This window comes from Jaculus jaculus, chromosome 6 (assembly GCF_020740685.1).
Source record: "Jaculus jaculus isolate mJacJac1 chromosome 6, mJacJac1.mat.Y.cur, whole genome shotgun sequence".
NCBI lineage: Eukaryota > Metazoa > Chordata > Mammalia > Rodentia > Dipodidae > Jaculus > Jaculus jaculus.
In genome coordinates, this window is record NC_059107.1 from 60111189 (window position 1) to 60180709 (window position 69521).

The 69521-nt window shown below is 43.7% G+C and overlaps 5 protein-coding genes and 1 pseudogene across 7 annotated transcripts; 4 read left to right on the forward strand and 2 right to left on the reverse strand.

Moving 5' to 3' along the window:
• The first annotated feature begins 417 nt into the window (after positions 1-417).
• On the forward strand, positions 418-8016 carry Ccdc142 (coiled-coil domain containing 142). Of its 2 annotated transcripts, none has more exons than XM_045151557.1 (9): positions 418-1445; positions 1774-1860; positions 1933-2082; positions 2199-2329; positions 2403-2492; positions 6380-6494; positions 6798-6975; positions 7088-7287; positions 7410-8016. In XM_045151557.1, the coding sequence occupies exons 1-9, from the start codon at positions 467-469 to the stop codon at positions 7664-7666; spliced, it is 2187 nt and encodes a 728-aa protein (XP_045007492.1). In that variant the 5' UTR covers positions 418-466; the 3' UTR covers positions 7667-8016. The 2 variants fall into 2 exon arrangements, with proteins under 2 accessions (XP_045007492.1, XP_045007493.1); XM_045151558.1 differs by having other exon boundaries at positions 6380-6464.
• A 197-nt stretch (positions 8017-8213) lies between these two features.
• On the forward strand, positions 8214-9257 carry Mrpl53 (mitochondrial ribosomal protein L53). Its single transcript, XM_004668220.2, has 3 exons — positions 8214-8627; positions 8711-8823; positions 8906-9257. Exons 1-3 carry the CDS (start codon positions 8536-8538, stop codon positions 9037-9039), a joined length of 339 nt encoding a protein of 112 aa, XP_004668277.1. The 5' UTR covers positions 8214-8535; the 3' UTR covers positions 9040-9257.
• Positions 9258-16638: 7381 nt separating this feature from the next.
• Positions 16639-20152, forward strand: Mogs (mannosyl-oligosaccharide glucosidase). Its single transcript, XM_004668261.2, has 4 exons — positions 16639-16996; positions 17178-17404; positions 17834-18030; positions 18241-20152. The coding sequence occupies exons 1-4, from the start codon at positions 16654-16656 to the stop codon at positions 19970-19972; spliced, it is 2499 nt and encodes an 832-aa protein (XP_004668318.2). The 5' UTR covers positions 16639-16653; the 3' UTR covers positions 19973-20152.
• Positions 20153-20315: 163 nt separating this feature from the next.
• Wbp1 (WW domain binding protein 1) lies at positions 20316-22825 on the reverse strand. Of its 2 annotated transcripts, XM_045153317.1 has the most exons (5): positions 22620-22825; positions 22202-22303; positions 21421-21523; positions 21120-21296; positions 20316-20979 (listed from the first exon to the last, which is right to left on the reverse strand). In XM_045153317.1, exons 1-5 carry the CDS (start codon positions 22686-22688, stop codon positions 20519-20521), a joined length of 912 nt encoding a protein of 303 aa, XP_045009252.1. In that variant the 5' UTR covers positions 22689-22825; the 3' UTR covers positions 20316-20518. The 2 variants fall into 2 exon arrangements, with proteins under 2 accessions (XP_045009252.1, XP_004668319.1); XM_004668262.2 differs by lacking the exon at positions 22202-22303.
• Positions 22826-22995: 170 nt separating this feature from the next.
• Positions 22996-27659, reverse strand: Ino80b (INO80 complex subunit B). The gene is made up of 5 exons (XM_004668263.3): positions 27503-27659; positions 27103-27295; positions 26780-26898; positions 26445-26614; positions 22996-23902 (listed from the first exon to the last, which is right to left on the reverse strand). Exons 1-5 carry the CDS (start codon positions 27609-27611, stop codon positions 23375-23377), a joined length of 1119 nt encoding a protein of 372 aa, XP_004668320.2. The 5' UTR covers positions 27612-27659; the 3' UTR covers positions 22996-23374.
• A 10908-nt stretch (positions 27660-38567) lies between these two features.
• On the forward strand, positions 38568-39410 carry LOC101601276 (annotated as a pseudogene).
• The last annotated feature ends 30111 nt before the right edge of the window (positions 39411-69521 follow it).

A 69521-nucleotide genomic window follows, 5' to 3' on the forward strand; every position in this document is an offset into this window, starting at 1 on the left:
CAGCGACCCCTAGCGAGAAGACAGGCCACCGGGTAGCGAGAAGACAGGCCACCAGGAACAGTTTATATACAATAAATGTGGGAACTGGATGGGCTAGAGCCCACCATTTTGTGTTGGAACGGTAAAACCCTACTAAAAACGTCCAGACCACTGTAGACTTAAAGGGTCTCTCCTAGTCTTCCTATGGTCTTGTCACACTGCTCACCTAGCTTGACTCACCCTATAGTCTTAGGAATCAGTGCCACCTCCCAACAACGATGACACGAAGGTGCTAACAGACTCAACGGTGGAACTGGGGCGGCCATCTTTGTTAGGGGCAGAGGCCGTTGATTACCGAGCGCGAGAGAGTCCAGAAAGGTTCCCGCCCCTCAGGAGAGAGTCGAGTAGGGATGGGGCGGAGCCTGGGAGACCGCTGGCGTTAAGCGGTGTGTGGACGACGTTAGGTTCGTTTCCGACTCTCCGCCCCATGGCCCAGGCGTCTCGTTCTGGTGGCCTTCTGCCTCCACTCGCTAACGTGCCCTCGCCGTGGGCGCAGCCCGGGGGCGCCCGGGAGGAGGGGTGCGTGGGAAGGCGGGTGTGCGCAGCCCGGGGCAGGCACGCTTGGTGGCCGGCGCCCGCAGACGCGGGTGAGGACGCCGAGGTCGGCACTGCAGACTGGAGGCGGGAGGCCTCGTCTGGCGGCCCGATTCCTCCAGCGCTGCAGCGTCTCCGGACGGCGTTGCTGCGGCTGCACCGGGAACGGGAGCAGCTCCGGCAGGCCCGGGACTGCGCCCGCCACCTGCAGGCGGTTCTGCGCCTGCTGGGACCCGGCACGTCTGCATGCGACCCTCACTCCTTGCCCCAGCTCTGTAGGGACCTGCAGCTTCACCCCTTCCGCGGGACCGTACCACAAATTGGCCTTCGGGACACCCCTAAGATGCTACTCCTAGCTCGCTTGGTCGGACTAGCTGCCCAGCGCCTGGAAGCTGCCATCGAGGTACAGCTTCGCGCTGTGGGCCGGGCACCTGCCAGCCTGGCCTTGATGTCCCAACTGGCCGATCTGCTGCAGGCACTTCCTGTCTACCACGGGCTACAGGGAAAAGCCATGAACCACATCCCCAGGGCAGCGCGCCCTTTTCCACAGGCCCGCGTGCTCCGTCTCCTGGCCGCGGAACGGGGTGGCCAGGTGGCAGATAGACTGGATGTGGCGCTCAGGGGATCGGGCTTGCAGGACCAACTCCGCAAGCAGTGCGTGGAGGAGCGGATTCTGCTACCCGGGTTGCTGGGACTCCTAGGGGGCGTGGCCGGTACAGACAGTGCCCTGGGACTTGGAGAGGCTGGATCCCTGTGGAGCCAGTATTGGACCTTGCTGTGGGCAGCCTGTACCCAGAGCCTAGACTTAATTCTGGGACCCTGGAGGGACCCCAGGGCAGTTGCACAACAGCTGAGTCAGGTTCTAGGTCAGGGTAAGTGATGATGGGTTTGGCTGACCATTGGGGGGGGGGGGGGGGGTCTCTCTTCCTTTTATCCTAGTCAGCTCACTTACCTGTGGGCTCGACCACAGAAGCAGGACCGTTAAAATGAACAAGCCCTGAGCTTTTGAGCCCCTTACTTTCTACTCCAGTCACGTGACTGTTTTTATTACTTGGAGGCTGTATTTCCCTATGTAGACCTGGCATGCACCACTACTTCCCAGTATTCCGTCCCAGTCTTGACTAACAAGGCCATCACCAATGGGCAGGTACTGTGAAGAAGGAGGGTTGGTTTTCAGGTTCCAGTCGTTTCTCCCATTAGCATCCCTGCCTCAGGAGTGTGAGAAGGAGCTGACTTCTTTATATCACAGTCTACTTCATCAGTCTCTTATCTGCAGCTGGGACCAAGGTGAGAAAGGGACATTGGGGGTGATACAAAGTTGCTCCTGTCCCTGTCAGACTATAGTGTGGACATTTCCAGGTTTCTGCCAGGCCTTGGGATCAGCCCTTGGAGATCAGACCAGCCTTGCCACACCCTCTCATACTACAGAACTGTTGCAGCAGCTCTTTCCTCCTCTCTTGGACACCCTCCAAGAACTTAGGTCGAGACATAGCCTATGTCACACTCCAGGTGAGAGAATGGGGAGGACAAGGCAAAATAGTTGAAAATAACGTTTTTTCCCCCTTCTCTCTTGAAGTCAGTCTCTTCCCAAAAGTGCCTCTGATACCCTATTCCTCCCCTCCCAGGTCCTGAAGCTGTCGCCCTGGGGCTGTGTACCCTGCAGACCACCTTACTCTGGTTCTGGGGTAGAGCTCAGCAGCACCTGGCAGCATGGGACCCAGGATCTTTCCTGCTCCTGATCCAGAAGGACTTACCTGTGAGTAGCCCTGGGAACTGGGAGGGGAACAACCGGAGCTGAATTGAGTCCTCACTCCTGTTTCCACCCAAAGCCTCTATTGCATGAGGTGGAAGCTCTTTGCACCCTGGCCTCAGAGGGAAGCTTAACTCTGGAGATGCAGAAGCTGACTGCACAGATGCAGGTAAGAAAGTGCTCCTTTGAGACCCTCCTCTGTGCCAACTTGGGCAGGGGCATGGGGGTGGGATGGGCAGAGTGGAAGATCTCAGTAACTTAGAGTCTCCATTAGATTTTTCTTTTCTTGCTTTAATTTTTTTGTTCTGTCTTCAACGTTTTACTATGGAAAAAAATCAAATAGAGAGGACCTTTATGTTCTCACTATTGTGGATCAAACAGTTATCAACTCATGGTCATCTTTGTTTTGTTTATATATCCCCTCCCCACCTCTAATAATGTCACATTCCATTCTGTGATGTTAATAGTCACAACTATCTAGACTCATTTCATTCAAGTTTGCAAAGGGGTGGCATTCCAGTCCTGTCATGACTCCTTCATTTGTTAGCCCGATTATTCCTATAAAGAGAAATCTGCGCAGGAGGGATGGCTCAGCAGTTAAAGACATTTGCTTTCAAAGACTAATAGCCTAGGTTCAATTCCCCTGTACCCACATAAAGCCAGATGTACTCAGTGACGCTTGCTTCTGGAGTTCATTTCAGTGGCAGGAAGCCCTGGAGTGCCCATACTCAGTCTCTTTGTCTGCTCCACCCCCTCTCTAATAAATAAGTAAATAAATACATATATAAAATATTTTAAAAAGAGAGAAACCTGTCCTGATTTATGATTTGGTTACCTGAGATATATTTTGTACAGAAAAGTCAGGAGAAATGATTACATTTTTCCCTGCTAGAGTTCAATTGAATGTTTTTCCTCTCGGTAACAATTTAATTTGCCAGGCATGGTGGCACATACCTTTAGTCTCAGCACTCAGGAGACCAAGGTAGGAGGATTGATTTGAGGCCAGTCTGAGACTATATTTCAGGTCATATCAGAATTTCAGGTCACCCTGGGTTAGAGGAAGACCCTTACTCACTTTTTGTTTGTTTGTTTGTTTGTTTTTTCAAGGTAGGGTCTCCCTCTAGCCCAGACTGGCCTGGAATTTACTATGGAGTCTCAGGGTATCCTCAAACTCACTGCAATCCTCCTACCCCTGCCACCCAAGTGCTGAGATTAAAAGCATACGCCACTATGCCTGGCCTAAAATATTTTTATTTATTTGCAAGTAGAACAAGAATGAGAGAGGGAATGGGCACACCAGGACCTTTTGCCACTGCAAACAAACTCAATACATTTGCCACTTATTGCATCTGGCTTTAAGCAGGTACTGGGGAATTGAACCTGGGGCATCAGGCTTTGCTAGCAAGTGCCTTTAACTGCTGAGCCATCTCTTCACCCCTGATTTGTATTTTTATTAAAATATTACATGCCCGTAGTTTGAACAGTGAAACACAGCTGAGGCTGTAAAGCAGTTGCCTATTGTGTTCCAGGCCTTGGATTTAATCTCCAATATCGAAAAATAAAAAGTAAAATAGAATGGTATATTTGCTGGGGGAGGGGGGTGTTGAGGCAGGGTCTCATTCTAGCCCAGGCTGGCCTCAAACTCATGGTGATTCTCCTTTGGCTGCCTCTTGAGTGCTGGAATTAAAGATGTGCACCACATAGGGTTGGAGAGATGGCTTAGCGGTTTAGCCCTTGCCTGTGAAGCCTAACAACCCCGGTTCGAGGCTCGGTTCCCCAGGACCCACGTTAGCCAGATGCACAAGGGGGCGTATGCATCGGGAATTCATTTGCAGTGGCTGGAAGCCCTGGCACGCCCATTCTCTCTCTCTCTCTGTCTGTTGTTCTCAAATAGATAAATAAAAATAAACCAAAAAAAATTTTTTTAAAAAAGGTGTGCACCACCATGCTCTGCTACAATGGTATTTTATAAAGCTTCTAATGAGAAAAATAGTTCTACCACCATTCCTTTTGAGAGAATCATCCATACTTGGTACTCATTCCCCCTCCTTTATCACTGTCTCTGACTCTCTTTGATGTAACTGATGATCAAACCTAGGGCTTCTGTGTGCACACTATCTCTTCCTACTTTGGAATATCTGAGTTGCTGGTTTTGTTTTAGTTTTTCTTTCAGCCCAGTTTTCTTCTTCTGTGGCTGTAGGGTTCATGTTGACCCTCTGTTTCTTTATTTCTACTTACCCACACTGTCTTAGTGCTGTGACCTCCCAGTTTAGGTCTGCCTCACAGAGTTCTAGTCCAACAACTGTTGGACATTTTCCCCTCAATTACTGTTATTTCCATAAACTTAAAACGTTCCCCAGAATAGGATCATAAGTAGAGCTGACAGTTGACAGTAATGGCTATATGGGAGCTCTGAGGAAGACCATGGTAGGTGTGTGCTTTATAGAGGGTTCCATACAGAGCCTGTGGCTCACCTGGTTGTTGGGCAGCTCTTGAGGAGCAGCCAGAGTTACTGAGGAGTAACAAAAGGATGGCCTGACCAGAGCCTGAGGCTGTGTGTGGGGGTTGGTGGAGTAAGCAAGTTAGCATCAAAATGTGGAGGGTAGAGTCAGGGATGGTGGTACAAACATGTAATCCCAGTACTCAGGTTGAGGCAGGAGGATCCTGAGTTTGAGGCCAGCCTGGGTTACATAGTAAGACCCTGTCAAGGAAGTGAGGGAATCAGGTATGTTGGAGAAGAGTTCAGATCTAAACATGTCAGATATGTCAGGCACCAGATGGGTTGTTCTCCTCCCTAGGCTTCCTGAACCTTTCCTCTGTCTAAGTTCCATATCCATCTTTTTCCTTCCTCCCACCTTCCCTTCCTTTCTTCCTTCTTCCCTCCCTCTTTGTTTTCTCCTCCTCCCCTTTTGTTTTTTATGAGATAGTCCAAGCTGACCTAATGGAACTCACAATCATGATCCTCTTATCTCATTCTCTACAGCTCTGGGATTACAGGTATGTGCTACCATGCCTTTACAGAGCTGCTGCCATATGCCTAATCTTTAAGTTCTTCTCTGAGAAAAGCACCAGAGCAGAAACCCTCTTTATTGCTGTCTCTTCCCCTCCCAGCACAACCTATGAAACAAACCCCCCCCTTTTCTTGTTTTGGGTTATTTGCTTTGCAGAAATGCTAGTAGGTGGTCAAGAATATTTTAAATAGCACATGCCTTTAACCCCAGCACTCAAGAGGCTGAGGAAGTAGAATCACTGTGAGTCTGAGGTCAACCTGGAGCTATAGAGTGAGTTCCAAGGCAATCTGGGCAGAGTGAGACCCTACCTTTATTTAAAAAAAAAAAAAATAAGCTGGGCATGGTGCACATGCCTTTAATCCCAGCACTTGGGAGGCAGAGGTAGGAGGATTGCTATGAATTTGAGGCCAGCCAGAAACTACATAGTGAATTCCAGGTCAGCCTGGATTACAGCGAGACCCTACCTTGAAAAACCAAAATAACAACAACAACAATAAAGAATAATCGACATAAGAGCATTCCAAACGTTCCTGGATGTCAGAATGGTAAAATAGCTATTGTTTCTGGTCTGTTACAGTTCCTGCCTTCCTTTTTGAATGATAACTAGAATTTTTTTAAATTTGTGTGTATATGTGTGTAGTGATACATTAGAGTCTCTTGCCATGCAAACAAATGCCAGGTGTATGTGCCACTTTGTGTTCAAGTTTACATGGGTGCTGGAGAATTGAACACAGGCTTACAGTCTTTGATAGCAAATGTCTAATCACCGAGCCATCTCCCCAGCCCCAGAATATTGTCTTAATCCCCGCCCCCCCCCCCCATTCCCTCAGCCCTTGCCTGTTCCCTGGGCAGGCAGACCCATCTGTCTGGTATGTGCTTTTGTCAGGTTATGAACCAAAGTTGGGTTTTGTTTGGTTGGTTTGGGATAGTTGTGCATATCATTTAGGTTTTATGGACATCACATTGAACACCTCAAATTAGAGAAACATTATAATTTCACAAGTCCAACAGATAAGCCCTTTTTACTTTCTCCCTATCCACACAGTTTCTGCCTGAAGAGTCACTAAGTCTCTTTTATCAAGAATGTCACAAACAAGCCACACGGGGATTCAAGCTCCACATGCCACAGGGTCGGTACTGGAGGCTTCGTCTCTGTCCTGGTAATCAATTTTTCTTTCCTTTCTTTGTGGTTCTGGGGGTGGAATCCAGGACCTCACACATGCTAGGTAAGCTGTGCCACTGAACTGTACCCCCAGCCCACTGTCTGGTAACTTCTTATCCCAGCTTCTTCTCCTAGGGTTCCCAGCGGGTGAGTGACCCAACTTCTCTAAATCCTGACTCTGCACCACTGTCTCCATCTTGGCCTCATATTTTGTGTCCTTCCCATCCTTATGATCACTGCTGTATAGGGGTCCGTTGGACCGCCAAAGCCTCATGAGCTGTCCTTTCTTTTCTCACTGCAGAACTCCCCAGTGCTCCTAGTGAGTATGCTGCCATGGTGGTCCGCCCTCTACTGGAGCCTGTGTTGCAAGGATTGCAGGGATTGCCACTCCAAGCCCAGGCCCCTGCCCTCGGTCAGGCACTGACAGCCATCCTGGGTGCCTGGCTTGACCACATCCTCACCCATGGGATTCGGTTCAGGTGGGTAGAAAAGTTTGCAGGGAGATGTATGCAATTGGGACACGAAATCAGTGGAGCATAGCACTTTGTGAGGCTGTAGGGTCTGGTGGTCACATTGTACTTGGACATTCAGCCTGCAGGGGGCGCTGCAGCTCAAACAAGACTTTGGAGTGGTCAAAGAAATGCTTGAGGAGGAACAATGGGGCCTGTCCCCAGAGCTTCGCCAGTCTCTGCTTATGCTCAGCATCTTCCAGCAGCTCGATGGGGCCTTGCTGTGTCTGCTTCAGCAGCCTCTGCCCAAGGTTCCAGTCCACAGAAGGCCTTCCTGTTGCTGTGAGTCACTCTCCTCCCCAGGCCCATTCTCCTCACCTTTCCCTTACAGTTTCAAGTTATCACCACTGATCTGGCTTTAGCATCTTCCTACCAGCCACCTGCCTTCACGCATGCCTTACCAGGTGTTTGTAATGAGGTCCAGGCGACAGACTTGAGCAGCAGCAGCCTCAACAGCCTGGAAAGCTTGGCACACCCTCTACGGCCTGGAGCACTCCCAGCCCAGACAACTCACCTGCTGAGCACTCCGGGAGGAGGGGGACCTAGTCCTGAGGCTTACTTGGTGGGAAATCAGCAAGCCTGGCTTGCCCTGAGGCTGCACCAGCACCCTCGTTGGCACCTGCCTTTTCTTTCCTGCCTTGGGGCAAGTCCTGAATCTTAAATTGCCTAGGATCTGAGTTGGAAAAACCTGAAGACATGAGTAGTTTCATTTTAAAGAGATCTAGAATTGGGAGTTTGCAGGAACACAATACATACACTACAGAGCCTCGAGTTACAAGCAAATACTCCAAGCTCACTCCAGCACCTGCAACCCAGCATCAAGGGCAAACTTACATTTCTGGGAGGCTCAGGTCTAGTTCCCCTTCAGTGAAGACCTCAGGGCAAACATGGGAGAAGGATCTCAGGGGACAGGGAAAGGGGTTGGGGGAGGGTGGGGAGACCAATGGAAAACAGAAGTTAAACGCTGCTTCCTGGTAAATCTCAAGAGCTAGCCAGGCCAAAAAGTTAATGGAAGCCAAGCGTGGTGGCTCTCACGCCTTTAAACCACTAGGGAGACAGAGGTAGGAGGATTGATAAGAGTTTGAGGGCACAGTGAATTCCAGGTTAGCCTGGGCTAGAGCAAGACACTGCCGGGGGTGGGAGGTTGTTAATTCCTGAGACGAATCACAGATGGAATATGTATTCTATACATGAATCTGTCCCAAGGCTTGTACTCCCTCACCCATTCTCACCTATTCTCAGTAACTTACAAATACTGGGCTATAGTATCTTGACATTTTAGCTTTGGTTACTCCGTTTCCAAGGGGGTTTGCGTCATTGGGTGGACGGTCCTAATGGAGCTGACCTAGGCAGGTAGGAGACGGCCGCGTGTCCTTGCTTTGGGCCCCTCGGTGCACTGTGCCGGCTACTAGCGGCGGGCTGCCCAGAGTTCCCTTTCGACCCGCGAGTGCCCCCCGCGGAGTGTCATACCGGAAGCAGTTCTCCCGGGAGCATCCACTTAAGCTACTCCTTCCGGTGGCAGAGGTTAGCATGGCCGTGGCCACGGCTCGTCTAGGGCTGCGGCCCGTGAAGCTGATTCGGGTTCAGTTCTGTCCCTTTGAGAAGAACGTGGAGTCCACGAGGTACGGGGCCTGGGGGAGGTGGGGGCGCGCCGTGCCCGTCCCTCGGCCCGCCGCGCTCACGTCCTCCCCGACCCCCGCCGCAGGACCTTCCTCCAGGCGGTGAGCAGCGAGAAGGTGCGCTCCACCAACCTCAACTGCGAGGTGATCGCCGACGTGAGGCATGACGGCTCCGAGCCCTGCGTGGACGTGCTCTTCGGTGGGGCTGGCGGGGAGGGGGCGGCGGGCGGCCCGGCCTCCCCGGTCCCCGTGCCTGACTTGATCGCTGGGATCTTCCGCAGGAGACGGGCATCGCCTGCTGATGCGCGGCGCTCACCTCACGGCGCGGGAGATGCTCTCGGCCTTCGCCGCCCACGTCCAGGCCAGGGGCGCCGCGGCCAGCGGGGACAAGCCGGCCGCCGCAGCTGGGCCCTGATCGTGCGCGAAAACCTAGATGTCAGCTTGCAACCAGGCCTGCTGTCTAGTCCCTCGGCGCTACCTGGAGGGGTCGGGCTGGGAGAGCTCCGCCCAGACGAGGCTTTCGGACACGCCAAGATGGGATTGGCAAGGGATCTGAAGGAACTTGATTGTTTCCCCCTTATTGAATTTGGCTTCATCACTCAAGTATATTCTAATTATAGTTTACCAAACTAATCCTATTTTCTCAGATCTTTTTTTCAAATTTATTTGAGAGAAGGAGCGCGCCTAATTCATCTGGTATACGTAGGTACTGGGGAATCGAACCTGGGTCTTTTGGCATTGCAGGCAAACACCTTAACCACTGAGCCATCTTTCCAGCCAGTTTTTTCTTTCGATTTAACTAGGGGTTTTTTTGTGTTTTTTTGTTTGTTTGTTTGTTTGTTTTGAGGTAGGGTCTCACTCTGGCCCAGACTGACCTGGAATTCACTATGTAGTCTCAGAGTGGCCTTGAATTCACGGTGATCCTTTTACCTCTGCCTCCTGAGTGCTGGGATTAAAGGTGTGCATCACCACGCCCAGGTACTTAATCTTAACCATAGTCACAGTATCCTCATTCTTTAAAAAGATCCTTCCTGGGTGCTGGAGAGATGGCTTACCAGTTAAGGCATATGCCTGCAAAGCCAAAGGACCCCAGTTTGATTCTCCAGGAACCACATAAGCCAGATGCACCAGGAGCACAGGCATCTGGAGTTCATCTGCAGTGGCTAGAGGCCCTAGATTATCCATTCTTTCCCTCCCCCCCAACCTCTAATAAATTTAAAATTTAAAAAAAAATTAAGAAGCGATCCTTTCTGGGGCATCCCTTTCTCTGTCATTACTTCCACTCCACTTTGGAATTTCTGTCTGGTTCTAGGCCCAACTTCTATGCTACAATCAACCTTAGCCCCTGTCAGCTTCCTCTACATACCAACTTTTTTTTGTCTTTTAAACAATTATATATACCATAAACACAAGTGTGTATTTGCAAGTATTGATAGATAAGCATGTGAGAGCAGGCTGGTTCAGTGACAGACTCAAAGAAAAATGTCCTTTGGAATTAAAACTTTTATTAAGGGCTGGAGAGATGGCTTAATGGTTAAGGCGCTTGTCAGCAAAGCCAAAGGTCCGTGGTTTGATTTCTCGGTACCCACTTAAAGCTGGACGCACAAGGTGGCACATGTGTCTGGAGTTTGTTTGTAGTGGCTAGAGGCCCTGGTGTGCCTATTCTATCTGTCCTTTTCTTCTCTCTCATAAAAAAAAAAAAAACCAAAAAACTTTATTAGAAGTGTTGTAACTCCATGTCAAGACCCCATGGTAGGATCCTGAAGGGGAGGTTGGGTGAGAAGAAGGCTCTAGAAATACTAAGAACAAAAGAAGCTTCTTGAGGTAGGGTCTTGCTCTATCCCGGGCTGACGTGGAATTCACTATGTAGTCTCAGGCTGGCTTTATTTGAGAGAGAGAGGCAGATAGAATGGGCATGCCAGGGCCTCCAGCCACTGTGAATGAACTCCAGATGCATGTACCATCATGTGCATGTGGCTTTACATGGGTACTAGGAAAATGAACCTGGGTCCTGTGGCCTTGCCAGCAACCATCTTAACCACTATGCTATTTCTCCAGCCATTTATTTATTCATTTAAGAAAGAGGAGATAGAGAAAATGGGCACACCAGGGCCTCCAGCCACTGCAAATGAACTCCAGATGCATGTGTCACCTTGTGCATCTGGCTTTATGTGAGTATGTGAGTACTTGGGAATTTGAACCTAGGTCCTTTGGCCTTGCTGGCAAATGCCTTAACCACTAAGCCATCTCTCCAGCTCTGCTTCTTGCTTTTTATAAAGATTTTTGGGTATAGAGAAAGTTCTGCTCCAGGTTTCTGAGGGGGTTGGGCTGTTCAACAGGAAGGTACACAGATCCCTTCAATATTGGCTGGGTACCTAACAAGAAGCAGTTACAGGAGGAAGGTTTTATTTTAACTTACTGTTCCAGGAGGTACCAGCCATTACCTGGAAGGGGACTAGGAGCAGGATGTGGCCACATTGTATCAATACTCAGGAAGCAAGGGTGGGGGTAAGGGGGGAGGGTTGTGGCACATGCTTTTAATCCCAGCACACAGGAGTCAGAAGGAGGATGATCACTGTGAGTTCGAGGCCACCCTGAGAATACATAGTGAATTCCAGGTCAGCCTGGACCAGAGTAAGACCTTACTTCGAAAAATCAAACTAAAACAAAGAAGTAGCATGATGACTGTTGATGCTCATCTAGCACCCTCCAGTTCAGTTCTGTATCCCAGCCAGTGTGATGGTGCTATCACTGTGTGTCTTCCCACTTAAACTGACCTTACCTAGAAACTCCCTCACAGAGAAGCCTAGAGATTTGTGTCCTAAGTGATTTGATCAAGTTGACAATATAGACTAGCCATCACAGGCTACTATGCATTTTGTCAAATACATTTCCTGTGCTTTACCCTCCACCCCACAGCATTACTACCTGCCTAAAAGGGTACTTATTTGTTTTTAGTGTGTGTAGTATGTGCACATGAGTGTGCAGATGTGGACACATGTGAAAATAGAGGAGGACATCTCTCTGAACTTGGAGCTTGTTGGTAGAGTAGCTGACAAGACAGCACCAATGATCCTCCTATCTCCAACCCTCGTGCTTACATTGGTGCCAGGGATTGAATTCAGGTCCTCATGCTTATTCAGCAAGTGCTGCATAATGCAGCAAGCATTGAGCCATCTCCACAGCCCCTAAAGGGTATTTAAAGAACTGTCTCGCCATCCGTCTTTTAAAAGTTTTTATTGGGCTGGAGAGATGGCTTAGTGGTTAAGCACTTGCCTATGAAATCTAAGGACCCTGTTCGAGGCTTGATTCCCCAGGACCCACGTTAGCCAGATGCATAAGGGGGCGTGCGAGTTGGTTTACAGTGGCTGGAGGCCCTGGCGCGCCCATTTTTCCCTCTCTCTCTCTTCCTCTTTGTCACTCTCAAATAAATAAGTGAAAATAAACAAACAAAATTTTTATTTATTATTTTAGAGAGACAGAGGGAGAGAGAATTGGGTGGGTCAGGTTATCAACTACTACAAACGCCAAATGCTTGTGCCACCTAGTGGACATTTGTGACCTTGCGTTTGCCTCACCTTTGTGCGCCTAGCTTAGGTGGGATCTGGAGAGTAGAATATGGGTCCTTAGGCTTTGCAGGCAAGCACTTTAACTGCTAAGCCATCTTTCCAGCCCTCCACCCATCCTTTAAAAGAGAAACCTCCCTGGTCAAGCTGAGGAGCAGATGCTACTTTTGTATAGTCTATCCTCAGACATAACCAACCTTTCCTTGAGCTCTTTTGCTTCCTAGGTTGTGGGAGAGGAAATGCATTCTGTAGGTACAGGCACATGTAAGTAAGGTCCTGCAGTTCACCCAAGTAATTAGGTGAGAAGTAGCTCAGTGCCAAAGCACTTTGCTTGCATGTAAGTCCGTGGATTCCATCCTGTTGTTCCCCAGAAATTTAGGTGTTCTGAATGCTAGGCTCCCAGCTGACGGAGATTTGGGAATTAACACCTCCAGGAGGCAGTGTATTGTTGGGGGTGGGCTTATGGGTCTTATAGACAACTTCCCTTTGCTAGTGTTTGGCACACTCTCTTTTTATTGTTTACCTTATGTTGGCTAGGGGGTAATCTCCACCTCTGCTTATGCCATGGTTTTTCCCTACCATCATGGAGCTTCCCTTGAGTCTAAGGCAAAATAATCCCTCCCCCCCAAAGCTGCTCTTGGTCAGGTGATTTCCAGCAATGCAAACCTGACTCCAACAGTAATGTTGGTACTGAGGAGTGGTGTCATTTGCTGCTAGACACCTGTGTGGCTTTGGCCTTTTGGAACTGATTTTCAAGAGGAATGTGGATGAATTTGAAACTTAAGCCTAAGAGACACCTTTCAGTGCTATAAATACAGCTTGATGGATTATTCTGGTCAGAGTTGCAAGACCTGAATCCAATAAGAACTATGGACTGTGAGGTTTGGCATATGAGGGTGAAAGGAGCTTTGTCTGGACTGGGCTAGAAGCAGTTTGTGTGAGAAGCTTGCTGTTATGCCCATGTCTTGAGAACTTGTGCAGGGTTGCAGTGTGTAGAAACAGACTGGTATGTGCAGAGGGATATGGCACAGAAAGAATTTGTGCTAAAACTGCTGCCCATTCAGCTGCAATTGAGAGATTACAACCATTGAGATTAGACCAGCTGACCTGCACTGGGCAACAGGAAGAATGCAGAGTCTTTTGAAGGGACCTGAGTGCTCAAGGAGTGTCCTGTTATTCAAAGTCTCTTTTATTCCCCCATGGATTAACAAATTGGCACCTTACCTGGTATTGTGGAGTATAAGAAATGAAGGAGAAAGAAGGTCATAGAGTTTTCAACATGGTCTTGTGTTTTGGAAACAGCCATGGGCAATGTGAAGCAAGTATGCTGGATGACTGCATGGAGACCCAATGGACCCATGAAGATGAACTGTGGGTTGCAGTGGAGACCCAGTGGACATGCTATGACCATGAGATGGCTGTGAAGGAGAGCTGCCAGCCCTGATTCAGTTTTCCAGGACTATGAGTAGCCTAACTGGAGGGTAGGAATTGGACATCCAGAGACTTGTTGCTGGTTAGAATTATAAGACTTGGAAATTTGTCACTGACTATAGAGTTGTTGGACTTGGAGCTACAGAGTTTGATGTTTGCCCTGTTTAAATCTTGTATTGGTTGAAATTATTTTTGCTATGCCCAGTGCCATTTTTTGTAGTATTAATATTTATTCTGTGCCATTATGGGTTTGGGGAATTTTTTTTTCTTTTTTAAATTTTTATTAACATTTTCCATGATTATAAAAAAATATCCCATGGTAATTCCCTCCCTCCCCACACCCACACTTTCCCCTTTGAAATTCCATTCTCCATCATATTACCTCCCCATTACAGTCATTGTACTTACATATAAACAATATCAACCTATTAAGTATCCTCCTCCCTTCCTTTCTCTTCCCTTTATGTCTCCTTTTTAACTTACTGGCCTCTGCTACCAAGTATTTTCCTTCTCACGCAGAAGCCCAATCATATGTAGCTAGGATCCACATATGAGAGAGAACATGTGGCGCTTGGCTTTCTGGGCCTGGGTTACCTCACTTAGTATAATCCTTTCCAGATCCATCCATTTTTCTGCAAATTTCATAACTTCATTTTTCTTTACTGCTGAGTACAACTCCATTGTATAAATGTGCCACATCTTCATTATCCACTCATCAGTTGAGGGACATCTAGGATGGTTCCATTTCCCAGCTATTGTAAATTGAGCAGCAATAAACATGGTTGAGCACGTACTTCTAAGGAAATGAGATGAGTCCTTTGGATATATGCCTAGGAGTGCTATAGCTGGGTCATATGGTAGATCAATCTTTAGCTGTTTTAGGAACCTCCACACTGTTTTCCACAATGGCTGGACCAGATTGCATTCCCACCAGCAGTGTAGAAGGGTTCCTGTTTTTCCACATCCCCTCCAACATTTATGATCATTTGTTTTCATGATGGTGGCCAATCTGACAGGAGTGAGATGGAATCTCAATGTAGTTTTACTCTGCATTTCCCTGATGACTATTGATGTAGAACATTTTTTTAGATGCTTATATGCCCATTCGTATTTCTTCCTTTGAGAATGCTCTATTTAGCTCCATAGCCCTTTTTTTTAAATTATTTATTTATTTATTTGAGAGCGACAGACACAGAGAGAAAGGCAGATAGAGGGAGAGAGAGAATAGGCACGCCAGGGCTTCCAGCCTCTGCAAACGAACTCCAGATGCGTGTGCCCCCTTGTGCATCTGGCTAACGTGGGACCTGGGGAACCGAGCCTCGAACCAGGGTCCTTAGGCTTCACAGGCAAGCGCTTAACCGCTAAGCCATCTCTCCAGCCCCATAGCCCATTTTTTTAATTGGCTTGTTTGATTCCTTATTATTTAACTTTTTGAGTTCTTTGTATATCCTAGATATTAATCCTTTATCAGATATATAGCTGGCGAAGATTTTTTCCCATTCTGTAGATGGCCTCTTTGCTTTTTTGACTGTGTCCTTTGCAGTGCAAAATCTTTGTAATTTCAGGAGGTCCCAGTGATTAATATGTGGTTTTATTGCCTTGGGGGAATTTTTTGTATTATGGCTCAGTTAAAAGACCTTGAATTATGGGGATGTTAGAACATTATTGGAATTGATAAAAATTATGGGGACTTTTAAAATTGGACGAATGCATTGCATTTTACATCATGCATGGTTATCAGTTTATGGGGGCTAGGGGCAGAATGTGGTGTTTTGATGCAGGTGTTGCCCATAAACTTACATGGTCTTAGTGCCAGGTGCCCAGCTGATGAAGATTTGGGAATTAACACCTCCAGGAGGCAGAGTATTGTTGGGAGCAGGCTTATGGGTGTTATAGCCAGCTCCCCCTTGCTAGTGTTTGGCACACTCTCCTGTTGCTATTGTCCACCTTATGTTGGCCACTTTATGATGTCCATCCTCTGCTCATGCCATCGTTTCCCCCTGCCGCTATGGAGCTTCTCCTTGAGTCTGTAAGGCAAAATAAATCTTTTTTTCCCCCCAAAAGCTGCTCTTGGCCAGGTGATTTCTGCCAGCATTGTGAACTTGACTGCAACACATCCTTTGCACTGCAAATGAATGAATAAATAAATAGAACAGGGACTGAGGAGGTAGCTTAGTTGGTAGTTTGCCTAGCATGCAAAACCCTGGGTTTGATTCCCATCACCACCACAGAAACCGGTTGTGTGGGTGGCACAAATCTTGAATTTCTGCACTCTGCTGGGAAAGGAGGAGAGTCAGTCAAAGGTCACCCTCTGTTAGAGTGTGAGGCCGGTTTGGGATATATGAGACCATTGGCCATAGTTTCCTGCTACTGGATTGAAGTTGGGCAGTTATATGTAAAGGTGGCGTATTAGCCAAGCGTGGTAGCATATGCCTGTAAACCCAGCACTAAGGTAGGATTGTGAGTTTAAGGTCAGACTGGGCTGAATCCTGTTTCACATAACCCCTGCCAATACTGGCGGCTGCATGATCGTTCAAGAAAAAAGGGGGTCTCAGAATGAGATTGGGGGACTGGAGAGATGGCTTAGCGGTTAAGGCGTTTGTCTGCAAAGCCTAAGGACCCAGGGTTGATTCTCCAGGTCCCAGGTAAGCCAGATGCACAAGGTGGAGCATATGTCTTAAGTTTTGTTTGCAGTGGCTGGAGGCCCATTCTTGCTTTCGCTCTCAAATAAGTAATCAAAATGGGATTGGTTTTCTCAGCCCTTGAACTACGTGAAGGTCCCACATAACTGCACATTCACAGACCACCTCACACAGCCAGAGGTGAAAAATCAGACCTAGATCCACAGCTTCCGGGTTCCGGGACTTGACCTGACGTGGCGGGGCCAGGCGGGACTTCCGGCCGGAGGCGGGCGCCGAGCGGGCGCGGGATTGCGGGTGCTGTGGACGCGACGGTGGCCGGTTGGCGCGACCCGAGTCGCACCGTAGGGGCTCCGCGGCCTGGTCTCCGCCCGCCCCGGCCTGGGTGCCGGGATGGCCCGGGGCGAGCGGCGGCGGCGCCCTGCGCCCGCAGAGGGACAGCGGACTGTGGAGAGGGTTTCTCGGGGCGGCCCCGGGCGCCAGGGCGGTGGGGCCCGTGGCACTGCGGGGGGAGCGGCGCTGGCTGTCGTGGTGCTGGCCCTGGCCCTGGCGCTGTCGGGGCGCTGGGTGCTAGCGTGGTACCGTGCGCGGCGCGCGGTGACGCTGCACTCGGCGCCCCCGGCGCTGCCCCCTGACTCCTCGGGCCCCGCCGCGGCCCCAGACCTCTTCTGGGGCACCTACCGGCCCCACGTCTACTTCGGCATGAAGACGCGCAGCCCGAAGCCCCTCCTCACTGGTAACCGGGCCCTGGAGTGGAGGGGCAGGCAGGTGCACTCTCTTAGTCCGTGTGCCCCAGCTTCCCGCCAGCGGGGTGGGGAGGAGTGGATCAGGAGAGTTATCGAAAGACGACCCTGAAGCCCTCCGAGATCCAGAGGGACTGCGATCTCCTTAACTCACGTGGCTATTCTACTCCCCAGGACTGATGTGGGCGCAGCAGGGCGCCACCCCAGGGACCCCTAGGCTCAGGCATACGTGTGAACAGGGAGACGGCGTGGGTCCCTATGGCTGGGAGTTCCACGACGGCCTCTCCTTCGGGCGGCAACACATCCAAGATGGGGCCTTATGGCTCACCACTGAGTTCGTCAAGAGGCCTGGGGGTCAGCATGGAGGGGACTGGAGCTGGAGAGTGACAGTAGAGCCTCAGGTCAGGGCCTCAGGGTACCCTTTCCTCAGCCCGGATCCTTCCATCCTTCCCTTGAAGCTCGCAAAGGCAGTGTTAAGTGGGCTACCTCCTTGGAGTCCTGCCTTGAACATTAGTCTATGATTGTCTCTGCCTCACACCTCTAAGTCTTGATCTGTTTGTAAAGCAGAGATAATAGTAATACCCAAGTCACAAGATAGATGGTAAGGATCAAATGCGGTGCTCTTAGTTTAGGATTTCGCTCAAAAAGCACTTCCCAGAGAATCCTGAGTAAAGTACTTTAGCTTTTCCTACTGGGTGTATCTACTTGCCGGCAGTGACTTTCAACGCTGCCGGCTGTGTTCACCATGTTTCTGCCCTCTCTGATCCCCTTACCCAGTAAGGCTAATCAAAAGAGCACTAACCTAATGCTTTGTTGTTCTCTTTGGTCAGGCTTCAGGTACCTCTTTCCTCCCTTTGGTCTCCCTATTCTTCTATGTGGTGACAGATGGCCAGGAAGTCCTACGACCAGAGGTTGAAACTAAGGGACAGTTGAAGTTTATCAGTGGGCATACTAATGAACTCGGTGACTTCCGTCTCACACTTTTGCCACCAACTAGTCCAGGGGGCGCTGCCCCCAAGTATGGCAGGTAACCAGAAGAATGTGGGGTGGTGGCAGGGGTGGTATGGACCCCTACTTCAGCCCAGTTTCTATTCCCCCACCTTACCTTCTTATCAGTCTTCATGTTCCTTGAATCGCCAAGTCCTATCTCCTGGCTCCTGGGCACCTCGTTTTTCCCTTTAAAATCCCCACTCCCACTTCCTGAATAATAATTCCTCTTTGTCGTCTTCTCTTCAAGCTACAATGTCTTCTGGTCCTCTAATCCAGGACTGCCCCTGCTGACAGACATGGTAAAGAGTCGTCTAAACAGTTGGTTTCAGCACCGGCCCCCAGGAGCCTCTCCTGAACGCTACCTTGGTTTGCCTGGATCTCTAAAGTGGGAAGAGAGAGGCCCAAGTGGGCACGGGCAGTTTTTGATACAGCAGGTGACTCTGAAAGTTCCCTTCTCTGTGGAGTTTGTCTTCGAATCTGGCAGTGCCCAGGCAGGAGGGAACCGAGCCCTGGGGCAGCTAACAGGCAGCCTGCTGACCCAGGTTTTAGACAGCCATGTTGAAGCCTTTAGAAAGCGCTTTGAGAAGACCTTCCAACTCAAAGAGAAGGGCCTGAGCCCTGGGGAACAGGTTTTGGGTCAGGTTGCCCTCAGCGGCCTCCTTGGTGGGATTGGCTATTTCTATGGGCAGGGTCTTGTATTGCCAGACACAGGGGTGGAAGGGTCTGAGCAGAAGGAGGACCCCATCCTTTTCCCACCAGTCCCTCTTTTCTCTGGGGTGCCTTCCCGGTCTTTCTTTCCTCGAGGATTCCTTTGGGATGAAGGTTTTCACCAGCTAGTGGTCCAGAGATGGGATCCTCTCCTCACCCGGGAGGCTGTAGGCCACTGGCTGGGGCTGCTTAATGCTGATGGCTGGATTGGGCGGGAGCAGATACTGGGAGATGAGGCACGAGCCCGGGTGCCCCCAGAATTCCTAGTGCAACGAGCAGCCCATGCCAATCCCCCAACTCTGCTCTTGCCAGTATGGCACATGCTAGAAGGCGGTGATCCTGCAGATTTGGCCTTCCTCCGCAGAGCCTTCCCCCGCCTGCATGCTTGGTTCTCCTGGCTCCATCAAAGTCAGGCAGGGCCAGTGCCACTATCTTATCGTTGGCGGGGCCGGGACCCAGCCCTCCCCACCCTCCTGAACCCCAAGACCCTGCCCTCAGGGCTGGATGACTACCCCCGGGCTTCACACCCTTCTGCAACAGAGCGCCACCTGGACCTGCGATGCTGGGTGGCACTGGGTGCACGAGTGCTGTCACAGCTTGCGGAGCAGCTGGGGGAGGCTGAGGCCGCTGCAGAGCTGAGTCCACTGGCCGCCTCTCTGGAAGAACAGGAGACTCTGGACAAGCTGCACTGGGCTCAGGAGCTGGGGGTCTTTGCGGACTTTGGGAACCACACAAAGGCAGTACAGCTCAAGCCTAGGCCCCCTCAGGGACAGGTTCGGGTGGTTGGCCAGCCCCAACCTCGCTTGCAGTATGTGGATGCCTTGGGCTATGTCTCTCTTTTTCCCTTTTTGCTCCGACTGCTGGACCCCAGCTCACCCCGCTTAGGGCCCCTGCTGAGTCTTCTAGCGGACAGCCGCCACCTCTGGAGCCCATTTGGATTGCGTTCACTTGCAGCCTCTAGCCCCTTTTACAACCAGCGCAATTCTGAGCATGATCCTCCCTACTGGCGGGGTGCAGTTTGGCTAAATATCAACTACTTGGCCTTGGGGGCACTCCACTACTATGGGCATCTGGAGGGTCCTCACCAGGCCCAGGCTGCCAAGCTCCACAACGAGCTCCGTGCCAACGTGGTGAAGAATGTGTGGCGGCAGTATGAGGCTACAGGATTCCTTTGGGAACAGTACAGTGACCAGGATGGGCGGGGCATGGGCTGCCGCCCTTTCCAGGGCTGGACCAGCCTTATCTTATTGATCATGGCTGAAGACTACTGAAGTGGGATGGGAGGAAGGCCAGGCCACTTACGCCATTCTGGACAGACAAGGTGTGTCTGGCACTGGTCAGAGTCCTTTACACCTTTCTAAGTTCATCTCAGGTGTCTTCTGTCATCCCACAAAGCCCTGGGATGAATGTGAACCCAGTCTATTTTTCTAAATAAATTTGAAAGAACATAACTTGCCAGCTTTGCCTCCCTTAGAGATGTCATCTTAGGCTTCAGGGGTACCTGGTGTTTTTAGGAAAAGTGACAAATGGCTACAATCCGCCCATCCCCTTCAAACCCAAGTCAGGTCATGTGCCACGCAGTATGGAGGTCTATTCTACCCAAATCCACAGACAGTTGGTTCACATCTCTTTAATGAGATCAAAGGCTCCTGTGTATGTCACGGGGGAGGGGGGACTAAGCTAGCACAGTCCCCCGTACTGCCCCTCTCTTCAGAGCTCCCGCCGTCCAAGGCAGGCTCTAGAGAGGACAGAGAACTGAAGTGTGGACCAGGCTGTCCCTGGCAGAGAAGTAACATCCAGCTTTCTGCCAAAACTACTTATTGGATGTCCTGGTCACTGGAAGGCAGTCCCATGGGAGAAACCTGGAACATGGGATCTGGGGGCAGTATACAGGGGGCATGGTCCTCCAGATCTGGCAAGGTGGCACTAACCCTCGTCTCCTTGACTAGATCACCGTTACTAGGGTCAGGACAAGGGCAGAGCTCAATACCTGAGTCACCAGTTAGGCGACGATAGCGGCAGGAAGGGGGGGTGTGGGCTGGGCTCAACCCTGCCTCGGGCTCACTCTCCTGATGAGGGGGGGCACTCTGGTGAGAGGAAACACCTTCCACATTCGTCCCCTGGCAGTGGGTAGGGCAGTTGGATGCAGAGGAGCAGCAGGTGCATTCACTGGAAGCCATTGAGGGGCGGCCTAGGCCCATGGTGTAAGGAGGTGGTGGTGTGCCTGGGCGTTGAACCACATCCTCATAGGCTGGGGGTTTGAAGGCGCTGAGGAGACCTGCAGAGAAGAGAACAGCAAGGGTGGTCGAAGGCAATTAGGGGTGCTTTGAAATGTCTATAAACGGAAATGCGGCATGATTTGGGGTCCTGGTTTGGGAAAGGCCACACTGATACTGTCCAGAGCCTTAAGTCACTCACGAAGGTCAAGCAGTGAGCCTGAAGGAACAGGGCCAGTCCCGTGGCATGCCCCATGGTAGGCCAACAAGTTGATTTCACGCTGCCGCTGCTGCTGTTGCAACCGGAGTTTAGCTCGTCGGTGGCGGAAGGCGCAACAGCAGCTAAAGAGGATAAGAACAGTCCAGAGCAGCCAGAACCCTACAGGAGGAAAGGAGGGTGCATCTCAGATACCTCCCATGCAGAGAACGTTCCTTGGTGATCCCCTCAGGCCCAAGGGAGGGTGGGCAAAGGGAACTGAGAATGATCCCTTTTGGAGACTCACACCAGAGCTCATAGTAGTAAGTGCAGCAGCCAGTCTCCCCGCAGCAGTGACCACTCTCACAGAGGTAGGGCTGGTTGTTCACTCCTGGGCACAGTTCTCGAAGCTGGGGGCAAGGAGGCACTTAAGAGCTAAGGGAGATTCTAGCCCAATGCCTGGTCCACCCCCTCTGCACATATGCACTTCCACCCTGTAAGCCAACTCAGGAGTGCTGAGGGGAGCTTACAAATATCTGTAGGGCTGTCAATAATGGAAGAGGATTTGGAATAGCAAATCAGTGTAGAAAACAAAGTGGGAGATTTTCAGCCCTGCAAAACCAAGACTTCTCTCATTCAAGCCTGGTTGGGCAGGCTATTTTCTGTTAAGGGAGTCTTTAGGCAAGAACCAGAAGACATTCTTGGCTATTTCAAAAGTCTTAGAGCTAGAAAGATGGGTCAGCAGTTAAAAGTGATTGCTTACAAAGTCTTGTCTGCTTGGGTCCGATTCCCCAGTACCCACCCACCTAAAGCCAGATGCAAAAAGTGACTCATGCATCTAATCAGCTGCAGTGTCAGGAGGCCCTGGTGTGCCCATACATACTCTCTTTGCTTGCAAAAAAAAATATAATTTTTTAAAAGTCTTAGACAATGGGCAGGGATTTAGGATCATTTCCAAGGATAAAATATTTTCATCATGCCCCACAGTCTGCCTCCCACACAGCCCAAGATGGGTCTTTCCACCCCTGGGACTCATGCTCCCTAGGGAAGAGGAGAGGCAGTGTGAGACCCAGAGCAGTGCTCCCAACCAGATGGGACTGCTGCGGATGATAAAGGATGGTATCCAAGGCGCGAGTCTGGGTTCCAGCTCTTCTCCAAATTGCTCCCTCAAGAGAAGACGCTGCCGGACTCTGTTGTGACAATAGGCATAGAAAAACATCACAAATAACTGTTGCAAGGCAGAGGGAGGCCTCCCTGGGGCCTTGCTATGCCTCTGGGTTACTGGAGAGCCACTGCAGCCACGGGATGGGGTCTTTAAGAGGCTGCAGGTAAAGTCAACTGCATCTACGTTACAAAGTTTAGATAACGAGTGGAAGGGACATGTTTAGGAACTTCAAGACACCTTGGCTCCGTGAGTTCCTCCCCCACCCCACAACAAGAAGGGACAGGAAATGGGAAAGAGAAATAAATGGCTGTTGTGATAAGGTTTTGGAGCTGCTGGGATACCTGCTGTTGCGGCGCCCGATGTGCCCCCCAGGCCTCCTCGCTGCCGTTCCCGCTGCTGGCCCGAGCCATGCCTCCACCTACAGCCCCATGAAGACCACAGCCTCCTCTACCGCCAGCTGCCCCGCCCCTGCCACCTCTGCCGCCACCGCCACGGTCCCTGCCCGGCCCATCTTCGCTACGGCCACCATCACTCCGCGTCTGCGGCCGGAGCTCCCAACCCGAGGAGAGCTCCGCCAACTAGGACCCAGGTCGCCCCCGTCCAACCAACCAGCACCGCACATTGAGGGACAGACCAATAGGAACAGATCACAGGTCTCTACCTCTATCCAATCCACAGCACGGCCTCCCCCCCTTTCCCAGACAACAAGAGCTTGCACAGACAAAGAATGGGGGAATGTTTGATCCAGACTCTGAGTGACAGCAACAGTGACCAATAAGGACGAAAAACGGGCTTTGACTTATCAACCAATGAATGGTCATCCAGAAGAGCAAAGTTCCCGCCGATTGGCTCCAAATTCCGGAGCACCACAGGTAATCCCCCCAGCACAGGAGTCCAGGCACTGATCCACTGGGCTTCTCTCGCAGGGGATTCCGAGCTCCAAGCTGGGCCGGCTGTGCCTAACAGGGTGGTTCACTCACATCCCACTCCCCCAATTCTGTACAAGCTGAAGCACCGGATGACATTTAATAGGGCGGGGGAAGACACTGAAAACCCCGCATCGGAGAGGGTGCAAAGTCCGGGTTCTGCAGGAGCCTTAGGTAGCCAAAAGGGGGGAGCCAGGACCCCCGAGCCGCATCTGCAGGTTGATGCGGTAGCACTGAAGACTGCAGAGTGCTTGGCCCGTGCGGGAGCAGGCGTAGCGGCGCGGGTGAGGGCAGCCGGGGACAGAGCAGCGCGGAGGAGGGCTTGACGGGGCAGGCCTCTGCGACAGCGCGGCGGGGGATGGGATGCCAGGTGGGAACGACAGGGTCGATCCCTGAGCCCCACTGCAATAGCGCACCATAGGGGCCGGGGCTGGGGCCGCAGCCCGCCCTCCGCGCCTCTCGCCCCGCGCACCTCCCCGAGCCCCGCGCCCACTGGGCGCCGCAGTCTTGGTGAGGCGCTCGATGGTTTGGTTCTTATGCTCTTCCGCCCGCCTCGCAGCCTGCAGCCGCCTCTTGCGCGCCCGTTCCTCTCGCTTCAGCAGCATTTCCTCCGTGAGAGCCGGGGCCGGGCTGCCCCCAGCCACAGGCAGAGGCAATACGGGGGAAGGTTGACTCCGTGCCTTCTGCAGCAGAGCTCGCTGAGGAAAGACAGAAGGGGAGGCATGTGTGAACAGAGTGATGAGGACCACTGGGTCAAGGGAGAAGAGGGGACATGGGAAGCAGAGTCATGAGAAGTGCGAGCCTTCGCAGAGGTAATTAGTGCGGACCCTATTCTGGGGCCCTGAATATTGTCCCAGGTCCTCTGACTCTCAAGGGGGAAAGCATCAGTGTTGTCACCTCCCTGCCTGTATACCCAAACTCTGTCCCCAACCGTATGGTAATGCAAGCCTTTAGTCCCAGAACTTTAAGGAGGTCAAGGGAGGAAGATCACAGTGAGTTTCAGGCCAACCCAGAGCTAGAGTTTCAGGTTATCCTGGGCTAGAGTGAAACCCTGCCCCAAACTTCCAGTAGGTTTTTTTTTTTTTTTTAACATGTTCGTGATATATAGGTATGCCATGCAGGCATGTTTGTATATGTTTGAGCATGGGTACTAGTGCACTTGCATGCCTGTGGAGGCCAAAGGTCAAAGCCTCATGATCCTGCTGTCTCTGCCTCCCCAAAGATGGTACTTAGCTTTTAGGTGGGTGCTGGCGAGGTGCTGGCGATTTGAACTCATGTCCTCATGCTTGGGTAGCAAGCACTTTATTCACTGCGCTGCCTTCCTAGCTCCTTGGCATTTCTTTTAAAGATTTATTTTTATTTATTGATTGATTAGAAACAGGAAAGTGAGAGATTGAGAATGGGCATGCCAGGGCCTGAGGCCACTACAAACGAACTCCCAATGCATTTGCCATCATGTGCATCTGACTTATGTGGGATATGGAGAATTGAACCTGGATCCTTAGGCTTCACAGGCAAGCACCTTAACTGCTAAGCCATCTCTCCAGCCCACATTTTGTTTTTTTTGTTGTTTGTTCTGAGACAAGGGCTTATTATGTAGGCCTGGTTAGGCTGGAATGTAAACCAGGCTGGCCATGAGCTTGCTGCTATCCTGCCTCTCAAGTGCTGGGATTTCAGGCATGCACCAACTCACCTATCTCATCAATACCATCTTTCTATCCCTTAACCTCACTAGGATATATTCTCCACATAGAAGCCAAATTACCTACTGAAATACAAATCAGTTATATCATTTCTCATTTCTCTGCATACAACCCGTCAGTGAATTAGGGACATCACTTTCTTTCTTTACCTGGCGTGACATATGACAGTCTCAGGTCTGTGCCCTATGGGCTTCACATCTGCTAGCCTCTTTTTTTTTTTTTTTTTTTTTTTTTGGTTTTTCGAGGTAAGGTTTCACGCTAGCCCAGGCTGACCTGGAATTCACTATGGAATCTCAGGGTGGCCTCGAACTCACGGCGATCCTCCTACCTCTGCCTCCCAAGTGCTGGGATTAAAGGCATGTGCCACCACGGCCGGCAATCTGCTAGCCTCTTTAACTGAAAAGCTCCTTCTTGCCACTTATTATTCTTTTTGTCTTTTCAAATTTTTTTATTAACAACTTCCATGATTATAAACAATATCCCATGGTAATACCCTTCCTCCCCACACTTTCCCCTTTGAAACTCCATTCTCATCATATCCCCTCCCCCTCTCAGTCTCTCTTTTATTTTGATGTTATCATCTTTTCCTCCTATTATGATGGTCTTATGTAGGTAGTGTCAGGCACTGTGAGGTTATGGATATCCAGGCCATTTTGTGTCTGGGGGGAGCACACTGTAAGGAGTCCTACCCTTCCTTTGGCTCTTACCTTCTTTCATTATTCTTATTATTTCATCTGTAAGCATGAAATTCGCTTTTCTCTCCTATTAATACCCTCACTACCTAGCCAAGTGCTTGGGACATGTCAAGTTCTTGATATGTATTCAGTGAGTGACTAAAGAATGAACCAGTGGGCTGGAGAGATGGCTTAGCGGTTAAACTCTTGCCTGTGAAGCCTAAGGACCCTGGTTCGAGGCTCGGTTCCCCAGGTCCCACGTTAGCCAGATGCACAAGAGGGCGCACGCGTCTGGAGTTCGTTTGCAGAGGCTGGAAGCCCTGGCGCGCCCATTCTCTCTCTCCCTCTATCTGTCTTTCTCTTTGTGTCTGTCGCTCTCAAAGAAATAAATAAATAAAAATTTTTTAAAAAGTAGTATTAAAAAAAAAAAAGAAGTTGAGATTTATTAAAAAAATAAAAAAAGAATGAACCAGGGCTGGAGAGATGGCTTAGCCATTAAGGCATCTGCCTGCAAAGCCAAGGACCCAAGACCCTCCTAAGCCAGATGCACAAGGCACATGCCTCTGAAGTTCATTTACAGTGGCTGAAGGCCTTGGGGTGTCCATTCTCTCCTCTCTCTTTCTGCCTCTTTCTATCTCTCAAATAAATAAAATAAAAAAATTTTAAGTAAAAATAAATTTAAAAAAATAAGTAAAGAATGAACCACCTGGGCATGGTGGCACATGCCTTTAGTCCCAGTATTTAGGAGGCTGAGGCAGGAGGATCACACTGAATCCAAGGCCAGCCTAGTCTACAGAGTAAGTTTCAGGTCCACGGGATTAGAGTGGGACCCTGCCTTGAAAAAAAAAAATGAACCAACTTACCTGCCGAGCAGTAAGCAGTCGCTCATTGATCTCTTTCTTGAGGTCTCCATTGTCATCCAGCTCCCCTTTCTCCAGGGCATCTAGCCACCTCTGTTCTTCCTCTTCCTCCTGGCCACCCAGACCCCCTGACAGATCCCGAAGTGGGGAGGGTGACAGATTACTGTCTTCATCTGGGTAGGAATTTTGGAGAGAGAAAAGTAGAATTATTGTGATAGCGAACTCTAACTTGGCAAAGTTCATATTGGGACACTCAATTCTCATTCACCTTAAAACCAACCCTCTCCTTTAGCCAGATATGAGAAACCCAGTTTCCTCCACCTCCAAATCCCTCTCACCCAGCCAGGCTCGGTACTGCTCCAGGGGGACTCCTTCCATAGGCTCCTCTTCATTATCCACAACCATCAGTGGAGAGGGGGAGCGAGGCCCCTCCGGGATCACAGTGAAGGTAGGGACACTGCAGAGAAGCAGCACTGCTATGTAAAGTAGGCAAGTGTCTTTCTCAGGCCCCGTAGCTACACAGTCTTCCCGTCCTCTTGCTGCCTTAAAGCCTTGAAGCCAGTGTTCATTCTGTCTTCTAGAAAGCTCAGCCAGGTTCTCATTTCCATTTCCACCTGCCCCTAAATTCCCTCAAGTAAAACACTGGCTCTCTTGGTCTCACCTCTTGGTGCCCAGGACCTGCCCACCCAGCTTGATTTTAAGTTTAAGTTGGGGCTTGGCAGGAGTCTGCTGTGTCGGCCCGGCCTCCTCATCTTGATGATGTTTCTTCTTATGTTTCTTTTTGTGTTTCTTGTGCTTTTTCTTGTGCACTCCGTGGCCGTGGGCACCTGCCAGGCTCAACTCGAGCGCTTCCCCTGCGGAGGGAGGGCTTGTCAGCGGCGTTCCGGCGACCGGCGGCATAACCGAGAGCCCGCAGAGTCCCACTCTTCCCGCGTGACTAACTGTTGCCACACCGACCGCGCTGCCTCTCCGTCCCACCTGTGGCGACGCGCCCTGGAAGCCCCGAGCCGCAAAGGGACTCCTTTTTCGAGAAGGGCTCGGTTTGGTAGACCCGCGCTTACCCGGCTCCGGGGCCTCCATCGCTCCAGAGGTGCTCCCGCGCCGCCACAGCTTACTCATAGGGTCCTGTGAGGAAAGAGGACTGGAAATGGTTGAGATACTAGCAGACATGCCTTTTTCCGCCCCGCGGAAGAACTGACTCCAACAAAATCACCGGCCACTTCCGGTGTGTGGCAACCATGTTTGTGCGGGGCGCCCTCTTTACAGGCACATTCCTCCCTGAGAAACAATGACTCTTCCAAGAATAGTTCCGGGCTGCGGGCTGTGGTGGCGCAGTCCGCCCAACATTCGTGTGGCAGAGGAAGGAGGATCTTGAATTGAGGCCGGTATGGAGCGACGTGCGGACACTTGTTTTAAAATGCAAAACGAAAATTCGGCCGGGCGTGGTAGCGCACGCCTTTAATCCCAGCACTCGGAAGACAGAGGTAGAAGGGTCACTGTGGGTTCAAGACTACCCTGACAGTACACGGTGAATTCCAGGTCAGCCTGGGCTACAGCGAGACCCTACATCGAAAAACAGGGGGGAGACACGAAAAAGACAGAGACAGACAGACTGGAAACGTAAAAAAAGGAAGAGAGAAGATGGGAGGAAGGAAAGCATTGAGATAGTTTAGGGTAACAACTCCGGTGTCCCAAAAAAATGTAAAAGCAGGAAACGTCCTTGAGAAAGATACAGCGTCTACTTATCTCTTGCTGCCTGACCTGAATCCCTCCCCAGGAAGGAGTCCTCCTTCCTAGAATTAAGATTCCTGGAAGGATTAAATCTGATCCTGGTATTATGGCTGGTTAGCTCAGCCCCATTCAGAACCTATAAATGACCCCAATTCGGGTCTCAGGGAGGGCTTCACCCTATTCTTGCCTTCTCATGGGGAAAGGCTCTCTGTTCTTCCTCCCTCCCACTTTCCCCTCCCCCCCCCTTGTTTTGTTTTTGGGAGGCAGAGTAGGAGGATTGCTCTGAGTTCAAAGCCACCCTGAGACTACCTAGTGAATTCAGGTCAGCCTGAGCTAGAGTGAGACCCTACCTCGAAAACCCAAAAATAAATAAATAAAATAAATAATAAAAATAGCAAAGTAAATGAATAAAATAAAAACAAAATAGTTTTTAAAAGTAAACGAAATAAAGAAATGAAGTACGTAAATCTCTACAATGAGGAATTATGAAGTTAGTAAAAGAAGTGGGAGCCCAGCATGGTGGCACATGCCTTTAATCCCAGCATTTGGAAGGCAGAGGTGGAAGGATTGCCAATAGTTCCAGGCCACCTTGAGACTATATAGTGAATTCCCGGTCTGTCAGGGATACAGGGAGATCGTACCTAAAAAAAAAAAAAAAAAAAAGAAAAGTAAAAAAGAAAAGAAAAGAAAAAAGAAATGAGTCCCAGAAAGCTACCCAAGAAACTGACAACAGGAGCAATTGCTTTTGGGTGTGGTTGGAAAACTGTGCAAGAAGATATGATGGAGAACGGAGTTTCAAAGGGGAAAGTGGGGGGGAGGGAGGGCATTAACATGAGATATTGTTTACAATCATAGAAGTTGTTAATTGAAAAGAAAAGAAAATACTATATACTGTGAAAAAAAAAAAAGCCACAGAATATATTTTCTAGAGAGAGAGAGGGGAAATACCCAAGTGAAATTAGTAAATCTCAAAAGAGGAGGATTTTGTTTCTATTTTAAAAAAGTAGTACTTATATATATTTTTTAAAGTAGTGCAGTTTCTATTTTAAAAAATGTAGTACTGTTTCTATTTTATTCAAAGTAGCACTGTTTGTATTTTTTTAATAGTAGTTTCTATTTTTTAAATAAAAGTAATACTGTTTCTATTAAAAAAAGAAGATTCAGCCATGCGTGGTGGCACACGCTTTTAATCCCAGCACTCAGGAGGCAGAGGTAGGAGAATTGCCATGAGTTCGAGGGCACCCTGAGGCTCCATAGTGAATTCCAGGTCAGCCTGGGCTAGAGTGAGACCCTACCTTCAAAAAAAAATGAAGACTCAATGAGCAGTTGTTCCTGGGAATTCAGTAGTAAATCACTGTAATATAATGATTAAGATTAAGAGAAAGGACTTTGGAGTCATGCCCGTTATCAAATATTTGTTCCACCAGTTATTAACTACACCACCTTGGACTAAACATTAACATCTTTGAGCTTCAGAATCCAATTTTTGTTTGTGTTTTTCAAGGTCGTCTAACCCACGCTGACCTAGAATTCACTATGTAGGTTGCCCTCAAACTAACAGCGATTCTCCTAATTTAGCCTCTGCTGGGATTAAAGGCGTGGACCACCACACCCAGCCCAGATTCCAATTTTATAAACTAGTTCCATCTCCTCAGCCCAAATTCCAACTTTATAAATACTAATAAAATAAAATAAAAGCTGGGCGTGGTGGCACATGCCTTTAATCCCAGCACTTGGGAGGCAGATGTAGAAGGATCTCTGTGAGTTCAAGGCCATCCTGGGACTACACAATGAATTCCAGGTCAGCCTGGGCTACAGTGAAACCCTACCTCAAAATAAAATAAAATTAGTTGGTCATGCTGGCACATACACCTTTGATCCCAGTACTTGGGAGGCTGAGGTAAGATTGCTTAGTGGTTAAGGCACTTGTCTGCAAGGTCTAAGGGCCCATGTTCTACTCTTCAGATGCCATGTAAACCAGACACACAAGGTGACCCAAGTGTAAGGTTGCACATGCACACTAGGTGGTGCATATGACTGGAGTTCTACTGCAGTGGCTGGAGGCCCTGGCATGCCATTTCTCTCCCTCTCTCTTTCTCTCTTGCTGTCTCTCTCATTAAAAAAATTATGTATTTATTATTATTATTATTATTATTATTATTGGTTTTTCGAGGTAGGGTCTCACTCTAGCCCAGGCTGACCTGGAACTCACCATGTAATCTCAGGTGGCCTTGAACTCACAGCGATCCTCCTGCCTCTACCCGAGTGCTGGGATTAAAGGCATGCACCACCATGCCCGGCAGTGAAACCCTTTCTTGAGGGGGTGAGGAAGGAAGGAAGGAAGGAAGGAAGGAAGGAAGGAAGGAAGGAAGGAAGGAAGGAAGGAAGGAAGGAAGGAAGGAAGGAAGGAAGGAAGGAAGGAAGGAAGGGAAGAAAGGAAAGGAAAGGAAAGGAGGAAGGAAGGAAGGAAGGAAGGAAGGAAGGAAGGAAGGAAGGAAGGAAGGAAGGCAGGCAGGCAAGGTAAGAAGGAAGATAGGAAGGAAGGGAAAAGACAGAAAGATTAAAAGAGAGAGAGGGGGTGGAGACATGGCTTAGTGGTTAAGGTGCTTGCCAACTTAAATTTTAAAAAATACTCCCTATGAGTTGAGGTCAGCCTGGGTTGTGTGAACCCCCCCCCTCCTTTTTTTTCCCAGGTAGGGTTTCGCTCTAGCCCAGGCTGACCTGCAATTCACTATGTAGTCTCAGGGTGGCCTCAAACTCACAGCAATCCTCCTACCTCTACCTGAGTGCTGGGATTAAAGGCATGTGCCACCATGCCCAGCAGTGAAACCCTTTCTTGAGGGGGTGGGGAGGAAGAAAGGAAGGGAGGAAGGAAGGAAGGAAGGAAGGAAGGAAGGAAGGAAGGAAGGAAGGAAGGAAGGAAGGAAGGAAGGAAGGAAGGAAGGAAGGAAGGGAGGAGGGAAGGCAGGCAGGCGAAATGAGAAGGAAGATAGGAAGGAAGGGAAAAGGCAGAAAGATTAAAAGAGCCGGGCGTGGTGGAGCACGCGTTTAATCCCAGCACTCAGGAGGCAGAGGTAGGAGGATTGCTGTGAGTTCAAGGCCACCCTGAGACTACAGAGTTAATTCCAGGTCAGCCTGGACCAGAGTGAGACCCTACCTCGAAAAACAAAAACAGAAAGATTAAAAGAGAGAGAGGGGCTGAAGACATGGCTTAGTAGTTAAGGTGCTTGCCTGCAAAGCCAAAGCACCCAGGCTTGGTTCCCCAGAACCCAAGTAAGCCAGATGCACAAGGTGTGGAGCATACATCTGGAGTTCATTAACAGTGGCTGGAGGTCCTGGCACACTCATTCTCTCTCTGTCTCTCTCTGTGTCTGTCTCTCTGTCTCTCTCATATAAATTAATAAAAATAAAAAATACAAAAACGAGAGAGTGGCGAAGGCACTTGCCTGCAAAGCCCAAGGACACATATTCAGTTCCCCAGTGCCCACATAAGCCAGATGCACAAGATGACATGTGTCTGGAGTTCATTTGCAATGAGGCCCTGGTGCATCTATTCTCTCTATTTGCCTCTTTCTCTTCCTCTTTCAAAAATTAATAAATGATTATTTAAAAAAGAATAAGTTAAGAATGCATAATAATTAAGGTAGTATTGATCACAATAAAAGATGTTTCTAGAAAACAATAATATTAGGGTTCAGGTTGTAGCTGAATTGATAGAGTGCTTGCCTAGCATACACAAATGTCTGGATTGGATGGCCAGCTGCAATGTAGAACACTGAGCATGGTGGTGCACAGCTGTAATCCCAGCACTGGGGAGGTGAAGGCAGGAGGATCAGTAGTTCAAGGTCATCCTCAAGTACATGTATTCTGATCTAGGCCATCCTGGGATGTCACAAAAAAAAAATAGGAAAAATAGTAATAATAAAAATAATACTGTTATGTGTGAATACCATGTCAGCCTATCTAGAGGGAAACCGTACCACAAAAAAAAATATTAAAAAATAGACTTCCAGGTAAGATGGTGGCATAGTAGCCATGACAAAGCAGCCTGGGCAGGGAGGGGGGGTAAACCTAAAAATAACAAAATAGACTCTTCTACCAAAAAGTGAAGATGCATAAGGAATTATCAAACTCAGCAGAGAAGCGGGAGAGACCCAGAGCTTCTATCAATCAGGAAACAAACCAGAATTGGCCCTTGCCATGGCGCTGGCAGCCCCTGTCTGTGAGCCTGCCCTTCTTGACACAGAGTCACAGGAGCAGAAGCCAGGTGCCTCACAAGTCAATAAACCCAAAGGGGCAGATAGCAGGGACCAGCCGAGCAGCTGCTGAAGGAGAACACAAATAGGACCAGATGAGCAGCTCTGCTCCAACTCCAGGTACCCCAAACAGCTGCTCTTTCCCCAACCACCAGTTCTACAAACCACAGAACTCATCCAACCCCTGGCCACACAACATCCAGCACAGCCAATCAGAATACCAGATCCAGCCACTCAAGTAGCCTAACTTAATCTACAGTGCAACATAGAGAGACAGAGGTGGGCACTCAGCATGGGTGAGATTGGAAGCCATCCCAAAAGATAATAGGGCCTACTTGCACAAAGCCCAGTATATAGGCCTGCATTGGAAATGCTAATCTCACCTTCCATGTCAGGGCAGATTATGTATTAGATTTGATTGATGTATTCTTTGTTGGCTTTACCATTCTCAAGATGTTTATTGGTGTTGACTATTGGTGCCTTTGAAATTTCCTGATTTATAAGGCCTTTGTCCTATTCATCTGTCATTATTGGGGGCAGGGTTTTATTTTGCCCCAGGCTGACCTGGAACCCATTTCAGATCAGAAATCTCAGCCTCCCAGTTGACAGTATTAAAGGTGTGAGACAACACACATCCTTAGGGACTTTGACTTTATTAGATTATCTGTTTTTTTTAATCCCCACTCTTGCATAAATGCTCTGTGCTGGTTTTGATTGAATGTGTATATTGCTCAATTGAATTTTAGGATTTGCCAATAATTTGCTCCATCCAGCCTACTAGAATACTTGCATAGAAGGCAAACTCAACACCTAGGGTCACTTCTGCTATTACTTTGGGAGTAATAGAAGAGCCACACCTATCACCATAAGCTCCTTCCCTGAAGACATATAAAGTCGGATTTACATGTCTAAGAATACTGCGGATAATAAGAAAACTTAAGCATCAAATTAACTCAAGATGCAAAAATCTCTACATTATAATACAAGAAACACAAAAAATTAATATAATTTTAACAAAAATTATAAGTCCATCAGAAATGACATCTAGTGAGACTGATTTAGATGTAATGCTTGAGAAATGAACTCAAAAAAATGATTATACCTGTGTTCAAAGAAATCAAAGAAGAAAACCAATTCCTGAAGGAATCCAAAGAGGACACAAGAAACCAACTTAATGAAATTAGGAGGCCAATACAGTAGACATGGATAAGGAAATAGAAATAATGAAAAAAAATAAAGAAAAATAGTAGAAATGCAAAACAGAGTAAGTCAAGTAGAAAACTCTGTAGAAGTCTCACCAGTAGAATGGATCAAGGAGAGGACAGAGTATTTGACCTAGAAGACACAGTGGAAGATCTAATATGGTACAACAAAGAGAAAGACAAAGTAATAGGAAGACATGAATGGGAATTTCAAGACATTGGGGCTGGAAAGATGAAAGACATTCAGGACACTATGAAGAGATCAAGCAAAAATTCAGGGTATAGTAGAAGGAGAATTTTACTCCAAAGGCATAGTAGGTATTTTCAACAAAATCTTAGGAGGAAATGTCCTCCAAATAGGGAAAGAAATGCCAGTAGGGATACAGGAATCCTTTAGAATGCCAGTCAGACACTATCAGGAAAGAACCTCTTACCACCATATTATAATTAAAGTACTAAACACACAAACCAAAGATATATTGAAAGCAGTTAGAGAGAAAAATCAAGTCACATACAAAGGTGCTCCCATCAGGATAGCAGATTACTCAACACAAACTTTAAAAGCCAGAAGGGCTTGGAATGATGTATTCCAAGTTCTGAAAGATAACAACTGTCAACCATGATGAATTTATCCAGCAAAGCTATCCAAATTGACAGAGAAAGAAAGACATTCCACACAAAAACAGGTGAAAGAAAGTATTTCCACTAAGCCAGATCTACAGAAAATACTTGAAGGGATCCTTCATGATGAAGAGAAAGAAAAGCACACACATAAGGAGACTGAAATAATAGTTAATACAAGAGAGTAAAGGAAAAATCAACAGCAATAAAAGCTATAGAGCATAACACAAAATAATGGAAACTAAACAGTACACTACTGAATGATGAACGGGTCAATGAAGAAATCAAGAAGGATATCAAATATTTATAGAATCAAATGATGATAATAATGCAACATACTCAAAACTTTTGGACATAATGAAGGCAATTCTAAGAGGGAAAATTGTAGCTTTAAGTGCCTATATTAAGAAATTACAAAGTTGCAAGGAAACAATTTAATTATTCACTTTAAGGTCTTGGAAAAAGAACAGCAGGCAAACCAAAAAGCAGTAGAGAAGAAGAAACATTAAAGATTAGATAGAAATTAATGAAATAGAAACCAAAATCACAAAGCAAAGAATCAATGAAACAAAGAGTAGGTCTTTGAAAGGATACAGAAAACTAATAAATACCTAGCAAATCTCACCAAAAGGCAGAGAGAAGAGCCAGGCATGGTGGCCTACCTTTAATCTTAGCACTAAGGAGGCAGAGTTAGGTGGATCACTGTGAGTTCAAGGTTAGCATGAGATTACATAGTGAATTTCAGGTCAGCCTGGGCTAGAATGAGACCCTACCTCAAAAGAGAAATAAAAAGGACAAGAAAAAAAAAAAGAAAGTGAAAAGAGACAAAAATTAACAAAATTAGAGATGAAAAGCACCATTACAAAAGATACCAAAGAAATTCAGAAAATCATAAGGACATATTTTAAGAACATATATTCAACTAAGTTTGAAAATCTGACAGAAATGGTTGATTTTCTGGATTTATATGACCTACCGAAATTAAATCAAGATGAGATTAACCACTAAATGAGCCCATGACAAGTACAGAGATCCAAACAATTACAAAAGAAAATCCCAACTAAAAAAAGTTAGGCCCAGATGAATTGACAGGTGAATATTGCAAGACCTTCCAGGAAAAACTAACACTAATGCTTCTCAAAGATTTCCATAAAATATAAAAGGAAGGGGTACCACCAAATTTCTTCTATGAAGCCAGCATTACCCTGATACCCAAACCAGACAAAGACAGAACAAAGAACAAAAAAAGAAAATTACAGACCAATCTCCCTCATGAACATAAATGCAAAAATTCTTCACAAAATAATACAAACAGAATACAAGAACATATCAAAAATTTCATTCACCCAGAACAAGTAGGCTTTATCCAGAGATGCAGGGATGGTTCAAAATACACAAATTGATAAATATAATTACTATATAAACTGACTGAAAGAGAAAACATTAATGATTGGATGGAGAGATGGCTTACCAATTAAGGCACTTGCCTGCAAAGGCTAAGGACCTAGGATCAACTCCCAAAATCCACATAAGCCAAATGCACATGGTAGCACATGCATCTGGAGTTCTTTGCAGAGGCTAAAGGCTCTGATGTGCTCTCTCTCCCGCTCCTTCCCTCCCTCTCTGTAATAAATAAATAAAAACAAAAGATATTTTAAAATCACATGAACATATCAATATATACAGAAAAGGCATTTAAAAAATGCAACATCCCTTTATGGTAGAAATTCTAAAGAAATAGGAATAAGCCAGGTGTGGTGGTGCACAGCTGTAATCCCAGCACTTGAAGGCACAGGTAGGAGGATCACTGTGAGTTTGAGGCCACCCTGAGACTACATAGTGAATTCCAGGTCAGCCTGGGCTAAAGTGAAACTCTAACTTGAAAAAAAAAAAAAAAAAAAAGGCGGGGGGGAGGAATAGAAGGAACATATCGCAACATTACAAAGGCTATTTATGACAAATCTACAGTCAACATAATACTAAATGTGGAAAATCTAGAAGCTTTTGCACTAAAATTAGAAAAAAGACAAGAGTGTCCATGGTCCCCACTTTTATTTAATATATAGTACTAGAAGTCTTAGCTAAAGCAATAAGGCAATAGACACACATAAAAGGAATCCAAATTGGAAAGGAAGAGATCAAATGATCATTATTTGCAGAAGATATGATTCCATGCATAAAGGTTTCTAAAGATATCTTCCAGTGAATTGTTAGCCAGGGAGGTCACTGATGCCCCCAAAACATTATAGGCCATTGCCGAGGCCCTTGGTTTCCCACCAGGAATAGATGGTAAGACACTATTGCTGAAGACTCCACATACTTGGGCTGCAAGGTCAATGAGAAATCCTGCTGGTACTGAGCTGATAACCTCCTTCATGTAGACCAGCTGCCAGAAATCTGGAAGAAGCCATTCTTCATGTAGGTCAATGGGAGAAAGAGACATCACCAGTAAAGATACTCAACAGTGGACACTGCAAGCCTTATATTTGGCCAGCCAGGCAAAATGAGCCAACTGGTGCAATAGTGGCACGTCATCATGATGGAAACCAACTGCCCTCTAATTGGACTGGAGGCCAGATCCATGGGAGGGAATGCATCCTTGATACTGAAAACCTACAACAGAGGTACCCATGAGCCCTAGGGATGTAACATGTGCTGCTGTCTGGCTAAAAGTATATACTACGCTCATCAAACTACGTAGTAAGCACTTCTTTTAATGTTCATACCCATATATTAATGCTACTCTCACTTTTGGTAGAGAACCTTCTCTTTTCAGATGGCAGTGACCTTGGGATGACTCAGAAGGCATCACGGTGCTGGGAAGAAGTGACAGAGGAGTGCTCAGCACTGTAATATCTCTTATCACACCTTCCAAGGCTCAGAGTCCATTGTGGAAGAGGTGGCAGAAAGAATGTAAGAGCCAAAGGAAGGGTAGGACTCCTTACAACATGCTCCTCCAGACACAAAATGGCCTGAATATCCATGACCTCACAGTGCCTGACACTACCTACGCAAGACCATCATAACAGGAAGAACAGATCATGACATCAAAATAAAAGAGAGACGGATTGACAGGGGGAGGGGATATGATGGAGAATAGAGTTTCAATGGGGTACATGGGGGAGGGAGCATATTACCATGCGATATTGTTTACAGTCATGGAAGTTGTTAATAAAAAAATAATAATAATAAAAAGAAAGGAAAAAAAAAGACCCTAAAGATTCTACCTGCAAACTGTTAGATGTGATAAATACTGTTAGCAACGTAGCAGGATACAAATAAACACACATAAATCAGTAGCTTTCCTATATACTAACAACAAAATATGCCAAGGGTTAAATCAGAAAATCACTCTCATTCACAATTGCCTCAAAAAAATAATCATAAAGTACCTTGGAATATACCTAACCAAGGAAGTGAAGGATCTTTTTTTCCCCCCCTCGGATCTTTACAATGAAAACTATAAAACACTCAAAACAGAAATTGAAAAAGACACTAAGAAATGGAAATTGTATTGGAAGAATCAATATTGTGAAAATAGCAATCTTACCAAAAGCAATCTACACATTTAATGCAATTCCTATCAAAATTCCAATGGCATTCTTCATGGAAATAGAAAAAAAAAAATCCTAAAATTCATTTGGAAGCACAAAACCCCTCAAATATCTAAAACAATTTTGACCAACAAAAATAAGCCTGGTGGTATCACCATACCTGATTTTAACCTATATTACAGAGCCATAGTAACAAAAACAGCATGGTACTGGCACAAAAACAGACATGTAGATCAATGGAACAGAATAGAGGACCCAGATGTAAATCCAGGCAGCTATAGCCATCTGATCTTTGAAAACAATACCAAAAATACTTATTGGAGAAAAGACAGCCTCTTCAACAAATGGTGCTGTGAATACTAGATATGTATCTGTAAAAGGATGAAAATAGATCTTTATCTCACTCCATGCACAAGAATTAAGTCCAAATGGATCAAAGACCTTAATATCAGACCCAAAACTTTGAAACTGCTAAAGGAAAATGTAGGGGGAAACACTTCAGCATATTGACATAGCCAGTGACTTTCTGAATAAAACCACAGTTGCCCAGGAAATAAAACCACTAATCAACCACTTGGACCTCATGAAATTTCAAAGCTTTTGTATAGCAAAGGACACTGTGAATAGAGGAAGAAGCAACTACAGAATGGGAGAAAATCTTTGCCAGCTATACATCTGATTAATATCTAGGATATACAAAGAACTCAAAAAACTAAATAATAAGCCCCTGCCTCTGGCTGGGCTGGGCCATTGCAGCCCAAGATGGCGGACTTTGAGGATTGGGTGTCAGATGAGGAGAAGGTTTGCATAGCTGCTAAATTCATCACTCATGCACCCCCAGGAGAATTGAAGTGTTCAATGATGTCCAGCTACTACTTAGTAATGACAATCTTCTCAGGGAAGGGGCAGCATTTGCCCAGTATAACATGGATCAGTTCACATCTGTGAAGACAGAAGGATATGATGATCAGGTCTTAATTACAGAGTATGGTGACCTGGGTAATAGCAGATTTTTAGATCCAGTAAACAAAATTTCCTTTAAGTTTGATCACTTATGGAAAGAAGCAAGTGACCCCCAGTCAGAAGATGTAGACAGGGGATTGAAGTCCTGGAGAGAATCCTGTGACAGTGCTTTAAAAGCTTATGTGAAAGATCATTACTCCAACGGCTTCTGTACTGTTTATGCTAAAACTATAGATGGGCAGCAGACCATTATTGCATACATTGAAAGCCAGCAATTTCAGCCCAAGAACTTCTGGAATGGCTGTTGACAATCAGAATGGAAGTTCACTATCACACTACCTACAGCCCAGGTAGTTGGAGTGCTCAAGATTCAGGTTCATTATTATGAAGATGGCAATGTTCAGTTAGTCATAAAGATGTACAAGACTCACTGTTTCTAATGAACTCCAAACTGCCAAGGAGTTTACTAAAATAATAGTGAGCGCAGACAATGAATATCAGACAGCCATTAGTGAAAACTATCAAACAATGTCAGACACCACATTCAAGGCATTGTGCCGGCAGCTTCCAGTTACCCACACCAAAATCAACTGGAACAAGATAATCAGCTACAAGATTGAGAAAGAAATGCAGAATGCTTAAAGGCTGACTGTATGAGTCTTCAGTATATGGAAAGGATTCAACATAGTGTGGTCATATGATAAATAAGTGATTTATAAACAAGAGTGATATTTTGCTAGTTAACAAACTTAACAGATTTTCTAGCCTCATGGGATACTGTTGAACCTATAGCATTGTCTTGATTTTTTTTTTTCTTTTTTTTGTGGTCTCTGCCTTGTAATTTTCTATTATCGCTATATCTACTTGTAAGTCTTTTTGTTGTTGTTAATTCTGATACATTTAATGTTGAGAGATCTATCCTGTTAGAACATTTTCCTAGTCATGAAGTCCTGTTATTGATTTATACAGATAATCTGTGCAGTACTTTTTTAACCCCTATGCTTCAAAGTACTTCCGGTACTTCAGTGGTTTTTTTTTTCACTGATCCACTGACTGCTTAAGAAGCTATGCTACAAAGTGTAGCTGAGGAAGACACGTTTATCCTTCGTCCTCTAACTGCTTTGATCAATTATACTATATATTTTGTAGCACCTCATAACTGTCATTTCAAAAGTCTGGATTGGAACTTTTCGGGTCCATTTTGAGAGACACAGAAGTTTCCTGGAAACTGTAATAGCCAGCTTCTCTGGAGGAACTTATTTTTAAATCCAAAGACTTGAACCACATTCCGTGCACACGAACATTTGCTTTCTCTCCTTCCCCGTGTCTCCTTCCCACCTAGAGCTACTGTGCTCTGGTTACGCACACCTGCAGCTCAGACGAGTTCTGCCCATTTGTGTTTCTGCTTCATATTCAAGAACTGCTGACACACTGTGGATACAGTATAAAACTTGAAAAATGCAGATTTTGAAGGAATAAGAGGTGTCTTGTGCTTTAATACTTTTTGCAGGCTTATTCTTTAGGCAGATGAATCAAACAATTATGTAAATCATAAAAACTGAAAAAGAAACAAAGTGAAAAGGAAAACTTCCAGGAAGTATCTTTCTGTTGTAGCCTGTCATTGAAGAGAATAAATAGGACACAAAACTCATTCCAGATTACTCTTTCTCTGACAGTCCTGCCTACCAAGAACTCAGATGTAACTGATATAGTGACCCTTCCCAAGTATATTGGCAGGTGTGTGTGTGATCTCTGAATGCACAGGTAACATGGATATGATATGTCAGCTGGTAATGGTGGATTCATTTACATTGTTTACACTTCTATGACCAGGCCTTAGGGGAGGTCAGTTTTTTAAAAAACAAGTAGTGTCTTCCTACCTGTCTCCAAATACATGTCAAAACAGAAGGGTGTTTTCTTCAGCTTTGTTTTTGCTCAGTAATACAGTCAAGCAAGAGTTTGTTTGCAAGTGAGAGCTGTGTAAAATTTTTTGTTTATTTCAATTAAAAAATATTTGTATTATTTGTCATTCATATTAAAAAATAAATAATAAGAAATCAAACAATCCAATTAAAAATGGGCTATGGGACTTCCAGTTAAGATGGTGGCTTAGGAACCACACCAAAGCAGCCTAGGAGAGAAAAAGCCAAAGAATACCCAGCAAAATACACACTTTTACTAAAAAGTGAGGTGTATAAGAAATTAAAATGGCAGCAGAGAAGTAGGAGAGATCCAGGGCATCCAGAACCCACACAGGCAGGCCTAGGTGGACCCAGCAGTGTCAGCTCTGGCTTCGACTCTGGCATTGGCAGCGCCAGCTCTAGCTCTGGTAGCAGCATCAGTGACTCCAGCAGCAGTGGATTCAGCAGCAGCAGCAGCGGCAGTGGGGGCTCCAGCAGTAGCACCTCCAGCAGCGGTGGAGCCAGGTCTGTGGGGCCACAGCTTCCAGGCTCAGCTTGCCCCACAGGAAAAGCCAGTGCCCAGCTCCAGAAAACAGAACAGCGGTCTAGGAATCCAGCCAGCCTACTTGAACCCACAGGGCACCAAAGAGGGACACAAGCAGAGCACAGCATAACTGAGACCAAAATCATCAAAAAAAAAAAGTAACTGGGATTGCACCAGGAAAGGGTCTTACTTGGTTACAAGCTGACTTGGAACCATCAACAGACCAGAAATCTTAACCTCTTTGTTGACAGAGGATCTGGTCGTTATAATACTATTCTTGCATAAATACTCACTGCTGATTTTCATTGAATGTGTACATTGTTTAGTTAAATTTTAGAATCTATCTGTATTTTGTTCCACTCAGCCTACTTGAATACTCCCATAGCAGGCAAACCCAACCCCTAGGAACACCTTTGTAGATACTCTGAGAGTCTTAAGAGCCAAACCTAGCACCTTAAACTCCTACCCTGAAGATATATAACATCAAATCAACTGATACAGCTAAGAATACCCAGGTAACTAGAAAATCCAAGCATTAACTTAATCCAAGATGCAAAAATATATACATTATAACACAAGAAACACTAAAAATCAAGACAATATATATCCACCAAAAAGTATTAATGCATCAGAAATGGCCTCCAGTGAGAATGAGTTAGAGGAAATGCCTGAGAAAGACTTCAAAAGAATGATTGTAAATATGTTCAAAGAAGTCAAAGAAGAAATCAAAGGAATCAAAGAAGACACAGGACACCAATTTAATGAAATAAAGAAGTCAATACAAGACATAAATAAAGAAATAGAAATAATAAAGAAAAACTAGTCAGAATTACTAGCAATGAAGAACACAGTTAATGAAATAAAAAAAATAAAAACTCTGTAGAAAATCTCACCAGTAGAATGGGTGAAGGAGAGGACAGAATATCTAAGCTAGAAGACCAGGTGGCAGATCTAATATAGTCCAACAAAGAGAAAGACAAACTAATAGAAAAGTATAAATGGGAATTTCAAGATATTTGGGACACTATGAAATGATCAAACATAAGAATTCAGGGCATAGTAGAAGGAGAATTTCAGTCCAAAGGCATAGTAGGTGTCTTCAACAAAATCATAGAAGAAAACTTCCTCCAAATTGGGAAAGAGGTGCCAATGCAGATACAGGAAGCCTTTAGAACCCCAGCCAGACAAAACGTGGAAAGAACCTCTCCTCTCCATATTATAATCAAACTACTAAACACATAATCCAAAGAAAAAATATTGAAAGCAGTTAGAGAGAAAAATCATGTTACCTACAAAGGCAGGCCCATCAGGATTACAGCAGATTATTCAACACAAATTTTTAAAGCCAGAAGGGCTTGGAGTGATATATTCCAAGTTCTGAAAGATAACAACTGTCACCCAGGGTTACGTTATCCTGCAAAGCTATCCATTCAAATAGACAGAGAAATAAGGACATTCCATGACAAAAGCAGGCTAAAGAAGTATTTGAAGACAGAACCAGCTCTATCTACAGAAAATATTTGATAGAATACTCCATGCCAAAGAGAAGGAAAAGCACACATATAAGGAACTGAAAAAAACAAACAATACTCAAATACTACTTAACACAAGAGAGCAAAGGTAGAACCGGAACTACAAAAAAAAAGGCAAACATAAATACACACCTTTCAATAATATCTCTTAATATCAATGGCCTCACTGCCCCTACCAAAAGACATAGGTTTGCAGACTGGGTTAAAAAGCAGGATCCTATAATTTGTTGTCTCTAAGAAACTCACCCTTCTACAAAGGATGGACATTATCTTAGGATGAAAGGTTGGAAAACGGTGTTTCAAGCAAATGGGCCTAGAAAACAAGCAGGGGTTGCTATCCTAATATCTGACAGGTAGACTTCAATCCAATGTTAGTCAAGAAAGATAAGGAAGGTCATTATATTGATTAAGGGCACACTCCCACAGGAGGACATTACAATCCTAAACATATATGCACCTAACATGGGGGCTCCCAAATTCATCAAACTAATGCTATTAGAACTAAGGTCACAGATAACACCAAATACAGTGGTAGTGGGTGATTTCAACACCCCACTCTCATGAATGGACAGGTCATCCTGACAAAAAATAAACAGAGAGGCATCTGGACTAAATGAGGTCATAGAAGGAATGGACCTAACAGATATATACAGGGCATTTCATCCAAATGCTGCAGAATTCTTTTCAGCAGCACATAGAACATTCTCTAAATATATTAGGACATATATTAGGACACAAAGCAAATCTTAACAAATACAGGACAATTGAAATAATTCCTTGCATTCTATCTGACCACAATCGAATCAAACTACAAATCAATAGCAAGAAAAGCTATAGATCATACACAAAATCATGGAAACTAAACAATACACTATCAAATGATGAATGGATCAATGAAGAAATCAAGAAGGAAATCAAAAAATTCATAGAGTCAAATGATAATGAGAACACAACATACCAAAATCTCTGGGACACAATGAAGGCAGTTCTAAGAGGTAAATTTATAGCTTTAAGTGCCTATATTAAGAAATTAGAAAGGTTGCAATTAAATGACCTAATGCTTCACTTTAAAGCCTTGGAAAAAGAAAAACAAGGCAAACCAAAAATCAGCAGATGGGAGGAAGATAAAGATTAGGGCAGAAATTAATGAAATAGAAACAAACAAACAAATCCAAAGAATCAATGAAACAAAGAGTTGGTTCTTTGAAAGGATAAACAAGATTGCTAAACCCTTACCAAATCTTACCAAAACAAAGAGAGAAGAGACAAAAATTAGTAAAATTAGGGATGAAAAAGGCAACATCACAACAGATACTAAAGAAATTTAAAAAATCATAGGGACATACTATAAAAACATATACTCCACTAAGCATAAAAATCTGAAAGAAATGGATGGTTTCCTTGATTTATATGACCTACCTAAATTAAATCAAGATGATATTAATCACTTAGACCTATAACAAGAATGAGGATCTGAGCAGTTATCAAAAATCTCCCAAATAAAAAAAGTCCAGGCCCAGATGGATTCACTGCTGAATTTTACCAGACCTTCAGCGAAGAACAAATGCCATTGCTTCTTAAGCTTTTCCATAAAATAGAAAAAGAAAGAATCCTACCAAACTCCTTGTACAAAGCCAACATCACCCTGATACCAAAACCAGGCAAAGATAGAACAAAAAAAGAAAATTACAGACCAGTCTCCCTCATGAACATAGATGCAAAAATTCTCAACAAAATATTGGCAAACAGAATACAGGAATATATCAGAAAGATCATTTACCCGGACCAAGTAGGTTTTATACCAGAGATGCAGGGATGGTTCAACATACACAAATCAGTAAATGTAATACATTATATAAATGGACTGACAGGCAAAAGTCATATGATCATCTCATTAGACGCAGAGAAAGCATTCAACAAAATCCAACATACCTTCGAGATAAAAGTCCTACAGAGACTGGGAATAGAAGGAACATATCTCAATATGAAGGCTATTTATGACAAGCATATAGCCAACATATTACTAAATGGGGAAAAACTGGAAGCTTTTCCACTAAAATCAGGAACAAGATAGTACTGGAAGTCCTAGCCATAGCAATAAGGCAAGAGATGCACATAAAAGGGGTACAAATTGGAAAGGAAGAGATCAAGTTATCATTATTTGTAGATGACATGATTCTCTATATTAAGGACCCTAAAGACTCCACCAGCAAATTGTTAGAGCTGATAAGCACCTACAGCCACACAACAGGATATAAAATAAATACACAGAAATAAGTAGCATTCTTATATGCTAACAACAAACACACAGAGAATGAAATCAGAGAATCACTCCCATTCACAATTGCATCAAAGAAAATAAAGTACCTTGGAATAAACCTAACCAAGGAAGTAAAGGATCTCTACAATGAAAACTATAAAACACTCAAGCAAGAAATTGCAGAGGACACTAGGAAATGGAAAAACATCCCTTGTTCCTGGATCAGAAGAGTCAATATTGTGAAAATGGCAATCTTACCAAAAGCAATCTACACATTTAATGCAATCCCCATCAAAATTCCAATGGCATTCTTCACAGAAATAGAAAAAACAATCCAAAACTTCATTTGGAATCACAAAAAAACCTTGAATATCTAAAATAATACTGAGCAACAAAAATGAGGCTGGTGGTATCACTATACCTGATTTTCACCTATACTATAGAGCCATAGTAACAAAAACAGCATGATACTGGCACAAAAGCAGACATGTAGATCAATGGAACAGAATAGAGGACCCAGATGCAAGTCCAGGTAGCTATAGCCACCTGATATTTGATAAAAATGCCAAAAATACTCATTGGAGAAAAGACAGCCTCTTCAGCAATTGGTGTTGGGAAAACTGGATATTTATCTGTAGAAAGATGGAAATAGATTCTTCTCTCTCTCCATGCACAAGAATTAAGTCCAAATGGATTAAAGACCTTAACATCAGACCAGAAACTCTGAAACTGCTGGAGGAAAAAGTAGGGGAAACCCTTCAACATATTGGTCTTGGCAAAGACTTTCTGAATACAACCCAATTGGTCAGGCAATAAAACCACAGGTTAATCACTGGGACCTCATGAAATTACAAAGATTTTGCACTGCAAAGGACACAGTGAAAAAAGCAAAGAGGCAACCTACAGAATGGGAAAATATCTTCGCCAGCTATATATCTGATAGAGGATTAATATCTAGGATATACAAAGAACTCAAAAAGTTAAATAATAAGGAATCAAACAAGCCAATCAAAAAATGGGCTATGGAGCTAAATAGAGCATTCTCAAAGGAAGAAACACGAATGGCATACAAGCATCTAAAAAAATGTTCTACATCACTAGTCATCAGGGAAATGCAGAGTAAAACTACATTGAGATTCCACCTCACTCCTGTCAGATTGGCCACCATCATGAAAACAAATGATCATAAATGTTGGCGGGATGTGGAAAAAGAGGAACCCTTCTACATTGCTGGTGGGAATGCAATCTGGTCCAGCCATTGTGGAAAACAGTGTGGAGGTTCCTAAAACAGCTACAGATTGATCTACCATATGACCCAGCTATAGCACTCCTAGGCATATATCCGAAGGACTCATCTCATTTCATTAGAAGTACATGCTCTACTATGTTTATTGCTGCTCAATTTATACTAGCTGGGAAATGGAACCAACCTAGATGTCCCTCAACTGATGAATGGATAATGAAGATGTGGCACATTTATACAATGGAGTTGTACTCAGCTGTAAAGAAAAATGAAGTTATGAATTTTGCAGGAAAATGGATGGATCTGGAAAGGTTTACTAAGTGAGGTAACCTAGGCCCAGAAAGCCAAGCGTCACATGTTCTCTCTCATATGTGGATCCTAGCTACAGGTGACTGGGCTTTTGTGTGAGAAGGGAAAAACTCAGTAGCAGAGGCCAGTAAGCTAGAAAAAAGATACAAAGGGAAGAGAAATGAAGGGGGGGGTGCTTAATAGGATGATATTGCATATATGTAAGTAGAAGAATAGATTAATGGGGGTGAAAAGGCCCAAAATGAGTGTGGGGAAGAGATGGAGTAAAGGAAAGGTGGAGGGACAGCTAATCATAATCTAAGAGGATACAAATAAAACATATGTAATCCTATTTTTTTGGACAATGGAACACTCAGGAGCTGTAGATTTTGGCTAGAAAATTTTCAGTGCCACGGATGGGATATCTTCCAGTGAGTTGTTAGCCAGGGAGATCCCTGATGTCCCGAAAACATTATAGGCCATTGTCAAGGCCCTTGGTTTCCCACCAGGAAAAGATGGTAAGACCCTAGTGCTGAATACTCCATATACTTGGGCTGCAAGACCACTGAGAAATCTTGCTGGATCTGAGCTGATAACCTCCTCCATGCAGACCAGCTGACAGAAAGCTGGAAGAAGCCATTCTGCATGTAGTTCAATGGGAGAAAGAGATACCATCAGTGAAGATACTCATCAGTGGACACTGCAAGCCTTATAATTGGCCAGCCAGTCCAAATGAGCCAATAGGTGCAACAGTGACATGTCTGTTATAGGGGAAACTAACTGCCCTCTAAATGGACTGGAGGCCCGCTACATGGGTAGGGAATACATCCCTGATACTGAAAACTTAAAACAGGGGTAGTCATGAGCCATAGGGGTGTAATGTCTCCTGTTGTCTGGCCAAATATATATACTATGCTTATCAAGCTGCCCAGTAGGCACTTCTGTTAGTGTTCACACCCTTATATTAATGCTACTCTCACTTTTGGTTGAGAATCTTCTCTTTTCAAGATGGCAGTGACCTTGGGACGACTCAGAAGGTATCATGGTGATGGGAGAAATGACCACAATGCTCAGTACTGCAATATCTGTGTCACACCTTCCAAGGTTCAGGGTCTAATGCGGAAGAGGTGGTGGAAAGAATGTAAGAGCCAAAGGAAGGCAGGACTCCATACAACATGCTCCCTCCAGACACAAAATGGCCTGGATATCCATGGCCTCACAGTGCCTGATACTACCTGCATAAGACCATCATAGGAGGAGGAAAAGATCAAGACATCAAAAGTAAAAGAGAGACTTATTGAGATGGGGAGGTGGTATGATGGAGAGTGGAGTTTCAAAGTTGTAAGTGGGGTATTTTTTATATTCATGGAAGTTGTTAATAAAAAATTAAAAAATTAAAAAAAATCTGTCTCCAGGGGAAAAAGAAAGGGCTATGGAATTAAATAGAGTTCTCAAAAGAAGAAATACAGCTGGTATAGAAATATCTTTGGTGGTGGTTTGATTCACATGCCCCCCATAAACTTAGGTGTTTGGAATGCTAAGTACCAAACTGATGGAGATTTGGTAATTAATGCCTCCTAGAAGCAATGGGGGTGGGCTTATGGGTGTTATAGCCAGTTTCCCCATACCAGTGTTTGGCACACTCTCCTGTTGCTATTGTCCACCTTATGTTGGCAAGGGAGTGATGTCCACCCTCTGCTCATGCCATCATTTCCCCCTGCATCATGGAGCTTCCCCTTGAGTCTGTAAGCCAAAATAAACCTCTTATTCCCAGGAGCTTCACTTGGTTGGGTGATTTCTGCCAGCAATGCAAACCTTATTGCAACAGTAAAGTTGGTACTGAGAGTGGCATTGCTGCTAGACACCTGACTTTGTGACTTTGGCCTTTTAATGCTGATTTTCAAGAGGAATGTGGGAAGATTTGAAACTTTGGCCTAAGAGACACCTTGCAGTGCTGTAACTTAATGGACTATTCTGGTCAGAGTTAAAAGACCTAAATGTAGTAAAAACTATGGACTGTGATGTTGGGCTTATGAGGTAAGAAAAACTTTTGCCTGGACTAGGCTAGAAGCATTTTGTGTGAGAGGCTTGCTGTTATGCCTGTATCCTGAGAATTTGTGCAAGGTTGCTTTGCATAGAAATGGACTGGTGTGAGCAGAGTTATATGGCACAGAAAGAAACCTTTGGGCCAAAACTGCTGCCTGTTCAGTTGCAATTATATGAGAGCTAACAACCTTTGAGATTGGGCCATCTGACCTATATTGGGGCATCAGGAAGAGTGTAGACTCTTTTGAAGAGGCCTCAGTGTTCAAGGAGTGTCCTGTTCTTCAAAGTCTGTTTTATTCCTCCCTGGATTAACAAATTGGCATCCCACCTGGTATTATGGAGTATAAGAAATGCAGGAAAGAGAAGGTCATTGAATTTTCAGCACAGTCTTGTGTTTTGGAAATGGCCATGCGCAGTGTTAAGCAGGTTTGGATGCCTTCATGAAGACCTGATGGAGCTGTGAAGATGGACCATGGATTGCAATGAAGACCCAGTGGAGATTCTGGGACCACTAGATGGCTTCTGAGGAAAGCTGAAACCCTGGATGAAGTTTTCCAGGACTGTGAGTAGTCTAGCTGGAGGGGTAGAATTTGAATTTCAGAGACTTCTCAGTGGTTATAATTATTAGACTTGGAGATTTGTAACTGATGAGAATTGTTGGACTTGGAGTTTGATATTTGCCCTGATTAAATCTTCTTCTTCTTCTTCTTCTTCTTTTTTTTTTCCAAGGTAGGGTCTCCCTCTAGCTCAGGCTGTCCTGGAATTCACTATGTAGTCTCAGGGTGGCCTCAAACTCACAGTGATCCTCCTACCTCTGTCTTCCAAGTGCTGTGATTAGAGGCATGCACCACTACCCTGTTTACATCTTGTATTATTTGAATATTTCTTTGCTATGCCCAATGCCATCCTTTGTAGTGTGAATGTGTATTCTGTGCCATCATTGGTTTTTCTTACAGGGAGGGTAATTTTTGGTATTATAGCTCAATTAAAAGACCTTGCATTATGGGGATGTTTAAGCATCATTAGGATTGATTTAAAACTATGGGGACTTTTAAGGTTGTGCTGAGTACATCAGTTTATGGGGGCCAGGGACAGAATTTGGTGGTTTGATTCAGGGGTCCCTCATAAACTTATGTGTTCCCAATGCTATGTTCCCAGCTGATAGAGAGTTGGGAATTAGTGCCTCCTGGACACAGTGTATTGTTGGGGGAAGGCTTATGGATGTTATAGCCAGCTCCCCCTTGTTTGGCACACTCTCCTGTTGCTATTGTCCACCTGGTGTTGGCCAGGAGGTGATGTCTACCTTCTGCTCATGCCATCATTTTCCCCTGCCATTATGGAATCTGTGTGCCAAAATAAACCTTTTTGCCCCCCCACCCAAAAGCAGTTTTTGTTTGGGTGATTTCTACCAGCAATGCAAACCCGACTGCAACAACATCTAAAAAAAATGTTCTACATCCTTAGATATCAGGGAAATGCAAATGAAAACTACTTTGAGATTCCATCTCACTCCTGTCAGAATGGCTACCATCAAGAAAACAAATGACAATAAATGCTGGCAAGGATGTGGAAAAAGAGGAACCCTTTTACACTGTTGGTGGGAATGCAAACTGGTACCACCATTGTGGAAATCAGTGTGGAGGTTTCTGAGACAGATAAAAATAGATTTGACCATATGACCAAGCTTAGTCCTCCTTGGCATATATCATGAGGACTCGTCTCACTACCTTAGAGGTACGTGCTCAACCATGTTTACTGCCACTCTATTCACAATAGCTAGGAAATAGAACCAGCCTAAATGTCCCCCAACTGATGAGTGGATAATGAAGATGTGGTACATTTACACAATGGAGTTCTATTCAGTGGTAAAGAAAAATGAAATTATGAAAATTTCAGGGAAATGGATAGAACTGAAAAGGACTATACTTAGTGAGGTAACCCAGGACCAGAAATCCAAGTGCTGCATGTTCTTTCTCAGATGTGAATCCTAGCTACAACTGGACTTGTTTATGAGTTGGAATAAAACTTGATAACAGACGCCAGTAAGTTAGAAAGGGGCAATAAGGGAGGGAGGAGAGAAGAGGACTTAAGGAGATGGTACTGTATATATGTAAATCAAAGAACAGATTACTGGGGGTGGAAAGGCCTAAGTGCAAGCCTTTAGTTGGGCCAGGCAGGCCAAATGAGCCAATGGGTGCAATAGTGGCATGTCTGTTATGGAAGAAACCAACTGCTCTCTAATTGGACTGGAACCCATACCACAGAAGGGAATGCACACCTGGTACTGAAAACCTATGACAGAGCAAGTCATGAGCCCTTAAGGGTGTAATATCTTTTGGTATCTGGCTAAATGTATATACTATGCTCACCAAACTTCCCAGTAAGCACCTCTCTTAATGTTCATACCCATATATTAATGCTTCTCTCACTTTTGGGTAGAGAAGCTTCTCTTTTCAGATGGCAGTAACCTCTGGGATGACTCAAAAGGCACCATGGTGCTGAGAAGAAGTGAAAAAGGAGTGCTCAGCACTAAACTATCTCTATCACATCTTCCAAGTGTCAGAGTTCATAGAAGAGAAGTGGCAGGAAGAATGTAAGAGCCAAAGGAAGACTCCTTATAATTCACTCTTCCAGACACAAAATGGCCTGGATATTCATGACCTTGCAGTGCCTGGTACTACCTATACAATACCAGTATAATAGGAGGAAAGATGATGACATCGAAATGAAAGAGAGATTGATTGAGAGGGGAAGGGGATATGATGGAGAGCTGAGTTGTGAAGGGGGAGGGAATTATCATGGTTTGTCTATAATTATCAAAGTTGTCAATAATAAAAATTTTAAATATATTGTAAATAAATAAAATTCAATTTACCTAAAAAATACTGTTGTCATACTAAATAACTTGTAGGTTTCTACCCCAAGTATTTAGAGGAAAGGTGGTATTTTCAATAAGAACAAATACAAAGGAAGAGAAGCAAGTAAGTATAAAGGAATTCTTTGGTTCCTTTCAAGTGTCTGTGTGACTTCATGTGGTGGTGCACACCTTTAATGTCAACACTCAGGAGGCAGAGTTAGGAGGATCTCTGTGAGTTCAAGGTTATTCTGTGTTGCAGTCAGGTTCACATTGCTGGCAGAAATCACCCAACCAAGAGCACCTTGTGGGGAAAAAGAGGTTTATTTTGGCTTATAGTCTCAAGGGGGAAAGCTCCATGATGGCAGAGGAAAATAATGGCATGAGCAGATGGTGGACATCACCCCCTGGCCAACATAAGGTGGACAATAGCAACAGGAGAGTGTGCCAAACACTGGGATGGGGAAACTGGCTATAACATCCATAGGCCTGCCCCCAACAATACACTGTCTATCAGCTGGGAACCTCACATTCAGAACACCTATGTTTATGGGGGACCCCTGAATCAAACCACTACAGCCTGAGACTACATAGTAATTTCCATGTCAGTCTAGGCTAGGGTGAGATCATACTTTTTTTGGGGGTGGGGGGTAAATCAAATGTCTATGTGAATATGACTAAGAATGCCACCAGAATAATAATTGAGGTTCCTAAAGGAATGGGCTGATGGGATACTCCAAGGAGAACAAAGGAGGGGCTGAAGAGATGGATCAGTGGACAAAATACTTACTGCATATACAACTTTGAGTATCTGAGTTTGAATCTCTAAATCCCATATAACAGATTACACTTACAAACACATTAAACAAATATATTATTCACATATATTATTTATTCATTTGTATTAGGTAGTATTTATAATATGTGGTTTATATATAATAAATTATAAAATAGATAATTATAAATAATAATGTATTTTAAAGTTTTTTTTTTTCTTAAAATGGTTGTACTCTTAGACCCCCTCCATCCCCATTCCAATTCTGCTGAGGATCTTCAGTGGGGTTATTGGTATTCATTGTGGGGACCAAGAAACCTCAGTCTCTGGGTGGGGGGCTTGGTGCCTTAAGCAATTCCCACCCACCCTCAGGCTCTTAAAATATTTCCACCCCTCTTCTGTAATGCTCCCTGGCCCTTAGAGGAAAAGATAGAGATTTGATTTAGTGTTGCTTTCTCTGTAGCCCCTGGATCTCTTTTTGTTGTTGTTGTTTGTTTGTTTTGTTTTGTTTTTTGAGGTAGGGTCTCACTGTAGCCCAGGCTGACCTGGAACTCACTAAGGAGTCTCAGGGTGGCCTCAAACTCATGGCGATCCTCCTACTTCTGCCTCCCAAGTGCTGGGATTAAAGACATGAGCCACCATGCCTGGCTTGGATCTCTGTTTTGATGAGGTTTTTTGAGTGACTATAGTGTTTGTCACCATCTCCTTGGAACTAGTTTTCAGGCTAACAGTGCGAGCAGGTGACACAACTACTATATTTAAGGTTGAATAATAATAATAATAATAATAATAATAATAATAATAATAATGATAATAATATAGGTGATAGGTAAGGAAGAAGGAATTGTTAACTTGGATGGGAAGTTAATTGGAATTTGTGGAAATATAAAGATTTGGTTTAGGTAAGGTAGGAAGTATAAAAGATTAGTATTTACAGGGTGTCATGGTGCACACCTTTAATCCCAGGACTTGGGAGGCAGAGGTAGGAGGATTGCCATGAGTTCAAGGCCACCCTGAGACTACATAGTGAATTCCAGGTCAGCCTGAACTGGAGTGAGACCCTACCTTGAAAAAACAAACAGAGAGAGAGAGAGAGAGAGAGAGATTAGTATTGAAACAGTATTTGAACTATATGATAGAGATTAAGAGGTTAACTAATTTTTTTGTTGTTGTTTTTTCAAGGTAGGGTCTCACTCTAGCCCAGGCTAACCTGGAATTCACTAGATGATTTCAGGGTAGCCTCGAACTCACAGCAATCCTCCTACCACTGCCTCCTGAGTGCTGGGATTAAGGGTGTGAGCCACCATGCCCAGCAAGGTTAATTAATTTTGAAGTTTAGGTTTAAAGTTTTCTTTTTGTGTCAATCTTTAATATAAAAGGTGCATGATCATTACTTGGTCTAAACATCAAGTCTTATCTTTAGGAGAACTAATGAACTAACTATGTTCGACCTAAAGTTTGATTAGTCTTAATAATTTGTTATTACCAGTTGTTTATTTTATAAACATAATCAAACTATGTTTTATATAATTATATTGGTTATATAATACAATGAAATATATCTTATATAATTAGGCCCACTTTTATCTATTAGAATAAGTTTATAGAAAATAAATAAAAGTCTTACCCAATAGGAAAACATATAACAGTAGAACACTTAAGAAACCTATTGTGGGCTGGAGAGATGGCTTAGCGGTTAAGCGCTTGCCTGTGAAGCCTAAGGACCCTGGTTCGAGGCTCGGTTCCCCAGGTCCCATGTTAGCCAGATGCACAAGGGGGCGCACGCATCTGGAGTTCGTTTGCAGAGGCTGGAAGCCCTGGCGCGCCCATTCTCTCTCTCTCCCTCTATCTGTCTTTCGCTCTGTGTCTGTTGCTCTCAAATAAATAAGTAAATAACTAAATAAAAAAGAGTAATGAACTACAAGCCTTTCTAGTTGAGAATCAACTTGTTTAAAAAAAAAAAAAAAGAAACCTATTGTATCAAAGGTGTGGGAAACACAAATATAGACCCAAACGGCAATGGTACCATAAAATTCTACTTCCTAAAAGGCAGATCAAATGGCTGAACCTTCACCAGGCTCTCACAGGGAACACCTGAACCACAAGACAGTGGAGAGGATAGGATCAAGGTTAACTAATCTACATCTTCCCTCCTTCTCTCTTCCTGTCTCTCTCTCTCTCTCTCTTCTCTCTAACTCTTGTATATTAGTTATCTTTTTTCCTCATTTTCTTAGTGGGCACTGACCTGTAATTCCCAGTACCAGCATGGGGCTATCATCCACAATGAGCTTTTGATCAGAGAAACCTACAAAGTTTCCTCAAAGACAGACAGATTTCTGTCAGAGTACTTGATGACCCACCAAAGGTTAGTGGTAAGACCTTACTGCTGAAGACACTATATGTAGTTGACACGTAAAATGGAATGGCATGGCTGGAAGCTAGAAGAGAGTCAGTCCCCAGATAGTCAGCGCGTCTAGTGCCAGAAGGTGCTACATGGGTGACCGGGGGAAAATAACCAATATCTGTCCAAGCAACTCATGGTCCAACCTACTTAGCAGCAAATAGCCGGTTGTGATGCCCACACAAGTGCAATAGTGGCACACAGCCATGGTGGGGAACCAATTGCTCTTGATTTGGCTAAATGATCCCCTCAGTGGTATGGGCCCCATAGCTGGAGCTGGGAAACAAGTCAGAATCAAATCCAAATATAAGTCCACTCTCCAATATCAAGCTACCATCAATCATGGGCTACAAGAGGGCCTACACCTATTAAATTCTCTATTAAAAAAAAAGTAAAAGGGTTATCTCATTTGTCTGGTGCTAACTTACTCTCCATTGGAGAATCTGCTTCTCTTTTTCAGATAGATGTAGATCCTAAGGAGGGAGCCACCCCATCATACCTCAAAAGGGCCCTGGCTGAAACTAAGAAAAATTGGCGAAACAAGCAAGGGTGCTGTTTTCCTGATGAACCGGATACCAGCACAAAGGGGAAGGAGACCAACACAGAGAAAAATCAACTCCTACCAAATCAGAGAGCCAGAGCCTCAGAGGCCCCCAATACCTTATCACTGAAGCAGACCGAAAATGAACCCAACATGGCTCAGGGAAATTTTGTGGAAGAAGGGCCAGAAAGAATGTCAGAACCATATGTTGGGTCATGATATGCAGAGACATTTACCTTACCTGTAACTGTGGGCTAACTCCACAATGCATGACTCATATACCTCAACAAGGAGGGGCCAACGGGGAGGGGGTAGGTCACGGATGAGCCTAATAATGGTACCAAATGTACTGTATTTGCTGAATACAAAACTAATAAAAATTTTTTTTTTAATTTGATTGACTAATGGTCTAAAAAAAAAGAAACCTATTGTAAACATGTGTCCTATGCAACAAAATAAAGGCTTAGTTTTGATTTTTATGTCACATTTAGACAGAGCTTAGATAAATAAACATAACTAGTTAAGGGCTAGAGAGATCGCTTAGTGGTTAAAGTGCTGGCCTGCAAAGCCAAAGAACCAAGGTATGATTCCCCAGGACCCACATAAGCCAGATGCTCAAGGTGGCATATGCAACTGGAGTTCATTTGCAGTGGCTGGAGGCCCTGGCCATATCCATTCTCTCTCTCTCTCTCAAATAAATAAACAAAATTTAAATTAAATTAACCTAGTTAACATATCTTGAACTTGTAAACCTTTATATTGATATGGGAAACTAGGGCTTACAGAACGGCCACCACACAGGGAATGGAGAATCAGTCTATTTTCACATCAGCATGAGTCCAGGGGAATCCTTCCAAAGCCTGAAAAAATGGTAAATTAGTAGAGAGATATTTGTGGTTTTGTTATGGAGGTAAGAAGAAATACAAGATAACTTTAGAATTGGCCAGAAGTTGTAATACAAACTATGGCTTTGAAACAGTACAAAAACTACAGTGTCAAGACAAAAGACTATGTAATATGGGACATAAATAGCATAAAAGGTTATTACAGGACAAGACATAACTTTGGGCAATGACCTTTTAAATCTTATTTTGTCATAATATGAGTGCTGAGCACTCCTCTGTCACTTCTTTCCAGCACCATGGTGCCTTCTGAGTCATCTCAAGGTCACTGACATCTTAAAAGAGATGGTTCTCTAACCAAAAGTGAGAGTAGCATTAATATATGGGTATGAATATTAAGAGAAATGCTTACTGGGCAGTTTGGTGAGACAGCAGCAGACGTTATACCCCTAGGGCTCATAACTACCCCTGTTGTATGTTTTCAGTATCAGTGATATACTCCCTCCCATGGAGCAGGCCTCCAATCCAATTAAAGAGTGGTTGGTTTCCCCCATAACAGACATGCCACTATTGTGCCTATTGGCTCATTTGGCCTGGCTGGCCCAACTTAAGGCTTGTAGTTTCCACTGTTGAGTACCTTCACTGGAGATTTCTCTCTCTCTCTGATTGACTTGCAAGCAGCATAGCTTTTTCCAGCTTTCTGTCAGCTGGTCTACATGGAGGATGTTTTCAGCTTAGCTCCAAGCAGAATTTCTCAGTAATCTTGCAGCACAAGTATGTGGAGTGTTAAGCAACAGGGTCTTACCATCTATTCCTGGTGGGAAACCAAGGGCCTCAGCAGTGACCTGTAATGTTTTGGGGGCATCAAGAACCTCCCTGGCCAACAACTCACAGGAAGACATTCCATCCCTGGCACTGAAAATTTTCTAGTAACAATCGATGGCTTCTGGGTGTTCCATTGTCCAAAAAGTAGGTTTCTATATAAATTATTTATATACCTTTAGATTTTGATTAGCCCTCCCTCTACCTTTCCTTTACTCAATCTCTTCCCCTGACCTCATTTAGGCCTTTTCAACCCCATTAATCTGTTCCTCTACTTACATATATACAATACCATCCTATTAAGTAAACCCCTCCCTTTCTATTCCCTTTATATCCCCTTTCTAGCTTACTTTCCTCTGCTATGGAGTTTTATTCTTACTCACAAAGAAGTATAATCATTTGTAGCTAGGATTCACATATGAGAGAGAACATGTGACATTTGGTTTGCTGGGCCTGAGTTACCTCACAACATATAATGCTTTCCAGATCCATCCATTTTCCTGCAAATTTCAAAACTTCAGTTTTCTTTATTGCTGAGTAGAACTCCATTGTGTAAATGTGCCACATCTTCATTATTCACATATCAGTTGAGGGACATCTAGGCTGGTTCCATTTCCTAGCTATTGTGAATAGAGCAGCAATAAACATGGCTCAGCAAGTATCTCTAAGGTAATGAGAGAAGTCCTTAGGACATATGCCTAGGAGTTGTATAGCTGGGTCATATGGTAGATCTATTTTTAGCTGTCTCAGGAACCTCCACACTGATTTCCACAGTGGCTGGACCAGATTGCATTCCCACCAATGGCGTAAAGGGTTCCTCTTTTTCCGCATCCTCATCAGCATTTATAGTCATTTGTTTTCATGATGGTAGCCAATCTGACAGGAGTGAGATGGAGTCTTGACGTATTGTTAATGTGCATTTCCTGATGACTAGGGATGTACAACATTTTTTTTAGATGTTTATATGTCATCTGTATTTCTTCTTTTGAGAACTCTCTATTTAGTTCCATAGCCCTCCCTCTTTTTTTTTAAATTTTTTATTTTTCAAGTAGGGTCTCACTCTAGCTCAGGCTGACCTGGAATTCACTGTGTAGTCTCAGGGTGGCCTCAAACTCATGGCAATCCTCCTATCTCTCTGCCTCCCAAGTGCTGGGACTAAGGGCATATGCCACCATGCCCAGATCATAGCCCTTTTATTTTATTTTTTTTTTAGTCAGTGAATACATTCAAGTTGGTACCATTGTTAGCCTCATCCCTGTCTTCCCCCCTCTACCAGGACCCTTCTTGTTGGGGTATATGGGTTGTGCATTGTGAGGTTAGCCTTCAGTTTTGGGTAGGAGGAAATGTCTCTGTGTTTTTTAGTTGGGTTGTTTGATTTCTTATTATTTAGTTTTTTGAGTTCTTTGGATATCTTAGATACTAATCCTCTGTCAGATATATAGCTGCAAAGATTTTCTCTTTTCTCTACTCACAGTTTCCTTTGCTGTACAAAAGCTTTGCAATTTCATGAAGTGGTTGATCTGTGGTTTTAATTCCTGAGTATTTGGGATTATATTCAGAAAGTCTTTGACAATACCAATATGTTGAAGGGTTTCCCCTACTTTTTCCTCTATCAGATTCAGTTTCAGGTCTGATATTAAAGTCTTTGATCCATTTTGATTTAATTCTTGTGCATGGAGAGAGATAAGGATCTATTTTCATCCTTATACAGATACATATCCAGCTTTCACAGCACCATTTGCTAAAGAGGCTATCTTTTCTCCAATGAGTATTTTTGGCATTTTTGTCAAAGATCAGGTGGATATAGCTACCCAGACTTACATCTGGGTCCTCTATTCTGTTCCATTGATCTACATTTCTATTTTTGTGCCAGTACCAACCTGTTTTTGTTACTATGGCTTTGTAATAAAGGTTAAAATAAGTAGGGTGATACCACCAGCCTTATTTTTGTTGCTCAAAATTATTTACATAAAGCTGGGCATGTTGGCACATGCCTTTAATCCCAGCACTTGGGAGGCAGAGACAGGAGGACTGCTGTGAGTTCAAGACCACCCTGAGAGTACATAATGAATTCCAGGTCAGCCAGGGCTAGAGCAAGACAATACCTCAAAAAACAAAAACATTATTTTAAATATTTGAGGGTTTGTTTGTGTTTTCTAATGAATTTTTGGATTTATTTTTCTGTTTTCTTGAATAATGCTACTAGAATTTTGATGGGGATTGGATTAAATATGTAGATTGCTTTTGATTATATTGCCATTTTCACAATATTGATTTTTCCAATCCAAGAACAAGGGATATCTTTCCACTTCCTAGTGTCTTTTGCAATTTCTCACTTCAGTGTTTTAAAGTTTGCATTGTAGAGATCCTTCACTTCCTTAGTTAGGTGTATTCCAAGGTACTTTATTTATTTATTTATTTATTTTTGTTGCAATTGTGAATGGAAGTGATTCTCTGATTTAATCCTCTGTGTGTTTGTTGTTAGCACATAGGAAGGCTACTGATTTCTGTGTCTTTATTTTGTATCCTGCTACATCGCTATAGGTGTTTATCAGCTGTAACAGTTTGCTGGTAGAGTCTTTAGGGTCCTTTATGTACAGAATCATGTTATCTGCCAATAATGATAACTTGCCCTCTTCCTTTCCAATTTGTATCCCTTTCATGTGTGTCTCTTGCCTTGTTGCTATGGCTAAGATTTCCAGTACTATATTAAATAAAATTGGGGACAGTGGATACCCTTGTCTCATTCCTTGTTTTAGTGGAAAATTTTCACATTTAGGGAGTTTTTTTAAATAACTGTTTGGATCTCCATACTTGCTATAGGTCTATTTAAGTAGTTGATCTCATCTTCATTTAATTTACATAGGTCATATATATCAAGGAAATCATCCATTTCTTTCAGATTTTCATACTTAGTGGACTATACGTTCTTACAGTTTGTCCCTATGATTTTTACAATTTTTCTGTTATTTGTTGTGATGGTGCCATTTTATCTCTAGTTTTATTAATTTATGTCCCTTCTCTCTTTTTTTTGGTCAGATTTGCTAAGTGTTTATTAATCTTATTTATCCTTTCAAAGAACCAACTCTTTGTTTCATTGATTCTTTGGATTCTGTTTGTTTCTATTTCATTAATTTCTGCCCTAATCTTTATTATTTCTTCTTGTCTTCTGATCTTCGGTTTGCCTTGTTCTTTTTCCAAGGCCTTAAGGTGAAGCATTAAGCTGTTTATTTGACCTTTCTAATTTCTTAATATAGGCATTTAAAGCTATAAATTTCTCTCTTAGGACTGCCTTCATTGGGTCCCAATGTTTTGGTATGTTGTGTTCTCATTATCATTTGACTCTATGAATTTTTTGATTTCCTTCTTGATTTCTTCATTGACCCATTCATCATTTAGTAGTGTGTTGTTCAGTTTCCATGATTCTGTGTATGCTCTATTGCTTTTCTTGTTATTGATTTGAAGTTTGATCCCATTGTGATCAGATAGAGTTCAAGGAATTATTTCACTTTTCCTGTATTTGTTAAGATTTGTTGTGTCCTAATATATGGTCTATTTTAGAGGATGTTGCATGTGCTACAGAAAAGAATGTGTATTTTGCAGCATTTTGATGAAATGTCCTGTATAAATCTATTAACTCCATTTGTTTTATGCCTTCATTCAATCCAGATACATTCTCTTCATTTTTTGCTGGGGTGACCTTTCAATTGATGACAGTGAGGTGTTGAAGTCACCCTCTACAACTGTGTTTGGTGTTATCTGTGACCTTAGTTCTAACAGCATTTATTTGTTGAAACTGGGAGCCCCTATGTTAGGTGCATATATGTTTAGGATTATAATGTCCTCCTTTTGGACTGTGCCTTTAATCAGTATAAAGTCACCTTCCTTATCTTTCCTAACTAATGTTGGTCTAAAGTCTACCCTGTTGGATCTTAGGATAGTGGCTCCTGCTTGTCTTCTAGGCCCATTTGCTTGAGACACCCTTTTTCAACCTTTCTCCCTAAGATAGTGTCCAAATTTTGTATAAAGATGAGTTTCTTGGAGGGAAGAAATTGAAGAATCCTGCTTTTTTAAAATTTATTTTTATTTATTTATTTGATAGTGGCAGACAGAGAAAGAGAGAGAGAGAGAGAGAGAGAGAATGGGCACGCCAGGGCTTCCAGCCACTGCAAACAAACTCCAGATGTGTATGTCCCCTTGTGCATCTTGCTAACGTGGGTCTTGGGGAATCGAGCCTTGAACTGGGGTCCTTAGGCTTCACAGGCAATCGTTTAACCACTAAGCCATCTCTCCAGCCTGGATCCTGCTTTTTAACCTAGCCTGCAAACCTGTGTCTTTTGGTTGGGGCATTGAGTCTGTTGATATTAAGAGTTTTTATTGAAAGGTATGTATTTATTTTTGCCATTTTCCTTATTTTGTTTTTCTTCCAGTTTTACCATTGCTCTCTTGTATTAGATAGTATTTGTGTATAGCTTGTTTTTTTCCAGGTTCCTTATATGTGTGCTTTTCTTTCTCTTCAGCATGAAGGATCCTTTCAAGTATTTTCTGTAGACCTGTTTTTTTCTCCAAATATTCCTTTAGTCTGCTTTTGTTGTGGAATATTCTTATTTATCCGTCTATTTGAACAGATAGCTTTGCAAGATAAAGTAACCTTGGTTGACAGTTGTTATCTTTCAGAACTTGGAATTCATCTTTCCAAGCCCTTCTGGCTTTTAAGATTTGTGTTGAGTAATCTGCTGTTATCCTGATGGGCTTGCATGTGACTTGATTTTTCTCTCTAACTGCTTTCAATATATCTTCTTGGTTTGTATGTTTGGTAGTTTAATTATAATATGGCAAGGAGAGGTTCTTTCCAGGTTTGTGTGTTTTGTGTTCTAAAGGATCTTTCTGTAGTGTGTTGTTCAGTTTCCATGATTTTGTGTATGCTCTATAGCTTTTCTTGCTATTGATTTGTACTTTGATTCCATTGTGGTCAGACAGAATGCAAGGAATTATTTCAATTGTCCTGTGTTTGTTAAGATTTGCTTTGTGTCCTAATATATGGTCTATTTTAGAGAATGTTCCATGTGCTGCTGAAAAGAATGTATATTCTGCAGCATTTGGATGAAATGTCCTGTATATATATCTGTTAGGTCCATTTCTTCTATGACCTCATTTAATCCAGATGACTCTTTGTTTATTTTTTATCAGGATGACCGGTCAATTGATGAGAGTGGGGTGTTGAAGTCTCTCACTACCACTGTGTTTGGTGTTATCTGTGACCTTAGTTCTAATAGCATTTGTTTGATGAAGTTGGGAGCCCCCATGTTAGGTGCATATATGTTTAGGACTGTAATGTCCTCCTGTTGGAGGGTGCCTTTAACCAATACAAAGTGACCTTCCTTATCTTTCCTAACTAATGTTGGACTGAAGCCTACCTTGTCAGATATTAGGATAGCAATCCCTGCTTGTTTTTTTTTGTTTGTTTCTTTGTTTCTTTTTTGGTTTTTCAAGGTAAGGTCTCAGTCTAGTCCAGGCTGAACTGGAATTTACTAGGTAGTCTCAGGGTGGCCTCAAACTCATGGCAATCCTCCAACCTCTGCCTCCCAAGTCCTGGGATTAAAGGCGTGCTCCACCATGCTGGGCTTCCTGCTTGTTTTCTAGGCCCATTTGCTTGAAACACCCTTCTCCAAACTTTCACCCTACAATAGTGTCCATCCTTTGTACAAAGGTGAGTTTTGTGGAGGCAACAAATTGAACGATCCTGCTGTTTAACCCAGTCTGCAATCCTATGTCTTTTGGTTGGGTCATTGAAGCCATTGATATTAAGAGATATTATTGAAAGGTATGTATTGATTTCTGCCATTTTTTGTAGTTCTTCCAGTTTTACCTTTGTTCTCTTGTATTACCTAGTATTGGAGTATGTTTTTTTTTTTTTTTTTTTTTTTTTTCCCAGCTTCCTTATATGTGTGCTTTTCTTTCTCTTCAGCATGGAGGATTCTTTCAAGTATTTTCTGTAGAACTGGTTTTGTCTTCAAATATTCCTTTAGCCTGCTTTTGTTGTGAAGTAGCCTTATTTCTCCATCTATTTGAATGGATAGCTTTGCAGGATATAGTAGCCTTGGTTGACAGTTGTTATCTTTCAGGACTTGGAATACATCACTCCAAACCCTTCTGGCTTTTAAAGTTTGTGTTGAGTAATCTGCTGTAATCCTGATGGGCTTGCCTTTGTAGGCAACTTGATTTTTCTCTCTAACTGCTTTCAATATATTTTTCTTTGATTTGTATGTTTGGTAGTTTAATTATTATATGGTGAGGAGAGGTTCTTTCCAGATTTTGTCTGGTTGGTGTTCTAAAGGCTTCCTGTAACTGCATTGGCACCTCTTTTTATTTGGGGGAAGTTTTCTTCTATGATTTTGTTGAAAACACTATGCCTTTGGAGTGAAATTCTTCTCCTTCTACTATACCATGAATTCTTATGTTTGATCTTTTAATAGTGTCCCAAATATCTTGAAATTCCCATTCATACTTTCCTATTAGTTTGTCTTTCTCTTTGTTGGTCTATATTAGGTCTGCCACCTGGTCTTCTAGTTTAGATATTCTGTCCTCTCCTTCATCCATTCTACTGGTGATATTTTCTACCAAGTTTTTTTTATTTCACTGACTGTGTTCTTCATTGCTAGTATTTTTGACTGATTTTTCTTTTACTATTTCTTTTTTAAAAATTTTTTTGTTTATTTTATTTATTTAAGAGTGGCAGACAGAGAAAGAAAGAGAGAGAGAATGGGCGGGCCAGGGCCTCCAGCCACTGCAAAGGAACTCCAGATGCATGCACCCCCTTGTGCATCTGGCTAACGTGGGTCCTGGGGAATTGAGCCTCGAACCTGGGCTCTTAGGCTTCACAGGCAAGTGCTTAACCACTAAGCCGTCTCTCCAGCCCTCTTTTACTATTTCTATTTCCTTATTTATGTCTTGCATTGACCTCTTTATTTCATTAAATTGGTTTCCTGGGTCATCTTTGATTTCCTCTTTGATCTCTTTGAACATATTTATAATCATTTTTTAAAAATCTTTCTCAGGCATTTCCTCTAAATCAGTTTCACTGGAGGTCATTTCTGATGCATTAATACTTTTTGGTAGATTTATATTGTCTTGATTTTTTGTGTTTCTTGCATTAGAATGTGGAGATTTTTGCATCTTGAATTAATTTAATGCTCAGGTTTTCTAATTATCTGCAGTTATTATTAGATGTATCAATCAATACTATGTCATATACATTTAGGGTAGGAGCTTAAGGTGCTAGGCATGGCTCTTAAGACTCTCAGAGTAACTACAAAAGTGACCCTAGGTGTTGGGTTTGCCTGCTATGAGAGTATTCCAATAGGCTGAATGGAACAAAATACAGTCAAATTCTAAAATTTAACTAAACAATGTACAGATTCAATTAAAAACAGTACAGAGTATTTATGCAAGATAGGTATTATGACAACCAGATCCTCTAACAAAATCATAGTTCTTAAAATGTCTGTTGCCCCACTCCCTTAATCTTGTCATCTGGGAGGGTGATTTCTGGTTTGTTGAGGGTTCCAAGTCACCTTGTGACTGAGTGAGACCCTACCCCATGAACTGCAGAAGAGGAGACAAAGGCAGTATAAATCAGGAAGCACAAGTCCAGAATCTATCTTATTTAAGAATGGCAAATCCGGGAGGGAGGGAGGGAATTACCATGGGATATTTTTTTATAATCATGGAAAATGCTAATAAAAATTTTTAAAAAAGAAATAAAGATAAAAAAAAAAAAAAGAATGGCAAATCTGACCACCCATCAGATCTAACATATAATTTACCATGATATGAAAGGTGCAACTAACACTTCCAGCGCAAAGCCTATATACTAGGATTATTTGGCGGGTACTGACCTGGTGTAATCTCAGTTACCTTTGTGATGGCTTTGGTCTCAGCTATGTGGCATGCCTGCTTGGGTCCCTCTTTGGTGAGCTGCGGGCTCATGCAGGCTGGCTGGGTTGGTGCCCTTATTGCCTGTGCCAGGTGTTGTGTAGGTGAGCTCCCTTTCCCAAATCTGGTGCTTGCTGCCACTTGTGCTGGCAATGGGGGAGGGGAGACTGTAGGGAGGCTGAAGTTCTCCCACTGGTTCTCATGATACTCTTTCTCATGAGCGGCTCTGTTGGTTCCTCCTGTTCTCCCTTCATGATTCCTGAGTTTTCAAGGAGGTTGGTGTGAGTGGAAAAATTGTCTCACCTGGCTTTTTCCATGGCTCAGGCTGAGCCTGGTGGCTACTGCTACCCAGACTTCATGCTGCCACTGTTGGAGCCACTTCTCCCTGCTTTCGTGGTCTCTAGACATTCTGGATCTGTCTTTTTCTCTGCTGTGTTTGATAATGTTTTATACACGTTCCCTTTTTAGTAGAAGAGTGTATGTTGCTGTTTTTTTTTTTTTTTCTTTTTCTCCCATAGGCTGCTTTGGTGTGGTTCCTACACCACTATTTTAATCCTATTTTTGACTTTTATGTTCTATTCAGATAAGGTTTAAATAAGCAAGCAAAAACTCATTAACAATGAATCTTTTTTTCTTCAGTTCCTCTGTTTATAATTTTTTTATGTTTTTTATTTTTTTTAATTTTTATTAACATTTTCCATGATTACAGAATATATCCCATGGTAATTCCTTCCCTCCCCACCCCCACACTTTCCCATTTGAAATTCCATTCTCCACCATATTACCTCCCCATTACAATCATTGTAATTACATATATACAATATCAACCTATTAAGTATCCACCTCCCTTCCTTTCTCTTCCCTTTATGTCTCCTTTTCAACTTACTGGCCTCTGCTACTAAGTATTTTCATTCTCACACAGAAGCCCAATCATCTGTAGCTAGGATCCACATATGAGGGAGAACATGTGGCACTTAGCTTTCTGGGCCTGCGTTACCTCACTTAGTATAATCCTTTCCAGGTCCATCCATTTTTCTGCAAATTTCATAACTTCATTTTTCTTTACTGCTGAGTAGAACTCCATTGTATAAATGTGCCACATCTTCATTATCCACTCATCAGTTGAGGGACATCTAGGTTGGTTCCATTTCCCGGCTATTATAAATTGAGCAGCAATAAACATGGTTGAGCACGTACTTCTAAGGAAATGAGGTGAGTCCTTTGGATATATGCCTAGGAGTGCTATAGATGGGTCATATGGTAGATCAATCTTTAGCTGTTTTAGGAACCTCCACACTGTTTTCCACAATGGCTGGACCAGATTGCATTCCCACCAGCAGTGTAGAAGGGTTCCTCTTTTTCCACATCCCCGCCAACATTTATGATCATTTGTTTTCATGATGGTGGCCAATCTGACAGGAGTGAGGTGGAATCTCAATGTAGTTTTACTCTGCATTTCCCTGATGACTATTGATGTAGAACATTTTTTTAGATGCTTGTATGCCATTCGTGTTTCTTCCTTTGAGAATGCTCTATTTAGCTCCATAGCCCATTTTTTGATTGGCTTGTTTGATTCCTTATTATTTAACTTTTTGAGTTCTTTGTATATCCTAGATATTAATCCTCTATCAGATATATAGCTGGCAAGATATTTTCCCATTCTGTAGGTTGCCTCTTTGCTTTTTTCACTGTGTCCTTTGCAGTGCAAAATCTTTGTAATTTCATGAGGTCCCAGTGATTAATCTGTGGTTTTATTGCCTGACCAATTGGGGTTGTATTCAGAAAGTCTTTGCCAAGACCAATATGTTGAAGGGTTTCCCCTACTTTTTCCTCTAGCAGTTTCAGAGTTTCTGGTCTGATGTTAAGGTCTTTAATCCATTTGCACTTAATTCTTGTGCATGGCGAGAGAGAAGAATCTATTTTCATCCTTCTGCAGATATTTATCCAGTTTTCAAAACACCATTTGCTGAAGAGGCTGTCTCTTCTCCAATGAGTATTTTTGGCATTTTTATCGAATATCAGGTGGCTATAGCTACTTGGGCTTACATCTGGGTTCTCTATTCTGTTCCACTGATCTACATGTCTGTTTTTGTGCCAGTACCATGCTGTTTTTGTTACTATGGCTCTGTAGTATAGGTTAAAATCAGGTATGGTGATACCACCAGCCTCTTTTTTGTTGCTCAGTATTATTTTAGATATTCGAGGTTTTTTGTGATTCCAAATGAATTTATGGATTGTTTTTTCTATTTCCATGAAGAAAGCCTTTGGAATTTTGATAGGGATTGCATTAAATGTGTAGATTGCTTTAGGTAAGATTGCCATTTTCACAATATTGATTCTTCCAATCCAGGAACAAGGGATGTTTCTCCACTCTCTAGTATCTTCTGCAATGTCTCACATGAGTGTTTTAAAGTTCTCATTGTATAGATTCTTTACTTCCTTGGTTAGGTTTATTCCAAGGTACTTTAATTTTTTTGATGCAACTGTGAATGGGGGTGATTCTCTGATTTCATCCTCTGTGTGTTTGTTGTTAGCATATATGAAGGCTACTGATTTCTCTGTATTTTTTTGTATCCTGCTACATTGCTGTAGGTTTTGATCAGCTCTAACAGGTTGCTAGTAGTGTCTTTAGGGTCCTTTATGTATAGAATCATGTCATCTGCAAATAATGATAACTTGATCTCTTCCTTTCCAATTTGTATCCCTTTTATGTGTGGCTCTTGCCTTATTGCTATGGCTAAGACTTCCAAAATTATATTAAATAAAAGTGGGGACAGTGGACACCCTTGTCTTGTTCCTGATTTTAGTGGGAAAGCTTCCAGTTTTGCTCCATTTAGTAAATTGTTGGCTGTAGGCTTGTCAGAAATAGCCTTTATTATATTTAGATATGTTCCTTCTATTCCCAGTCTCTGTAGGACTTTTATCATGAAAGGATGTTGGATTTTGTCAAATGCTTTCTCTGCGTCTAATGAGATGATCATGTGATTTTTGTCCTTCAACCTGTTTATGTAATGTATTACATTTATAGATTTGCATATGTTGAACCATCCCTGCATCTCTGGGATAAAGTCTACTTGGTCAGCATGAATGATCTTTTTGATATACTCTTGTATTCTGTTTGCCAATATTTTGTTGAGAATTTTTGCATCTATGTTCATGAGGGAGATTGGTCTGTAATTTTCTTTTTTTGTTCTATCTTTGCCTGGTTTTGGTATCAGGGTGATGCTGGCCTCATAGAAGGAGTTTGGTAGAATTCCTTCTTTTTCTATTTCCTGGAAAAGCTTAAGAAGCAATGGTGTTAGCTCTTCCTTAAAAGTCTGGTAAAATTCAGCAGTGAATCCATCCGGGCCTGGGCTTTTTTTAGTTGGGAGATTATTGATAACTGTTCGGATCTCCATGTTTGTTATAGGTCTATGTAAGTGATTAATCTCATTTTGATTTAATTTAGGTAGGTCATATAGATCAAGGAAATCATCCATTTCTTTCAGATTTTCATACTTTGTGGAGTATATGCTTTTATAGTATGTCCCTATGATTTTTTGAATTTCTCTGGAATCTGTTGTGATGTTACCTTGTTCATCTCTGATTTTATTAATTTGTGTCTCTTCTCTCTTTCTTTTGGTCAGATTTGCTAAGGGTTTATCAATCTTGTTTATCCTTTCAAAGAACCAACTCTTTGTTTCATTAATTCTTTGGATTGTTCTTTTTGTTTCTATTTCATTAATTTCTGCCCTAATCTTTATTAATTCTTCCCGTCTACTGATTTTTGGTTTCCCTCGTTCTTCTTTTTCCAAGGCTTTAAGGTGAAGCATTAGGTCGTTTACTTGCGACCTTTCTAATTTCTTAATATAGGCACTTAAGGCTATAAATTTACCTCTTAGAACTGCCTTCATTGTGTCTCAGAGATTTTGGTATGTTGTGTTCTCATTATCATTTGACTCTATAAATTTTTTTCTTTTTTTTTTTTTTTAGTATTTTTTTTTTTAATATTTTTATTTATTTATTTATTTGAGAGTGACAGACACAGAGAGAAAGACAGATAGAGGGAGAGAGAGAGAATGGGCGCGCCAGGACTTCCAGCCTCTGCAAACGAACTCCAGACGAGTGCACCCCCTTGTGCATCTGGCTAACGTGGGACCTGGGGAACCGAGCCTCGAACCGGGGTCCTTAGGCTTCACAGGTGAGCGCTTAACCGCTAAGCCATCTCTCCAGCCCATTTGACTCTATAAATTTTTTGATTTCCTTCTTGATTTCTTCATTGACGCATTCATCATTTAGTAGTGTATTATTTAGTTTCCATGATTTTGTGTATGCTCTATAGCCTATCTTGCTACTGATTTGTAGTTTAATTCCATTGTGGTCAGATAGAATGGAAGGAATTATTTCAATTTTCCTGAATTTGTTAAGATTTGCTTTGTGTCCTAATATGTGGTCTATTTTAGAGTATGTTCCATGTGCTGCTGAAAAGAATGTATATTCTGCAGCCTTTGGATAAAATGTCCTGTATATATCTGTTAAGTCCATTCCTTCTATGACCTCATTTAATCCAGTTGCTTCTCTGTTTATTTTTTCCCGGGATGACCTGTCAATTGATGAGAGCGGGGTGTTAAAGTCACCCACCACCACTGTGTTTGGTGTTATCTGTGACCTTAGTTCTAATAGTGTTTGTTTGATGAATTTGGGAGCCCCCATGTTAGGTGCATATATGTTTAGGATTGTAATGTCCTCCTGTTGGAGTGTGCCCTTAATCAATATAAAGTGACCTTCCT

What these genes read in the sequence shown, in the direction of transcription:
- Ccdc142 (XM_045151557.1), top strand. Translation starts at nt 467, where the DNA reads ATGGCCCAGGCGTCTCGTTCTGGTGGCCTTCTGCCTCCACTCGCTAAC. An exon ending in TGATCCAGAAGGACTTACCT is followed by an intron (nt 2,330 to 2,402) that starts GTGAGTAGCCCT and finishes TTCCACCCAAAG; the next exon opens with CCTCTATTGCATGAGGTGGA. An exon ending in AGCTGACTGCACAGATGCAG is followed by an intron (nt 2,493 to 6,379) that starts GTAAGAAAGTGC and finishes CTATCCACACAG; the next exon opens with TTTCTGCCTGAAGAGTCACT.
- Mrpl53 (XM_004668220.2), top strand. Translation starts at nt 8,536, where the DNA reads ATGGCCGTGGCCACGGCTCGTCTAGGGCTGCGGCCCGTGAAGCTGATT. An exon ending in AAGAACGTGGAGTCCACGAG is followed by an intron (nt 8,628 to 8,710) that starts GTACGGGGCCTG and finishes CCCCCGCCGCAG; the next exon opens with GACCTTCCTCCAGGCGGTGA. An exon ending in CTGCGTGGACGTGCTCTTCG is followed by an intron (nt 8,824 to 8,905) that starts GTGGGGCTGGCG and finishes GATCTTCCGCAG; the next exon opens with GAGACGGGCATCGCCTGCTG.
- Mogs (XM_004668261.2), top strand. Translation starts at nt 16,654, where the DNA reads ATGGCCCGGGGCGAGCGGCGGCGGCGCCCTGCGCCCGCAGAGGGACAG. An exon ending in GAGTGACAGTAGAGCCTCAG is followed by an intron (nt 17,405 to 17,833) that starts GTCAGGGCCTCA and finishes CTCTTTGGTCAG; the next exon opens with GCTTCAGGTACCTCTTTCCT. An exon ending in GCTGCCCCCAAGTATGGCAG is followed by an intron (nt 18,031 to 18,240) that starts GTAACCAGAAGA and finishes CTTCTCTTCAAG; the next exon opens with CTACAATGTCTTCTGGTCCT.
- Wbp1 (XM_045153317.1), bottom strand. Translation starts at nt 22,688, where the DNA reads ATGGCTCGGGCCAGCAGCGGGAACGGCAGCGAGGAGGCCTGGGGGGCA. An exon ending in ATCGGGCGCCGCAACAGCAG is followed by an intron (nt 22,304 to 22,619) that starts GTATCCCAGCAG and finishes TTGTCACAACAG; the next exon opens with AGTCCGGCAGCGTCTTCTCT. An exon ending in TTACTACTATGAGCTCTGGT is followed by an intron (nt 21,297 to 21,420) that starts GTGAGTCTCCAA and finishes TTCCTCCTGTAG; the next exon opens with GGTTCTGGCTGCTCTGGACT.
- Ino80b (XM_004668263.3), bottom strand. Translation starts at nt 27,611, where the DNA reads ATGTCTGCTAGTATCTCAACCATTTCCAGTCCTCTTTCCTCACAGGAC. An exon ending in CAGGTCCTGGGCACCAAGAG is followed by an intron (nt 26,899 to 27,102) that starts GTGAGACCAAGA and finishes GCTTCTCTGCAG; the next exon opens with TGTCCCTACCTTCACTGTGA. An exon ending in GCAGTACCGAGCCTGGCTGG is followed by an intron (nt 26,615 to 26,779) that starts GTGAGAGGGATT and finishes ATTCCTACCCAG; the next exon opens with ATGAAGACAGTAATCTGTCA.